Source organism: Dermacentor silvarum, chromosome 3, assembly GCF_013339745.2.
Source record: "Dermacentor silvarum isolate Dsil-2018 chromosome 3, BIME_Dsil_1.4, whole genome shotgun sequence".
Lineage (NCBI taxonomy): Eukaryota > Metazoa > Arthropoda > Arachnida > Ixodida > Ixodidae > Dermacentor > Dermacentor silvarum.
Genome location: NC_051156.1, coordinates 52,074,028 through 52,146,116, shown reverse-complemented (window position 1 = coordinate 52,146,116; position 72,089 = coordinate 52,074,028). Strand labels below are relative to the sequence as shown.

The following is a 72,089-nucleotide window of genomic DNA, read 5'->3' as shown; positions in this document are numbered from 1 at the left end:
CGCTGATCGGCAGTCCAGTATTTAAGCAGTAATGCCTGGTGGAAGTCGCTGCGCGGCTGCGTCTCACTTCGGGGGCGTGGCCGATGTGCTGATCTCAGCTGGCAGCTGGTCTTTGGGAATTCGTGATAGCGACGACACGTTCCTTCCGGCAGTGTAAGCCAAGAGCGATTCCTGCACAACGTCGAGAGCAACTTTTAGATCGGTTGCGTCGCTTTGCCGCTGCCGCTGCCAAGTGAAGTCCCGCTGATCGGCAGTCCAGTATTTAAGCAGTAATCCCTGGTGGAAGTCGCTGCGCGGCTGCGTATCACTCCGGGGGGCGTGGCCGATATGCTGATCTCAGCTGGCAGCCGGTCTTTGGGAATCCGTGATAGCGACGACACGTTCCTACCGGCAGTGTAAGCCAAGAGCGATTCCTGCACAACGTCGAGAGCAACTTTTAGACGGTTGCGTCGCTTTGCCGCTGCCGCTGCCAAGTGAAGTCCCGCTGATCGGCAGTCCAGTATTTAAGCAGTAATCCCTGGTGGAAGTCGCTGCGCGGCTGCGTCTCACTTCGGGGGGCGTGGCCGATGTGCTGATCTCAGCTGGCAGCTGGTCTTTGGGAATTCGTGATAGCGACGACACGTTCCTTCCGGCAGTGTAAGCCAAGAGCGATTCCTGCACAACGTCGAGAGCAACTTTTAGTCGGTTGCGTCGCTTTGCCGCTGCCGCTGCCAAGTGAAGTCCCGCTGATCGGCAGTCCAGTATTTAAGCAGTAATCCCTGGTGGAAGTCGCTGCGCGGCTGCGTATCACTCCGGGGGGCGTGGCCGATAGTGCTGATCTCAGCTGGCAGCTGGTCTTTGGGAATCCGTGATAGCGACGACACGTTCCTTCCGGCAGTGTAAGCCAAGAGCGATTCCTGCACAACGTCGAGAGCAACTTTTAGATCGGTTGCGTCGCTTTGCCGCTGCCGCTGCCAAGTGAAGTCCCGCTGATCGGCAGTCCAGTATTTAAGCAGTAATCCCTGGTGGAAGTCGCTGCGCGGCTGCGTATCACTTCGGGGGGCGTGGCCGATGTGCTGATCTCAGCTGGCAGCCGGTCTTTGGGAATCCGTGATAGCGACGACACGTTCCTTCCGGCAGTGTAAGCCAAGAGCGATTCCTGCACAACGTCGAGAGCAACTTTTAGACGGTTGCGTCGCTTTGCCGCTGCCGCTGCCAAGTGAAGTCCCGCTGATCGGCAGTCCAGTATTGAAGCAGTAATCCCTGGTGGAAGTCGCTGCGCGGCTGCGTATCACTCCGGGGGGCGTGGCCGATGTGCTGATCTCAGCTGGCAGCCGGTCTTTGGGAATCCGTGATAGCGACGACACGTTCCTTCCGGCAGTGTAAGCCAAGAGCGATTCCTGCACAACGTCGAGAGCAACTTTTAGTCGGTTGCGTCGCTTTGCCGCTGCCGCTGCCAAGTGAAGTCCCGCTGATCGGCAGTCCAGTATTTAAGCAGTAATCCCTGGTGGAAGTCGCTGCGCGGCTGCGTATCACTCCGGGGGGCGTGGCCGATGTGCTGATCTCAGCTGGCAGCCGGTCTTTGGGAATCCGTGATAGCGACGACACGTTCCTTCCGGCAGTGTAAGCCAAGAGCGATTCCTGCACAACGTCGAGAGCAACTTTTAGACGGTTGCGTCGCTTTGCCGCTGCCGCTGCCAAGTGAAGTCCCGCTGATCGGCAGTCCAGTATTTAAGCAGTAATCCCTGGTGGAAGTCGCTGCGCGGCTGCGTCTCACTTCGGGGGGCGTGGCCGATATGCTGATCTCAGCTGGCAGCCGGTCTTTGGGAATCCGTGATAGCGACGACACGTTCCTTCCGGCAGTGTAAGCCAAGAGCGATTCCTGCACAACGTCGAGAGCAACTTTTAGACGGTTGCGTCGCTTTGCCGCTGCCGCTGCCAAGTGAAGTCCCGCTGATCGGCAGTCCAGTATTTAAGCAGTAATCCCTGGTGGAAGTCGCTGCGCGGCTGCGTCTCACTTCGGGGGGCGTGGCCGATATGCTGATCTCAGCTGGCAGCCGGTCTTTGGGAATCCGTGATAGCGACGACACGTTCCTTCCGGCAGTGTAAGCCAAGAGCGATTCCTGCACAACGTGGAGAGCAACTTTTAGACGGTTGCGTCGCTTTGCCGCTGCCGCTGCCAAGTGAAGTCCCGCTGATCGGCAGTCCAGTATTTAAGCAGTAATCCCTGGTGGAAGTCGCTGCGCGGCTGCGTCTCACTTCGGGGGGCGTGGCCGATGTGCTGATCTCAGCTGGCAGCCGGTCTTTGGGAATCCGTGATAGCGACGACACGTTCCTTCCGGCAGTGTAAGCCAAGAGCGATTCCTGCACAACGTCGAGAGCAACTTTTAGATGGTTGCGTCGCTTTGCCGCTGCCGCTGCCAAGTGAAGTCCCGCTGATCGGCAGTCCAGTATTTAAGCAGTAATCCCTGGTGGAAGTCGCTGCGCGGCTGCGTCTCACTTCGGGGGGCGTGGCCGATGTGCTGATCTCAGCTGGCAGCCGGTCTTTGGGAATCCGTGATAGCGACGACACGTTCCTTCCGGCAGTGTAAGCCAAGAGCGATTCCTGCACAACGTCGAGAGCAACTTTTAGACGGTTGCGTCGCTTTGCCGCTGCCGCTGCCAAGTGAAGTCCCGCTGATCGGCAGTCCAGTATTTAAGCAGTAATCCCTGGTGGAAGTCGCTGCGCGGCTGCGTATCACTTCCGGGGGGCGTGGCCGATGTGCTGATCTCAGCTGGCAGCCGGTCTTTGGGAATCCGTGATAGCGACGACACGTTCCTTCCGGCAGTGTAAGCCAAGAGCGATTCCTGCACAACGTCGAGAGCAACTTTTAGATGGTTGCGTCGCTTTGCCGTTGCCGCTGCCAAGTGAAGTCCCGCTGATCGGCAGTCCAGTATTTAAGCAGTAATCCCTGGTGGAAGTCGCTGCGCGGCTGCGTATCACTTCGGGGGGCGTGGCCGATGTGCTGATCTCAGCTGGCAGCCGGTCTTTGGGAATCCGTGATAGCGACGACACGTTCCTTCCGGCAGTGTAAGCCAAGAGCGATTCCTGCACAACGTGGAGAGCAAATTTTAGATGGTTGCGTCGCTTTGCCGCTGCCGCTGCCAAGTGAAGTCCCGCTGATCGGCAGTCCAGTATTTAAGCAGTAATCCCTGGTGGAAGTCGCTGCGCGGCTGCGTATCACTCGGGGGGCGTGGCCGATGTGCTGATCTCAGCTGGCAGCCGGTCTTTGGGAATCCGTGATAGCGACGACACGTTCCTTCCGGCAGTGTAAGCCAAGAGCGATTCCTGCACAACGTCGAGAGCAACTTTTAGACGGTTGCGTCGCTTTGCCGCTGCCGCTGCCAAGTGAAGTCCCGCTGATCGGCAGTCCAGTATTTAAGCAGTAATCCCTGGTGGAAGTCGCTGCGCGGCTGCGTATCACTCGGGGGGCGTGGCCGATGTGCTGATCTCAGCTGGCAGCCGGTCTTTGGGAATCCGTGATAGCGACGACACGTTCCTTCCGGCAGTGTAAGCCAAGAGCGATTCCTGCACAACGTCGAGAGCAACTTTTAGATGGTTGCGTCGCTTTGCCATTGCCGCTGCCAAGTGAAGTCCTGCTGATCGGCAGTCCAGTATTTAAGCAGTAATCCCTGGTGGAAGTCGCTGCGCGGCTGCGTATCACTCCGGGGGGCGTGGCCGATGTGCTGATCTCAGCTGGCAGCCGGTCTTTGGGAATCCGTGATAGCGACGACACGTTCCTTCCGGCAGTGTAAGCCAAGAGCGATTCCTGCACAACGTCGAGAGCAACTTTTAGATCGGTTGCGTCGCTTTGCCGCTGCCGCTGCCAAGTGAAGTCCCGCTGATCGGCAGTCCAGTATTTAAGCAGTAATCCCTGGTGGAAGTCGCTGCGCGGCTGCGTATCACTCCGGGGGGCGTGGCCGATGTGCTGATCTCAGCTGGCAGCCGGTCTTTGGGAATCCGTGATAGCGACGACACGTTCCTTCCGGCAGTGTAAGCCAAGAGCGATTCCTGCACAACGTGGAGAGCAACTTTTAGATGGTTGCGTCGCTTTGCCGCTGCCGCTGCCAAGTGAAGTCCCGCTGATCGGCAGTCCAGTATTTAAGCAGTAATCCCTGGTGGAAGTCGCTGCGCGGCTGCGTATCACTCCGGGGGGCGTGGCCGATGTGCTGATCTCAGCTGGCAGCCGGTCTTTGGGAATCCGTGATAGCGACGACACGTTCCTTCCGGCAGTGTAAGCCAAGAGCGATTCCTGCACAACGTCGAGAGCAACTTTTAGACGGTTGCGTCGCTTTGCCGCTGCCGCTGCCAAGTGAAGTCCCGCTGATCGGCAGTCCAGTATTTAAGCAGTAATCCCTGGTGGAAGTCGCTGCGCGGCTGCGTATCACTCCGGGGGGCGTGGCCGATGTGCTGATCTCAGCTGGCAGCCGGTCTTTGGGAATCCGTGATAGCGACGACACGTTCCTTCCGGCAGTGTAAGCCAAGAGCGATTCCTGCACAACGTGGAGAGCAACTTTTAGATGGTTGCGTCGCTTTGCCGCTGCCGCTGCCAAGTGAAGTCCCGCTGATCGGCAGTCCAGTATTTAAGCAGTAATCCCTGGTGGAAGTCGCTGCGCGGCTGCGTCTCACTCCGGGGGGCGTGGCCGATGTGCTGATCTCAGCTGGCAGCCGGTCTTTGGGAATCCGTGATAGCGACGACGCGTTCCTACCGGCAGTGTAAGCCAAGAGCGATTCCTGCACAACGTCGAGAGCAACTTTTAGATCGGTTGCGTCGCTTTGCCGCTGCCGCTGCCAAGTGAAGTCCCGCTGATCGGCAGTCCAGTATTTAAGCAGTAATCCCTGGTGGAAGTCGCTGCGCGGCTGCGTATCACTCCGGGGGGCGTGGCCGATATGCTGATCTCAGCTGGCAGCCGGTCTTTGGGAATCCGTGATAGCGACGACACGTTCCTTCCGGCAGTGTAAGCCAAGAGCGATTCCTGCACAACGTCGAGAGCAACTTTTAGACGGTTGCGTCGCTTTGCCGCTGCCGCTGCCAAGTGAAGTCCCGCTGATCGGCAGTCCAGTATTTAAGCAGTAATCCCTGGTGGAAGTCGCTGCGCGGCTGCGTATCACTCCGGGGGGCGTGGCCGATATGCTGATCTCAGCTGGCAGCCGGTCTTTGGGAATCCGTGATAGCGACGACACGTTCCTTCCGGCAGTGTAAGCCAAGAGCGATTCCTGCACAACGTCGAGAGCAACTTTTAGACTGGTTGCGTCGCTTTGCCGCTGCCGCTGCCAAGTGAAGTCCCGCTGATCGGCAGTCCAGTATTTAAGCAGTAATCCCTGGTGGAAGTCGCTGCGCGGCTGCGTCTCACTTCGGGGGGCGTGGCCGATGTGCTGATCTCAGCTGGCAGCCGGTCTTTGGGAATCCGTGATAGCGACGACACGTTCCTTCCGGCAGTGTAAGCCAAGAGCGATTCCTGCACAACGTCGAGAGCAACTTTTAGATCGGTTGCGTCGCTTTGCCGCTGCCGCTGCCAAGTGAAGTCCCGCTGATCGGCAGTCCAGTATTTAAGCAGTAATCCCTGGTGGAAGTCGCTGCGCGGCTGCGTATCACTCCGGGGGGCGTGGCCGATATGCTGATCTCAGCTGGCAGCCGGTCTTTGGGAATCCGTGATAGCGACGACACGTTCCTTCCGGCAGTGTAAGCCAAGAGCGATTCCTGCACAACGTCGAGAGCAACTTTTAGACGGTTGCGTCGCTTTGCCGCTGCCGCTGCCAAGTGAAGTCCCGCTGATCGGCAGTCCAGTATTTAAGCAGTAATCCCTGGTGGAAGTCGCTGCGCGGCTGCGTATCACTCGGGGGGCGTGGCCGATGTGCTGATCTCAGCTGGCAGCCGGTCTTTGGGAATCCGTGATAGCGACGACACGTTCCTTCCGGCAGTGTAAGCCAAGAGCGATTCCTGCACAACGTCGAGAGCAACTTTTAGATGGTTGCGTCGCTTTGCCGCTGCCGCTGCCAAGTGAAGTCCCGCTGATCGGCAGTCCAGTATTTAAGCAGTAATCCCTGGTGGAAGTCGCTGCGCGGCTGCGTCTCACTTCGGGGGGCGTGGCCGATGTGCTGATCTCAGCTGGCAGCCGGTCTTTGGGAATCCGTGATAGCGACGACACGTTCCTTCCGGCAGTGTAAGCCAAGAGCGATTCCTGCACAACGTGGAGAGCAACTTTTAGATGGTTGCGTCGCTTTGCCGCTGCCGCTGCCAAGCGAAGTCCCGCTGATCGGCAGTCCAGTATTTAATCAATAATCCCTGGTGGAAGTCGCTGCGCGGCTGCGTATCACTCCGGGGGGCGTGGCCGATGTGCTGATCTCAGCTGGCAGCCGGTCTTCGGGAATCCGTATTAGCGACGACACGTTCCTTCCGGCAGTGTAAGCCAAGAGCGATTCCTGCACAACGTGGAGAGCAACTTTTAGATGGTTGCGTCGCTTTGCCGGTGCCGCTGCCAAGTGAAGTCCCGCTGAACGGCAGTCCAGTATTTAAGCAGTAATCCCTGGTGGAAGTCGCTGCGCGGCTGCGTATCACTCCGGGGGGCGTGGCCGATATGGTGATCTCAGCTGGCAGCTGGTCTTTGGGAATTCGTGATAGCGACGACACGTTCCTTCCGGCAGTGTAAGCCAAGAGCGATTCCTGCACAACGTCGAGAGCAACTTTTAGTCGGTTGCGTCGCTTTGCCGCTGCCGCTGCCAAGTGAAGTCCCGCTGATCGGCAGTCCAGTATTTAAGCAATAATCCCTGGTGGAAGTCGCTGCGCGGCTGCGTATCACTCCGGGGGGCGTGGCCGATATGCTGATCTCAGCTGGCAGCCGGTCTTTGGGAATCCGTGATAGCGACGACACGTTCCATCCGGCAGTGTAAGCCAAGAGCGATTCCTGCACAACGTAGAGAGCAACTTTTAGACGGTTGCGTCGCTTTGCCGCTGCCGCTGCCAAGTGAAGTCCCGCTGATCGGCAGTCCAGTATTTAAGCAGTAATCCCTGGTGGAAGTCGCTGCGCGGCTGCGTATCACTCCGGGGGGCGTGGCCGATATGCTGATCTCAGCTGGCAGCCGGTCTTTGGGAATCCATGATAGCGACGACACATTCCTTCCGGCAGTGTAAGCCAAGAGCGATTCCTGCACAACGTCGAGAGCAACTTTTAGACGGTTGCGTCGCTTTGCCGCTGCCGCTGCCAAGTCCCGCTGATCGGCAGTCCAGTATTTAAGCAGTAATCCCTGGTGGAAGTCGCTGCGCGGCTGCGTATCACTCCGGGGGGCGTGGCCGATATGCTGATCTCAGCTGGCAGCCGGTCTTTGGGAATCCATGATAGCGACGACACATTCCTTCCGGCAGTGTAAGCCAAGAGCGATTCCTGCACAACGTGGAGAGCAACTTTTAGACGGTTGCGTCGCTTTGCCGCTGCCGCTGCCAAGTGACAAGGCACAATCATCTGCAAAAAGGCGTATCTTAACAGATGTGTGCAAGGGGAGATCATTAATATAAAGCAGGAACAAAAGGGGACCTAGCACTGAACCGTGGGGTCCCCCTGATGAAACAGTCATCAAGGTTGAGTTAGAAGAGTTGAAACGTACATATTGCGAACGCTGGGAAAAAAAGTCTTATCCAACCAACCAAGGATGCGTTTTTAGTATAGCGAACAACTTATGCAATAGTTTAGGATGTGAGACAGTGCCGAAGGCTTTAGCAAAATCTATGAAAATGGCCTCAACTTGATCACGCTGATCACGAACTGCTGATGTGAATGAATTTTGTCAGTTGAGTTGAGTGCTGAAACCACGTCTAAAACCATGCTGGAAAGTGCTTAAAATGTGGTTCGTTTCAAGGAATTCCATGATATTTACGCGGCAATAAAAGATTACTGACAAATAAATAAAATATTGCAAGAAACAACAACAATAAAACCTTACTAACAAATAAATAGCACTTAAAATATTACCATCATATATTACGCCACAATACAATTCACATCGGAATCTTCAAGTGAGCGCATACACTTTCTGGACACAACAATATATGTTGATAATGGAACACTTAACACAACGCTGTATAGCAAACGTTTTGATAAACAACAGTACCTAGAATATACCAGCCACCATCCCAGACATTGCAAACAAGGTATCTTTAAGAGTCAAGCCACACGACTACGTCGCATTTGCGTTGAAAACCATGACTACGTAGATAGACTCGAGCACCATAAGGAAACCCTATCAAGCAGGAACTATCCGAACACTGCCCTTCAGAGAGCCTACACCGATGCAACTAAACTTGATCGAGCCGAGGTCCTCAAACCCTGCCCTAAGGTCACAAGGACAACAACGCCTCTTCTTATTACTAAATTCTCAAACGCACTGCCAAACGTGAACAACGTCCCCAGTAAATACTATCCAATTCTAGTTTAGATTATGGGGTTTTACGTGCGAAAACCACGATCTGATTATGAGGCACGCTGTAGAGTGGGACTCCGGAAATTTGGACCACCTGGGGTTCTTTAACGTGCACCTAAATCTAAGTACACGGGTATTTTCGCATTTCGCCCCCATCGAATAGCGGCCGCCGTGGCCGGGATTCGATCCCGCGACCTTGTGCTCAGCAGTCCAACTCCATAGCCACTGTAGCAACCATGGCGGGTTACTACCCAATTCTCACCAGCAACCAGAAACTTAAGATCTTTCCGGACCCGCCTACAGACGCAACAGTAATTTCAAGGACATTCTTGTACATGCCAAACTAAGGACAAAGACGAATCCAACATCCGGGCCCTGTAGCCGATCCAGGTGTTCTACATGCAAACATATTCAATCTACTACTACAGTAAAAAGTACAGGCGTCGGATTACCTTCACAAGGTAAATTCGCGTTTCACCTGCAGGTCAAGCAACGTAGTCTACTGTCTGGAATGTGCCGCTTTTAACAAGCAATACATAGGTGAGACTGGACAAGAAATTCACTTAAGACTCAACGGCCATCGCTCAGATACAAAACACTATTTACCTAAAGCAGTAGCCAGCCACTTCAATGAACATGGCCATATATTCGATGAAGCAAAGCTCTATATACTACAAACAAATTTCCGTTCACCTGGGGAGAGGAAATATACAGAATCATATTTCATACACAAGTTTAAATATCAGCACCCGACGGCGATCAATTAGGCACGTGGCAACTTAGAATTGCTAAAAGCTGTAACTTGAACCTGAAGTTGTTATGGCATTAACGAAGGCACAAAACACGTTAGGCTTCCAGCTTATCTCGAGTTTCAAGCCTCACCTATTCCTCTATTTCCAGTTCATCCCTGGCTGTCCCCTACCAATCTATTATTCTCTCCACGTTTTTACGCATACATGAACAATAGCAAGGCTTTCCCATGTACACCTGCCAACTATCTGTTTTTATTTTATTTTTCTGCTGTCACCCTCCTATTAGTTCTTACATTTTTTTCTTGCCTTCCGTTTTCTTTTTCTTTCTGTTAAAAATCCACACCGACACATTCCAATGTCCCAGACGCCAGATATCTTTTTCGGCGCCTCGACCACACAGGGTCCCGCCACTTCTGTATACCGCCGTGACGACGCCTACGGTGAACTGCTGAGGCTAACGTCCCTGGAAAGACCGAGCTGCTGCCTTCCAACGACAGCCCTCCCCTCCCCCCCCCCCCCCTCCTCTAGACTGCGTGTCGCCATTTGAACACCTTCAAAATTACCCGACGCATTGCTGCTACGCTACTCAAGTCATTCTTTCAATCTCGTCTTGTTGTTACTCGCGCACTGACCGACCTGACCAGCTCTTCAAAGACCCCAAACGCACACTACCTACGACACCTCGGAACGCTCCCTAACCTCTCGCTCCCACAACACTCTCCTATGCCGTTCTTTTTGTTTTCCGTGCCGCTTTCCTGCTCGCCCGCTCTTGTCCCCTCGTCTTAGAAACGACGCCTACAGACAGTCAAACGACTGCGCTCATTTTCTTTTCAGTCTCTCCCTTTACAGCCAGCCGCCGCTGACATCGATATGATGTCACTCTACTAACCCGTTAAAGCTAACCTTCCGAGAATTACGAGGTCACCTTTGGTGAAGATAGGTCCTCCTATCGAAACGTTCCCAGACTTTATCAGGCACCTTATCCCTGTTTATAACGGTTATATCATGTCTGCATAGATAATGTATGGGGTGGAACGATAAACAATTCAAAGAAGACACGAATGGTTGACCACGTGACTCCTTTTCTTTCGGCCACCCGTGAGGTAATGCCCTAGTGATGATAACGTTACAGTGAATATAGATAAACCAATTGAAGTGGAGGCGTGCCCAGGGCTGAATTTTATCTCTTGATACCATTACCTTATTCATCTGAGGCCGTCGCCAGAGCTCGCGGAGATCCCAAACTTTAACAAACTCATGCCTTCCTGCATAACAACCAAGGATCCTCATTAAAAGAACATGCTTACGCTCGAACTATTTGTAATGACAGATGAAAGCCAAAAATGATGTTCGGCATACAATTAGTGAAGGCAGCTGAGCAATGGCAAAGAGCGCTGTTGAGCCGCTCATTTCTCAGACGTGCAGAATAGGCGGCGTGACGCACTAAGTGTACAAGTAATTTCTGGGCTCTCTCTCAGCACGGTAATTGACTGAGCGTGAAGCACCCGAATGCAAGGGTAATTACCGACTGATCCAGACCCATGAATGTGCAGGCGTTGACAATGTCACCAGAGGTGGGGCGCGACAATATCGCAGGCCCTATTGTCAGGTCTAAATGCCTACTACAAAGGGCCCACAATGGCAAGCATCTTTTACGTGGTCTACGACCTGCGAGGAGACGGTGCCAAGAATTCACCAATTCGCCAATTGAAGAACAGCGCAGTCGTCTAAAGCTCATAAGGGTCAGCGTAGGGACAGCGTAGGATTCGACGAAACGCTCCTTTGACGGAGGGTTTGTTAATTGCCGGTGTGCGTATCATTCCTGGTATTCTACGTGAGCGGGCCTGCGGACAAATTACGCAGATACGTGACGACAGAAATTAGAGGCACCCATGCAGCGAGAAATCGCTAAGAGCGTGGGAGTAGGAGAGAGAGAGCCATGGTGGGAAAGAGTGTCAAACGCTTGCCTAAAGTCTAAAAACTATGCCAACAAGAATAAGCAGAACACAGTAGCTCGTTTAAATTCAGTTGTAACCGCATTGGTTAGGGGAGTGTTGAGGCGGGCCAGCAGCTACTCAAGTGGAGAGAATAAGCTGGTGGGCTAGTTGGTACTGCATAATTTGAGGTTAAGCGCCAGCGAGCACGTAGCACGACAGAAGGCGCTGTGTCTTCGATCCCTTATGTCATCCTACGTGCTCACTTGCGCTTAACCTCAAGTTATACTGAAGTGTATTTAATGACTGCCTCGAACTCATTCCTTTAGTCTAGGCTGTAATCACTAAACTGATAGATGAGCAAGACTCTGTACGATGCAAAGCTAGTCTGGGCCGTAACCACTTGGTGGTCTAACAGCGAGACTCGGTTGGTCGTATGTAGGGACAATTGTCCTAGGCTCTAACTTAGGAAATAAGTAGAAGAGTTGGGCGCTGCTTACTTGTGTGTTTTGTCATCAGTGTTCTTCTGCAAGCGCAGCACTTGATGTGTAAATATTTTCGCTGCAATATATCTCCAAGTTTTAATTGTTACCTCCAACTTGGCTCCTACTTTATCAAAGCCGATTATCAGAGTTTTTATCATCTTCAAGTAGAAAGAACCAACATTAGTAGCGCTTGCGAAAGAAAAACATTGTCAACTCGCCGCTGATCACGAGGTTGTCGGTGACCACGTCTCAGCCACGGCGGCCACTCTTCGATAGGCGCATGTAGGATGCAGAAATTTCCTGGGGCTCATGATTGGTGCTCGCTAAACGTAACAAATTACGTGGTTCAAATTAACCAACATCACTCCATCCCGCCGTATTTCACCACCGAAGTTCATATTCAAAGTGTAACATCCGTTTATACAATCGTTGCTGACGCCTGTCTTATCTTCGCAGGTCTACACCCGCAAACATGGTCCCGGCAGCGTCATTTGCAAGCACTTAGCCTTCTCCAGGGTGACGGCGTTTGTGATTTTAGCCACCCACGCATTACTTCTAGGGACATTCTGCTACTCGGTGTACTCCGTCTTATATGTGTTTACAGTTCTCCGGAGGATGCCTGTAAGACCTCACATTGACCCCATTGGCCGCGGGGGAGCCAATGACAGGTCGACGTCAGCCTTGACAGCCAACGACAACGCGCGACCCGCCGTCACCTAACGGCTTGCCCAACGGATGTGATCGGTGTCCGCAAAAATGACGCTCACACACCAACTACGGCATCACGTTTCGTGAGCCCGTGATAAAAGAGACACATGTGCCGTGATCTCTCTCTCCCCCGTCCCTCTGTTCTCCCCTTTTTCTCTGTTTTCGCCTCCAAAGTGCTTCCGTATGTCCCTTTTTTTCCTACCAGATCCCTAATATTTCCACTTCACGACCAATATTTCGTACAAGAAAATCAAGTGTGGGGCACATCATATAGAGCATTCATGGGCGCCAAAATTAGGAGCTTGGAATAAACGTCAAGTCAAGTCATTCTTGCCATACTAAATAATTTTAAAGTCATTGGGAGTGTAATAAAACAGTAAAAACAAATTGTGTTTCTTGCTTCTTAGCACTTAGCACTGATATAAGTTCATAAAGAGCGACGTGGGGCGCTATAACGTAAAATGATTCCAAACTGTTTTGATACCAATTTCTGCAATCAGCCTCCACGATTGGTCAAAACATTTTCGGGTCACTCCCAACTTCGCCTGTCTGTCACGGGACGTCACGAAAACCGCGATAGCTTCCCTACTGATATAACGTGTACACACAGATTATGCATGATTAAACCACACAAACGAAAAATAATCATTCCTGATTCGACGATTTTTCACCATTAGCCTTCTGCTATTGGTACAATGTTTTCTTGCTACGCCCACTTCGCCTGTCTGTCATGCGACCTCACAAAACCACGAAAACTCACCACGTGAAAGTGAAGTGTACTCGAAAAAAAAAATGCATTAATATGCCGAACAAAACTGAAAAATATTCTGAATAGGCACAGACAGCCCCGTTCCGAAAGGAATAGAAGATGGCTGCCCGCCAATCGCTCATGCCCTCGCCACTCGCACCTGCCGGTGAGCATGTATTTATTTGCGCATGATAAACCTTTTTGCGTGGCAGTAAAACGTTATCGAACCCTTTCGGCATGTATACGACATCGCTCTGCCAACTCTTCCTTGCTGAGTATTCGTTTTAGCGGCATTCTTATCCTTCCGTTTCACGCCGCCACGATATTCGACCAGCCACTGCAAGCTAAGTAAGGCGAAGCGGACCAATCGGAGAAGCCGGCACCACTCTCTTCATGCGGTTATCTATTTTCACTGTGCTGGCTCGGCCCCACGAAACCCTCTCCACTAGAGCGTGCTCCTCGCCTCTTGTCAGCCAATTAGATAAGAATAACCGCTGAATGTAGACAATGTTATTGGTTATGAAAGCGAACAAAGGTGACATCCTATAAACGAGGAGAGTGTTTGATTGGGTTGTTCAGACAACGCTGCGGGTCACCGCCCGATGCTTGCGTCGGTGGTTACATAAATTTGACGTCAATAGTTTGGAATGAAAACAGTTTGGAATCATTTCATCCTAACGCCCCTGATCTGCACGTTTCATCGATTACAAACATTACGGCCACGACAATACATCTACTGTGCCAACACTCATGGGAAAATTTCCGGTGTAGGGCGTAATGTGTGCGTTTTCTTTTTATACAATCACATTTACGATTTCAGAACACACTCGTCTCTCTGACAGTGAATATGGTGCACTACACCGCTTCGACACTATTAACGTTCGACCAGCAGACGGGTCTCTAGTTGAATAAGTGCCATCAGATCCTTAGATGCGACAGTAAAGAGCCCAGACTACGAAAATGTCAGATCTCTATGAAAATTGAGCACCTTAATGGAGCAGGCGTGATAAACCCAACCTGAGCAGGTTGGGTCTGAAAAGCAAACTTAGAGATGATCCGAGGAACTACGCGCAACCTCTAAAATTTCTGAAGACCAAAATGTCGCGATGGCATATGTAAACACTAGTTACTGTCGAGCACCTGTTATGGGAGTGCAAGAAAACCGCAGTTTTGTCCGGAAGGTGAAGCATTGAAGCATTGATAGAAAGCATTAGACATGTACACGAATTAAAGTTCGTAGTTTTATTGGTTGTGTAAATTGCAGCAAGCAATAAAAAATACCAATAAATAACAACTATGGTTCCGCAAGCACACCGGCAAACATGAATAGATCTCACTCGACGACCGCATACACTCTCTGTCGCAACGCTGGCCGGACGAAAAGCGCAGGCAGAAGGGAGTGAACGCTTCGTTCTGCCTCTCGCTTCAAGCGGTCGAAGACGTAACATGAAGTAAGAATTCATCTCGGCTCGCTGAAACCTTTGCCTCTGCTGCAGGTTACCATACCAAAGCGAACCGCCGGTTGTTTGGCTTGCACGTTCTGTCACCAAAGCCAAAAAGTATGAGTTTGTCTGGGGTCCAAATCTTCGCAAAAGAAGATGAAACATCACCACTTATTTTCGTGAAGTGTCTAGAGGATGTTGAGAAAATTGAATGAACCAATTCGAAATGACTGAGACTGTTGCGATTGACTTTCTTAACTTTGATACTTTCAAAGCCAACTCTGGCCCAAACAGCGGGTCAAGCATTTCTTTGGTTCAAAATTCAATTCAATTCAATTTATTTCGGACGTAAATACACAATGTGGTATATGTCCACGAGGTAAGGCAAAAGGAGACTCCTAAGTCTCCTGACGAGGCCTTCACCCCGGCCTCGTGATGCTTTGTGTTGTTATTCTCATCATTCCTAGCTTGCAAAAATATTGGAACGTACTTAAAGATATTGCAGAGAGTCCGGTGGGATTAATGGATGTTTTTGTAGTCACTGAAATTAATTTTCCTTGTACCAGTGTTGATATTTTTTTTTCTTTTCAATTGTTACAGTGCCTAGTTTCCTGACGCGTTTGCAACGGCTAGATGGTTGAATCGCTGTTTTTATGAACCACCTGTATTCCCCGTTTCAACTTTATTTAACTTTTACACATGCTGAATGCCTAGCTTTGAGAATCAATGCTTTGCAATTTCCTCATAATCTGCTGGCCAACTACCGCCTGCCATCGTACAGCGTAAGACGTTTTGTACCATAATTAGAAGATGTTTTACACCGATTTATTGGTGAAGGACACATCTGCATAGCGGGCGATCTGAATATAAATACTTTGTGTCCCGGCTCGGTTCCGGTATCAGATTACTCCTCCGCTCTGTCGGCATTTGGTTTGGAAAACACGATAACCCCTGCGCGCGAAGAAATCGCTAATGGTAGAACGACACTTGCTTGTTTGGACCACATTGCTGTACGGGACTCCAAATTCCAACCTACCTTCAGGGGTGATTGTACAACGTCTAACTGACCACTATTTCACCACATGCCCTTTTTCTCAGAATACCATACCGTGTGAATCTGGGAATAACGCAAGATATTCCAGCTAAGAAGTCGGGGCTGAATGTGGTTAATCGGAGCAAAGTGGGCGAGCCATTAGTTGAACGATTTGATTGCTCACCGTTTATAATCTCTGTTTGTTTAAATGCAACTTCAAAACGTTCTGTGTTCAAACAAAAAGTTTTGAAAGACTTGTACGAAAGTTGTTATATTGAAGCGCAGGAAGAACCACGACTGGTTAACCCCAGAAGTTCTACATGCAATGTCTGTGCAAAGCATACTTTGGAAGTGGTTGAGGCGTACGAAAAATAATTCTGCACTTCGAGCTGAATTCAATGTTGTCAGAAAAAAGGTGGTCGCTATTATGCGAAGAGCAACGGCGATACGACCAACAACAGTTCAAATTATGTACTAAAATTCCAGCTAAATCGTGGTCACTGATTAATTTCTTTCGCGCAAAAAAAAACTTCAAGCCTCTTCCGTGGCGATGCTTTTCGGTCTGATTCGGCGCGGCCAGCATATGCTTTAGTCATCATTTCGTCCATGTAGCTGCTGGACACTTCCCGATACCGGTAGGCCATTGAGAGAGAGAGAGAGAGGTTTATTTGAAGAAAGGCAGAGAGGTCGGCTTGAGCGTTAGTTTGCTCTGGCCTGCGACTCTGCACTGGTTAAGGGGGGGGGGGGGGATAAAACGAACGGTGAATGATGGTGATACGATTAGGAGGTGCGTATATACATGTCCATCCCGTTGAGGTCATACTAGAGTCGTGCATCGAGTCCAGTGGCTTGAAGGCAGGCTATAGTCGCTTCGATGACCGCAGCTGCGCTGTTGGCGTCAGGCCAAGGACCTAATACAATTTCGTCAGATATTGGTCTTTTAGTCACTCGTTCAATACTAGAAATGAAGCTCTGCCGTTCTCGCACGTACGCTGGGCATGAGCAAAATATGTTCTCAAGTGTTTTTGGCACTTGGCAGTGATCGCAGTTCTGGTAGGCCATTGGACACTGAACAAAGCGATAGTCGCGTCCGCGTTGCTGCCTCCGATGTCCTGAGCTTGCTAGAGAGCTGTTTAGATTCAGATGGAACAAACCAGCTGGCACAAATTGAATTTCAGTTTATTTTCTTCAACGTAATTTTATTGACGCTTCCGCTATTGTTTTTATGCTTAATGGATTTCCAGAAACCGCTTCAATGCCATCTCAACTGAAAATTGCGATTGTCAGACAACTACATAAAGGCGGAAAGAGAGGTAACGTTGAAAATTATAGACCCGTATCGATACTATCACAAATATTAGAGACGTTTGTATTCGAATGCACGAACTCATTTCTAGAGAAATTTTCGGTTATGTCAGATCACCACTTTGATATAAATATCAGGACGAGGAACCATAATTCTTTTGGAGGTATTGTGGGAAAATGGGTTGGAGTGCATACGGCAGGCACTACCGAATCCTGACTGGGAGCCTACCACTCTCGTTGAAAAGAGAAGTCTACAATAATTGCATTCTACTGGTACTAACATATGGGGCCGAAACTTCGAGGTTAACAAAGAAGTTCGAGAACAAGTTAAGGACCGCACAAAGAGCAATGGAACGAAAAATGTGACGCCTAACGTTAGGAGACCGGAAGAGAGTGGTGTGGATCAGAGAGCAAACGGGGATCGCTGATATTCTAGTTGACATTAGGAGGGGAAAATGGAGCTGGGCAGGCCATGTAATGCGTAGGATAGATAACCGGCGGACCATTGTAGTTACAGAATGGATACCAAGAGAACGGAAGCGCACTCGAGTACGGCAGAAAACTACGTGGGGTGATGAAGTTAGGAACTTTGCAGGCGCAAGTTGGAACCGGCTAACGCAAGACAGGTGTAATTGGAGATCATGTCCTGCAGTGGAGATAAATAGAGGCTGATGATGATGAGGACACACAGTACATATACAAATTAAATAAATATTAGAGCCACTTTCATTTTCGAACTCCTTTCGTAGCGTGCCAATATCTGCAGTGCCAGCTTGTAGACCTAACATGTGTCCATGCTCGCGCACCGCGCCGGTCATTATCGCGCCAGCCAAGCATGAGTAATTCTGTGCAGGGATCGGTAGACTAAATAAGAGTGGAGGTTCTGTGATTTTCAACGTAACTATGCACATTTACGAGTCAACCCTAGACGTACAGGTGTGGGGCGATGTTTAGGTCACCACGCTCATTAGCAAGTTACATTTGGTCTCATGAAGTGCAGAGAATATAGGGCATTTTCTCCTATAACACGTATATTAGCAGTACAGGTGAACTCCCATATAATCACGCTGCGGTTAAGAAACTTATTACTGCATCGTAAGCATGGTTGGCGGCATCTGTGATCATTCGGTTTAATTTACATCAGTACAGCTAGATCAGGCATAATCAAGTATGCCCTTAGGATTTATCATTCGGTTGAAAATTACCGGAAACGTGTAAACGTATCTTTGTGGATAAAAGCGATGTTTCCCCGCAGCCGATTTGTGTACCTCGCTTACTGGTTGGTTATCACAGAGAATGCAGATGCGGAAGGCAATGCTGCACTTTGCGCTCATGTGTGCAAGGCACGTGTGCGCAATTTTGTATGTGACTGGAGGTATTGCCTCGGCCCCGCTCGCGCCACAAAATTGGGGTGGGCATCGCGAACAGACTTGCTCTTTCTATAGACTCCTTGTACCTTGCGCGGCGCCGGGCTGTCGCTCGCACCGTATCTTGAAAGCAATCTCCACACGGCTCTGACCTTTGCGTGCGCTGTGCTTTCGCGGCTCAGTTTCCGTTGAAGCGATAGACCACACGAACTTTCGGTCACTGCTCCAGCGAGCTTGCTCACGCCATCGTTTTGACAGTGCTTGTCTGCGGTCATCGAGTGAGACCTAATAATGTTTGCTTAACTCAGCAAGACTCAGCAAGACCACTTCGGTCATTATCGCCTTCGATGGTGATCGGGTCCCAACTTGGGTATACTACGGGGGTGCAATGCTCAGGTGCACCTTGTACAGAAAGCAGATTGACGTGTGCCACCAGTGCGGACGCGTTGGTCATCGCATGGACGTCTGCCCGAACCCCCAAGACCGTGTGTGTAGGGGATGCGGAGCCTCGAACCCAGACCCCAACCACAAATGCACGCCAAGGTGTCGCCTCTGCGGGGGAGCGCATCCCACAGCGGACAAGACCTGCATGGCTCGATTCAAGACCCCCTATCTCGTTAAGAAACGACGCGGGGACCCACAGAGGGCAGAAGCGGAGGCCGCCCTCGAGCTACAGCAGCAGAACTGCGACGAACACTTCCCACCTGCTTCACGCTCCCGCTCTCGAGTACGGACGCGGTCTCGCTCGGCAGCGGGGACTCGATCTCACCAGCAGAGCCGATCCCGGAGCCGGGCACGCAGCAGAAACCCCGGACAGAGCCGTGGTCGTTCAAGCTCGCGGCGTCCGAAGCAAGCCGGCCACCAGGACCTGGAGCTACCTGACAAGGTGAGCTGGGCAGATGCGGTTAAGGGCTCGCTGAGACGCGGTGCTCAGGGAGCTACTGCCTCAGAGCCTAGCAATAAGAGGGACCCTAGAGATGTGGCATTAGAAGCAGTACAGCGCGAAAACGCGCAGTTATGCACGGTCGTGCAACAGTTAACTCAAGAAATCTATAGCTAAAGCAACTTCAGTCCCCACTCCCGTCACAAACGGTAACGACAGTGCGGCGCCGCCCGCAAAGAAACGCGCTGCAGCCAGCTCTGAGTTTCAACAGCCCGACAAGCTCGAACCCACAGTAATTGATTGGCGCAAAGAACAAGAAGAAATGAGGAAGCTGCTCGCTGAAATTAAAACCGCGATCCGCAACATTGGTGTTGCGGTCAATAACCTCACTGCTCGCACAGACAGGGTTGAAACCCATATAGGCCTTCGCGAAAGCACGCCAATGCCCACCATGGGACCTACCGTCATTAACACTAGCCCTATCTCAGTTAATGCACACGTACAGCACCACGATGGCCAGCCCAGCTAACGAGCTCGTGGTGTGGCAGTGGAACTGTCGGGGCTTCACGAAAAAACAACCACTGCTGCAACAATACGTCCGACATGCGCAACCCAAGCCCGACGTCATAATGATACAGGAAACAGTAGGCACCATACCAAACCTTCCAGGTTACAATGTACACGCCTCGCCGATTCCCGTTGATCGTGGACTCGCAATTTTAATACGGAAATGGATCGTAATACAAGAACACACCGTACGCGGTACACATGCGGAACACATGCTCTATACAACACCCTTATGCGCAAGACTTACAAGATCGCCCTTGGCTTACCGGAGTCCACGAGCACTTCTCGTCTGCTACAGCTGGGGGTATACAACACGCTTGAGGAAATCGTGGATGCGCAAAGAGCCTCCCAACTCGAACGCATGTCCCTGACAGCCACGGGTCGGTACATCCTGCAGAAACTCGGCTCCAATTACCATGTCCAAGGCGGTCAGAAACAGGCCATTCCACCCGACATCATCGACACGCTGATCGTCACCCCTATCCCTCGAAACATGCACCCCGAACATAACGGGGGCCGACGCCAAGCCCGTGCCAAGGCACTGCTGGGCTCCTTTGGTGGGAAGACGACTACGCGCTTCGTAGACGCGGCAGAGTACACACAAGAACACCGGTTCACGGCGGTAGTCATAGACGTTAACTCTCGGCTTACTCACGCGTGTAGTGTCAGCACGGAATACCCAGATACAGCGGAAGAAGTTGCGATTGCGCTTGCGCTTACCGACCCCTTCTGCGAGGTAGTTCTTAGCGACTCACAATCCGCAGTTCGTAACTACGCGCGGGGGCGCATTGCCTCCGAAGCTCTTCAGATCCTAAGGAAAGCTGGTCGACAGCACTTCGATAGCACCGCGATCATGTGGTTCCCAGCGCACGTCGCCACCCCCACCGACGAGGGCCCCCCTAACTTGAATGAGGAGGCACACCGCTCTGCGCGAGAACTGACTCGCCTCGCAGAGTCTGAGACACACTCTTCGAGTTCGGACCTCCTGGTGCGAAACACGCGAGAACGCTTAGTAAGCTATAATGATATCACCAAGCACTACCAGTTAGGCAGGAGGATATTGCCCCCACCTCACCCCAAACTGAAACGTTGCCAGGCAGTCGTCTGGCGACAACTGCAGACACACACCTTCCCCAGTCCGGTGCGATTGCAGCACATTTTCCCCACGCAATACCCGAGTGCTATTTGCAAGTTATGTCAGGCAACTAGAGCGACACTCTCACACATGTTGTGGGAGTGTCCTGTTATAGCAGAGAAAATGGCAGTAGCTCCGGAGGCTCTTGCGTCGAAGTGGGCCGCCGCTCTGCGCAGCTCCAACCTCAACACACAAGACTGGGCAGTCCAGCGGGCCCGGGAGGCGGCGACGAGGCAAGGCCTCGAAGTCCCCTCATGGGAGACCTGAGCCCGGGTCATTAAACTTCGCCGGATTTGAATAAAGTTGTTTCCATCCATTTGCTTAAGCGCGCAGACACCATGCTTGTTATTTCAGTTAGTAAGTGAACGTGCACAAGTTTATGCAGTCCCGAAAACTACTATCCTTACTCCGTATACTCTACTAGTACATTTGCTATCGCAATTGATGCTTCGCCTTTCGGGCGAAACTGCAACATTTTTTTTTCATATTCACTGATGTTCCTTATGGCTTCCTTTTCCAGAAGTACTTTGCCGACGACTCGCAGAAGAAGCAGGATAGCAACACGCGCTATCATTTATTCTGTCTGACTCCTTGAAATCCTTCCTCTATCCAACCATTGCCGAAGTGAGCTTGTTTCAGGGATAAGTATACACACTCCAGGAGAAGTCATTGACACAGTCGTGAAATTGAGAAGGCTCTCGCGCAACAAAGGGTCTCTGTGTCCATTCCAGATTACTTGATCACGTACAGGATTCTAAAACAAGCAATACACAGCAACGTAAACCTTCACAGTATGCTGCGCTCAGTTCTTGAACGCGATAGAACTAAGGAAAAGCTAGTGACACCTTGGCCCCCAATTTCCTCGAATATGCTCGGCGCGTAAGTTTCATGCCCTTATTACACAAATGGGGCGTAACACACAGCGTCGTAGAGTCGAGAGACCCGCTTAGTCCTGCATTGCTAACCATGGGGGTTAGGAAGAATTTTGCATTAAAACGACGATTTTAATCACCGCGATGTAATCAGAAGCATTAAGGAAGAGTCCCTCCTAAGGTAAAATGCGGATTTTTCGTGCTTCGTTCACTGCAAGCAGGAGAATGACCATGTTGATTTTACTGCAGATATGAACCACATTGGTGAGCCAAAGTACTTGTTTACAGTGTTTGTTGCTTTCTTTGGTATTTGTGTAGTTGTAATTCTATTGGTAGTTGTAATTGGGCGTTACAAGAGACGGTTATTGCATGAATATAACCATCGGTTCTGACGTCCAGAATGTGTACCAGGTGTTTCTACGAATACTTTAAGCAACTTTTAAAATTGCTTCTGGCAGTTGGCACAGTTGTAGTCGTTGATCTAGTCTGCTAGAAGAGGCGGACAGTACTTGCATAATCAACTAATTACCCTAATGTCCTTCCACAAAAAGTTTATAAGTAATCAACTCGATAAAAAACATACTTCAGGTGGAACATCCAAAGCAGCCAAATTCCTATTAGCATATTAGTCAAATTAATGAGTGAGTATCGTACATTGATCAACTTTCGCACTAATTCTTAGCAAATAATAGAATTTCACAATTTATGACAGGTAATGGCCTGTTTCCGCACTACCATGGCAGGCTCAAAATTAGACCAAATAAGTTGTGCGTATGTAGTAGAGAAAAAAAGTCGCAAGTGGCACCATCAATAGCGATAGCAAATTAATGGACAGCTACACGAAGTATACGATGGTAGTTTTGTCGGCCGTATACACTTGTAAACATAGGCATACTAAGTAAATAACAAGCATGGTGTCAGGCTCGCACAAGTAAACATGAACGCATCTCACTCCATGAAAGTGGAAACTCGCTGTCAAAACACTGGAGTGAGAAAGCGCAGCAGCAGCAGCAGCAAGCGAATTGACCTTCGTGTTGGGTCTCGCGTCCACGCGAACTAAGCCATGAAAACACAGCGCACGGCGGCCTGTGTCCACGTCACAGGTGGTTTTCAAGATACACCGGCCCGGCCGGTCACACGAGGCCAGCCGGGAGTCCCGGAGTAGAACCGTTCCCCACCCCGCTCCCTACCCTCCCCCCGGAGGATTGCGCGCGACGGAAGACGGCGCGCTTCCTCCCCACTTTCCTCCCTTGCGTGGGCGAGATTATGTCGCGATCGCCGCCTCGCTCTCGCACGCTTTCACTCGCACATGAAGTACACGGCGCGCAGCGACGATCCTATCACCCTTGGGCTTTATACGGAACCTCATGGCGACGACAACGGCAGAAATGCACTTGGCGTGTCCATATAATTGACATCGCAATAAAAGAAAATCTAGTCTTCTTACTTTTGTCCAATAGAAAAAACAGTAAACGCTGGAACATTTGGCCGTCCTGACAGACTCATGTCGAGACATGGGGCATTGACTCAAAAGTTCGGACTGTCCTGCTAAGTTTGGGGCCGTTGGCAACTTTATTTGTAGCGTGCAAGGGGGCTCATTGACAGCTTCAACGAAGAGGCCTACACTACAGCAGCTTGAATTTTTCACATTCGACGCCGTTCTCTTGCGAACGCATGAAATCTGTGGCATTTTATTGTAATTTAAAGTAGTTTTACAGACATAACTCGTTACCTAAAGCGCAAATGAGCAATTGTTGAGGCCACTCGGCCCATGCTGAAAGCGCGCGTCGCCGCAAAAAGATCCCATGCGTGATTTTCTTTTTCGAAGCAGTGCGCCTCTTCTGAATGCCGTGCCACCGGATACACAGGGGTGTTGGCACCCACTGGCGTGGATTCGTTGATTCGTGGCAGCAGAGTGAAATTCGCTGGGCGATGAAGGCCATATTTTAGAGTCCTGAACAGCCGCACCGCGATGATCGACGAGCTTCACAACATACTGCCGGCCTCGCAACTGCGTCTTCACAAAGATGGCGGACGTGGCCAGTGTTGTCAGATGAGATAGCCTTTTGAATATATCCTGCTCACTCTATGTAAACATATTCAAGCGTAGATTCTAGATGTCTCTTAACAGTCACTAATTCTCGTTGTCTTTTTTGCGTTCTTTATTACACAATGATTGAGAAACATCTCAAAAACTGGCGGAAGTAGGCTTCAAGAATTCAAACCGGAGATTCCAGCAACGTCTGTCGTTCGGAACTCAAGTCACCATTCTGACGATTCGTAAACTGCCTTGCGCATTTCATGCTTAGGTAACTTTCTAACCAATTATACATTCCTTAAAAGCACATGTCACCTAATGTCCTTAAATTTAAGTATAAGTTATGACACAGCATCAATCATTATTCGCATAGATTCTTTTGATACCCATGAACCGCCATTGGAATTCAGGTGCCACTAGCGCTGTCCACCAGCTTCTGCCTTATTGGCTTGCTCCAGCGGTGAGCATCGGCAGCGTACGCTTCTTCGATCCGCTTTCTGAGGGTGATTGGACGGCCCGTGAAGCTTTGCTCAGCGCCTTATCTCGTGAACCGCACTTTACCTGTTCACACCATCGTCACAGCGCATCGTAGAACGAGCGCGACATTCGGACAGCCTCCTGTGGCGAATACTTGGGCCTCCAAGCGAGTACCTCCTTGGCTTCAGACCCGTTGAAGAAGGCCCCCTTGTACATGAATCGGACATCCGATGGCTTTGGCAACATGGCTACGCGAACGCCGGGGAACAGCGGCGCGAGCGCTTTGGCGATGCCCCTGGTGCACACAGCGAAGGCTATGGCCAACGGATAGGGCACTGCTCCCTTGGAAACACTTATGCCGTGTCCCACGACCAGGGGTGACAGAAAGGCGACTCCGTCGACGGGCGTGTCATCGACCGCCGCGACGCAGAGGCCGGACAGCGTCGAGTCCTCGCACATGGCATCCAGTGCGCGAACGTGGAGGGAGGCCGCGTTGCCCGCGTAGATAACCTGTAGAAAACGAGAAAAAGAAGGGTGTCAAATTCCTACGTTCTTGAGCTTTCTTGTCAATATTCAAATGTATGTTTCAGCGAGACACAACTTTGCAAATCAACGTATCTTTACGAAAGGTTTCCGCATTCCAGCAAAAAAAAAATTATGGAAAGAATCGCATGCGCCTCGAAGTGTCTTCCAACCTTCCTTGCACTAGCCAAGGAAAATTGTTATTCATTCATGCCATATCAATCCTTAGATGCTAGAGCCCTAGGGGACGAGGAGATTTCGGCCTTGAGACTTAATAAAATTTTCCACTATCAGACGCGCTATCAGAAACGAAATTTGTGGCGAATCCTCAGTTCAGTGTATCCTTTCAAATAGGCGGAAGGACACGCCTTACATCGAGGAGGTTCTGCTTTAAAACAACACTGTTGCCCTCAGTCGATACTGGATTCGAACTCATACCCCTGCGAAAATGTACAATAGAGCACTGGGACACGATGGAAATTAGCGCAAAAAGAAAAATCTGGGAAAAAAAGGCCTACAGTACAGAGCGCTACTATCACCCTTATTTTTACTGTTTTTTTATTTCAGTTTTCCTGCGCTACTTTTCGACATGTCTGCACACCAACTAGTCTAGCAAAACATTTTAGTAAGGAGCTGGTCCGCGATATTGTAGCGATGTCTTTCGATCGATTTGCTGCTGCTCTTATCGCCCACCGTTCATGGCTGGCTGATCCAATCGATAACGAGGGCTGACCGAAGCTCTGACCACTGACGAAGCGCGAAAAACGCGAAAAGGAATAACGTCAGAAAAGGCATCGCTACAACATCACGGCCCTTGTCCTGCGCTAGGTGATTCCAACTTACGCCTGCAAATTTCCTAACTGCAATGACTTCGCTAGCCTAGACCATATGCTCTGGCGTTGCCCCTCGTTGCGAGGCACGGTACAAATCAATGAGGACAAGTGGCTCTCCGCTATCAAGAGCCCCGATGCCGGGGCGCAACTATGGGCTGTCCAGAGGGCCCACGATGCGGCGGTCGGGCATGGCCTGACTGTCCCAACGTGGGAGTGGCCCGCTGCGCGCTGAGTCGCGTACCTCAGGACTTTAATTAAAGTTTTACATCCATCCACCCATCCATCACCTCACCTAGTTTTCTGCCGTCCACGACTGCACTTCCTTTCTCTTGGTATCCATTCTGCTCTGATGGTCCACCGGTTATCCACCCTACGCATTACATGGCCTGCCCAGCTCCATTCTTTCCTCCTAATGTCAACAGAATATCGGTTATCCCCGTTTGCTCTTTGATCCACACCGCTCTCTTCCTTTCTCTTAACGTTAGGGCTAACATTTTTCGTCCCATCGCTCTATGTGCGGTCCTTAACTTGTTCTTGAGATTCTTTGTTGACTTTGAAGTTTCTGCCCCATGTGTTAGCCCCAGTAGAATAGAATGATTTTACACTTTCCTTTGTTAGTGACAGCCAATTCTGTAAAAGTGGCTTAATTACATGGAGTGTATTTAATGGTTGTTCACCCCGCGAGTGTTGCCATTAGCGCCTCGGGTTTCTGCATAGAAATTGCTTGAGGTCTGTGGCTAGAACAGTTATGGACCTATTGGCAGCTTTCGTTGCTATGGGTGTTATCATTTCATCTGAAAGCATGTTTCCCTCGATACACCTGTGCCTAGTGACCCAGCATAATATTACGATATCATCTAGAGATGCTCAAGAGACGAGCCGCCGAGAGAAAGACGATGAAGTGTGTCGGGGCTTTTGGCGCGAGCAAGGTGTCGGCCTGGCGGTTTGGTTCCAATGTAAATATATTGTAAATAGCCTCTTTCATGTGTGTCTTTGCACACGTAACATTCTGGTGGAGGTGCTGGGTAATTACAACCTGTTATATGCATAAGTAACAGCAGTGAATAGAGGTCGTTCATTACAAGACGCTTTATGTTTATGTAGCCATCATAAAGCTTTCATGACTTTTCACGAATCTGAATATAATGGCTTTTTTGGAGCTTTCCCTTCGTGAAATGTTTAACAGTCAACAGTACGGCATACAGATACCGGTTTCGGGGTGCAGAACGTCGGATTCTGAACAAGATGGACCGAGAGCTGCGTAAGAGACGCCGTCATGTAACTCTGATGCATGTGTGTAAATTTATCGGCCGGTGTACTTCGACTAAAGTGCTAGAAAGGGCATTTGTATGTGCACGTCCTGAGCGTGTTTGGTAACTTGAACAAATGATATGTCAAACTCAACGAGCTGCGATTGCCACGGTGGTAAGAGCTTCGCTGAAGCCATTAGCCAGTTTTTATAGAATGCAGCACCAATTTCTCAAGGAGGTTTCTTACACGCAGTGAAAAGGGCTCGCTTACTGTAGGTCGGGTATGAAAGAGGGTAGTACTGGTCATATTTTTTACGGTTGAAGAGGATGGTCGTTCGTTGTTTGAAGGTACCTTATAATAATATAAGAAACTGGAGTATGACCTCTGCAGAAGGACTAACCACTCATTTGATTCTGTGTAGTATGACGTCTCGGTTGGGACGACGTTTATTAGGTCCGGGAGTTCGTCAGCGAACCAGCGCAGCACATACTCGATGATGATGATGACAGATACAGGCGACGAACAGGGTAGGCAGAAGTGTGAGTATGATGATGATATTATACAGATCAGGAAGATGTGCGTAATAAATACCCACACTATTCATCAATTTCCCAACCCCGTGAAAGCGGCCATCTTGGCCTCTCGTCAAGGTGTCGAGGCACGCCACGTGAAGAGCTTCATGCGGGAGACGTGGACAACCTCGGTATTGCGGCAACATCAAGAGAACTCACGCGATAGTTGACAGGAGAATTCTGTTCAAGGACTATGTACGGCCCGATTAACCGTAGCTGCCATTTTTCGGACAAACCAGGGGTGCGAACAGGAGTCAGGACAGCACCTCGCCCCAGGTCGAAAAGATGCAACGCGATGGCATTCGTCGTTAAGAGTTTTCCGGTCTTGTTGTCTGTCCTCTACATTGGCGACAGTGGTCGAGTCGGAAAACATACTCTTCGCACGATGAAGGAGCTGAATTTGCCTTGGAGGTGAAGAATGAAACGTCCAGAAAGAAAGTAGGGGAGCGTTCATAAACGAGGTAAAACGACGAGTAGCCAGTTGTGTCCTGCACGGCCGCATTATAGGTGAAAGTGACGAATGGTAAAAGCATCCCAGTTTTTGCAGTGTGGTAGAATATAAACGGCGATATGTCGGCAAGTGTGCGATGAAACCGCTCAGTCAGACCATTAGCCTGAGGGTGATAGGTAGAAGCTGTCTTGTGGGTGGTGCCGGAGGCTCGAAGAACTTCTTTTAGCAGTTGTGAACGGAACGCCTTCCCACGATAACTGAGCAGTACACGAGGAGCACCAAGACAGAATTATGGCTTGAAGAACGATGTGAGCCACTGCGGAAGCAGAGCCAGTAAGCACAGAAGCAGTCTCAGCGTAGCGCGTCAGATGGTCTGCGGCCGTCACTATCCATCGACTGCCAGCACTAGTGACCGGAAAGGGCCCGTAAAGGTCGACACCAACAACCTAGAATGGGGCTGTGGGGCACAGAATGGGCTGTAATTGTCCCACAGGAGCAGCTGTTGGAAGTTGGCGACGCTGGCAGGGAAAGCAGGAACCGACGTAACTCTCGACGCTTGTAGAAAGGCCAGGCCAATAGAAACGACTTAGAATGCGGTCATAGGTTTAGGAACCCAAGGTTGCCAGCTGTCAAATCATCATGATAGGAGTTGAGGAGACGAAGTCGAAGAGAGCGGGGTAGAACTTGCATCCAGCGTTGCCCGTCAGGATGGTAAATGCGGCTACCACGCCATCGTTCAGCATAAAGTGCGTGCGTTGGCGATGGATGCGCGCGTTAGGCGGACGACAAGCCCCACATAGGTGAGCTATGAAGTACGGGTCAGCCAGCTGACGAGAGGCGAGTGGCCGATCGTCGTGTAAAGGCAGATAGTAAATTGTGGCCACTGGCCAGGGAGGAAACCGTAGCGGTGTCGGTCGAACTGGTGACGTGCGAAGCGATTGCAGAGGCGTCGACTGGGGCCGCAGGAAGCGGGCAGCGAGAAAGAGCGTCGGCGCCTTGTTGTTTTGTGCCAGACTTGGAAATTATTTCGTAGTCATATTCTTGGAGGCGTAAGATTCAGCGGCCCAGACATCCAGACAAGTTCTCGAGGGTGGAAAGTAAGCATAAGGCGTAGTGATTCGTAACGATTGTCAAATGACGGTTGTGGAGATAAGGGCGAAACTTCTGTATCTGCCAAACAACAGCCAGGCACTCTTGCTCAGTGATCCTATAGTTCTTTCCGGAAGTGGTCAGTCCACGGCTGGTGTATGCAACGACTCTCTCTCTCGCGAAGAGTTGTCGCGTTGCCGAAGAACAGCACCTATACCGCGGCAGCTTGCGTCTGTGTGTAAGAAAGTCGGTGCAGCCTCATCAAAATAGCAAAGGACAGGCGCACACGTGAGGGCGTGCTTGGAGCGTGCAAACGTCAATTCGCATTCCTGGGACCACAGGAAGGGTACACCGGAAGCTAGTAGCTTGTGTGATGAAGCTGCGTTGGAAGCAAAGTTCTCTATATAACGACGGAAATAAGAGGCGAGGCTATGGAAACTGCGCAAGTCTTTGGGCCTGTCAGGACGAGGAAAGTGAAGCACTGCAGCAGTCTTGTCAGGATGCGGCTGAATGCCGGCCCTGCTCACGACATGACGCAGTATCTTAATGGCTTTGCTGGCGAAACGGCATTTCTTGGTGTTCAGCTGAAGACCACCGCGGGCGAGGCACGTATACTTCTTCCAAGCGTTGCAGGTGCTGAGGAAATGTGGATGAAAAAATTACAATGTCGTCCAGGTAGCAAAGGCAAGTCTGTCATTTCAGGCCCCGCAGCATGGTGTTAATCATTCGCTCAAAAGTCGCGGGTGCGTTGCAGAGCCCGAAAGGCATTACGTTAAACTCGTAAAGACCATCGAGGGTTGCGAACGCCGTTTTTTCGTTATCGTCTTCGTGCATGTGAATTTGCCAATAGCCGGAATGCAGATCTAGTTTTGAAAAGTATTCTGCGCCTTGGAGGGAATCAAGGGCGTCGACAATGCGTGGCATAGAGTATCTTTTCGAGTTACCTTATTGAGCGCCCGGTAATCGACGCAAAAGCGCACGGAACTATCTTTATTGTGGACCGAATCAACAGGAGACGACCAAGAACTAGCCGAGGGGCGAATTACCTTGCGTTTCAGCATGTCGGTGACGTTGTCTTCGCTGATTTTCCGCCCAGCCTGAGACACACGGTATGGGCGGCGCCGCACGATAGATGTGTCGTCTGTCAAAATTAGATGCTCTGCAAACGGTTGTTTGGCCCAAGGTCGATGAATAGACATCGAAAGAATTTGCGTGTCTTTTCAACAAATCAAGCAGCTGTTGAGTCTGCGCAGGTGTCAAGTCAGTGACTGCTGTATGAGCGGCGGGCGAAGAAGAGTCACCAGGAGAAGGTTGCTCAGAAAAGACTGGTCTAAGTCGCAAGACGCACACAGGCTCCAGATCGGAGATGCATGCAACGTTTGTACCTTGCGGAAGTAGGATTTTTTCTGGTTTTTCGTTCGTGGTAGTGACCAGTGCAGATCCGTGGTGGAATCGAACAACTCCTGATGTAAATGCTATACCTTTACTAAGGCAATGGGAAAAAGGGATCACCAAGACGTCACCATGGTCAATGTCGTTGGATAGGAGGGTAAGAACTTGGTTTCGTCCTGGGATTAGTTCCGTATCTTCAGCAGCGGTCAGGTGAAATGGCTTGTCGGTTTCTTCGCCAAGCACGTGTTCGGTGTCGGTAAGGTGTACCAGACGCAGCTCAGAAAAATAGCGGCAGACGCAGAAGATAGAAAATATCATCCCAAAAATCAGTTGTTGAGAGCACGGGTATAGCACAGCAAACTGTATGTGATGGAGAATGTCATCGATAAGTACGCGCGCAGTACAGAAGGCAGAAGGTGGAATAGTGTTCCTTTCGGTTGCAACCAGCGTGGGACCATCGTAAGGCGTCATAACTTTCTTTGGGCGGGAACACAAATGAGTATTCATCATCCACCAAAACATCAACGGGCAACGCCTTGACGTACACTTCGGCCTGTCTCACTTACCTCTACCGTTCGCCGGGAAAACTAAGCGATGCAGTTTCCAGAGTAAAAACTGCATACACAAATAAGACTAAAATTCCCTCAGCACGTCCATCCAATACGATTTCTGTGTGTCATCAATAAATACACGCGCAGTACAGAAAGCAGAAGGTGGAATAGTGTTCCTTTCGGTTGCAACCAGCGTGGCACCATCGTAAGGCATCATAACTTTCTTTGGACGGGAACACAAATGAGTATTCATAAGAGAAAAAGCCGCACCGGTATCCACCAAAGCATCAACGGGCAGCCCCTTGACGTACACAGAAATCGTATTGGATAGACGTGCTGAGGGAATCTTAGTATTATTTGTGTATCCAGTTTTTACTCCGGAAACTGCATCGCTTAGTTTTCTTGGCGAACGGTAGAGGTAAGTGAGGCAGGCCGAAGTGGTGACGATGAGCGGCGCAAGGGCTATGGTGAACGGCGTCTGGCTGAACGGTAAGCGCCTCGTGTTTCAGGTGATGTACACGGAAACGGAGACTGCTACGGAGGTGAAGAGTAACGCCGCCCTTGGTAAGAGGTCCCACTATAAATATCGCGCTCACACATATCGTAGCCCCGGCGCTCGTCTTGCTGGCGCTTGCGACCAAACGTGATGTGTGGCCACAATAGCCACAATAATAGCACGTAGGACGAGGCGGACGCCAAGGTGGGTAGCAGAGGGTGTTTGATGTACCGGGTGACGGTGAGGCCATATGGGCAGCTGAAGGCTTTGGCCGCGTTGACGGGAACTTAACCGTGAGCGCAGTAGCAACCGACGCGTAAGTTGGTAGCGGCAACGGATAGGTGACGTTGCCAAAAGGCTAGGCAGCAACTTGCGCGTATGTCGGTAGTGCGGCAGTCGGTAGCGCGTGAGGAGCAGTCGCAGTGCAGGTCAAGGACGCCAGTTCTTTCCTGATAACCTCACGTAATGACGCACCAATAGGCTGGCTGTGACACGTCCAAGGCGAGTGAAAGCCCATTGATTGCAATTGTTCACGTATGAGAGTGCGTATCAGCGTACGTAGATCTTGATCCACCGTACGTAGAATGGGTTTCGTCAATGTCGGGCTGTAGGCGGACAGACTCGAGCTCATCGAGGCGCTGAGAAGTGGTGACCACGTCAGCGACTGTAGCCGGATTCTTCGTGGCGAGGGCATTGAAGGCGAGAGTCCCAATGCCTCTGGGAATGTGGCGTACGCTGTCCGGCTCCGAAATTGAAGAATTCACACGTCGGCAGAGTGCAAGGACGTCCTCGATGTACGAGGGGTACGACTCGCCTAGGTGTTGTTTGCGAGCATCGAGGCTTTTCTTGACGATAGTGGGCTTAACGGCCGGTGTGTCGAAGACTTCGCGAAGCTGGTGCTTGAAGCAAGTCCCGTCGGTCAAGTCAATCTCATGGTTAAAGAACCACGTCTTCTCCACATCAGATAGATAAAAGGAGACATGGTGGATTTTGAGAAGATCATCCCACCGATTTGCGGAACTAACTTCTTCATAATCGCCCAGCCAGTGTTACACATCTTCTCCGCGAAGACGAGCGAAGAGATGAGGGTCACGGTGGTGGCTGTTTAAGATAACGGAAGGTGTGACTTGCGATGGCGGAATTGTGGCAGTAGCGGCGTCAGGTTGCACGTCCTGCGACATGTTGGCTTACAGTGGGCGCAAGCGGCGACCTGAGCGAAGCTCCAGGGGCTAGAGTGGACGGGCAGAGGACGTAGGATCGAACAGTCACCTCCACCACGTATGACGTCTCGACTGGGACGACGTTTACTAGGTCTAGGAGCACGTCAGCGAACCTGCGCCGCACATACTCGATGATGATGATCACAGATACATGCGAAAAAGATAGGCAATATTATGAGGATGATTATAATATACAGATGAGGAATATGCGCGTAATAAACACCCACAGTAGATATATTCTATAGACTTTGTCTTGAAAGCACCGGTTGACCGGTGGATACCTCTTAAATGGTGAATTTAGGTTGCTTGGAATAGCAGAATAACAGGCTATGGCCCCGTAGTCTAAGCGTATGCGTATAAGAATTATGTGTCGATTCATGAGGTGCGTCTTTTCACGACCCCATCTTGTGTGGAACTAAATATTAAGGACGTTCATTGTTCGTAGGCATTTGTACTTGTATCTTAAGTGTGCAATAAAGCTTCGTTTTGTGTGCAAAAATGCCTGAAAATGTGTATTTATTCCTCACAGGCAACTGTTGTCCATGCAGCTCAATATCAAGGTTTGGGAGCAGGCCTTTCTTTCTTGAGAAAAAGACGCAAGAGCTTATAAGGGGTATTAACCTGAATTCTTCTTTTAGGAGTTTTACGTGCCAAGACCAGTTCTGATTATGAGCCACGCCGTAGTGGAGGGCTCCGGAATAATTTTGGCTACCCGGAATCTTTAACGTGCACTACAACGCAAGCACACGGGCGTTTTTGTATTTCGCCTCCATCGAAATGCGGCCGCCGCGACCGGGACTCAGCAGCGCAACGCTTTAGCTAACTGAACCACCACGGCTGGTAACCTGAATTTATTCTCTATCGCTCATTTTCACACATTGTTGAGGCCAAATTGAACCTCTGGCTGCAGTTTTTGACTGCAGTTTACAGAATTTAAATCCGCTCGGCACGTCATCAACGTATGCAGAATGAAACATACTTCGCGAACGGCACGTTTGTACGCACGAAGAAGAATGTGGAAGAGAAGGAAAAGGAGTACTTTGATTTTGGTCTGACGTCCTCACTCCATCCAGTGCTTTAGCGTCAAGCCTTCTAAATAAATGCCTCCCGCCTTGTAGCATTTGTGGGGGATGTGCTGGGTACCACGCCCGACCACGGAACCCTGCCCTCCAAGTCTCCGCCGCCCTCATCGCCTTGCTGGCAGTCCGCCATCGCCACCTGACGTGTCTACCGATGCAGGCGCTTCGACGTCCTCGCCTCTTGATCCTTACCAGCTCCTAAAGAGGAAAAGCTGGGGACAAGGTCGATGAATCACTTACACATTCGGAAAGGGTGACCAAGAGCAACAAATCGGACTCGAAGGCACACCTTACAAATGTGCTCTCGTTAACTGATACCGCACTCGTCTGGTACGAGAATCACGAGGACAGCATGATAACCTGGAATACTTCCGTTGAAGTAAATCAAAAGCTGTTCCAGTGAAGAACTGCCAAGAAAAAGCGTGCCGAGCTGACCAACGCCCAAAGGGCTCAACTTGTTCGTGAGATTTGCACAGCATATATTGAGGAGATCCTGAGGTTGTGTGAGCAAGTGAACTCACGTATATCGGAAGAAGACAAACTCGGCCATTTGTTTAAGGGGATTGCCGAGAACCTCTATAATTTCCTTATCAGCGAGGATAATTTTAACTCGGATTATTACGTCATACGACATTGCTGCACCTTCGAAACCTTCAAGATGGGCCGAATAACGACCAAGTTCGGTCGGTTGGATAACGTAACGACAGTGGTAAGCGTTCACGTGAGCCCCTCATCGGCCCTAGCCTCGACGATACGCCAAATCATTCGTGAAGCCCGCTGCTCCAACGCGAAGGAGTTCATTCATTCACACCACGTTTCTCGGGTACCGGCTCGTCACAGGACGCCTCATTCTCACGTCCCACTTCTACCTGGCAATCGGTGAACACCCCTTCTACCTGGCAATTGGTGACCAGCCCTTTCCTCCTCCCACCTGCCAATATCGACGACCCTCAAGTTGTTTTAATACTGAGACCAATGTCGCTTACATGCTTACATGCCTTGTATTACATGCATTTCTACTTGGAAGAGCCGCGGGCGACCTCCGCCTTCCCCTGTGTCTTATTGATGTGGAGCACCAGGTCCCATCGCGCGGTTCTGCGGACGGCAACAGTCATCTCACTCCGAGCGACCAGCTGTGCCCCCTCGGTGCTATGACGGACCCCTGGGTGCTCGGTTGCCGACCTACGTCTTGTCGGGCAATAAAGCTTCAACAATGCCTCAGTGGCCTCCGATGGGAGTATGACACCGCCACCGGCACCCCGGGCACGCCGTTCCCCATCGCCACGGCGGCAATCACCGCCGCCGCTGCGGGGAAACTAACCAGCGCAGCCGATGGGGGTGAGGTCGCTGGAAAGTTGTTGTCAACAGACACACCTCCTCCCGTTTTTCTGTTCAATTGCAATGATAGACATGGGTGAAAGTATATCAGTAATGAGTCTGGTCTACATGAGAGCTCTAAACCACAAAATGAGGTTTTGGTGGGATCAAGCAGGAAAATTCTTTGGAGTGTATATCGAATCGTTGCTTTCTGTTCGTGTGTACTGTTTACTTATCTTTAGGCGGTCGACTTTTTACTACTGAATTTGTAATTATTTCACGGTGCAGGCACGACGTAATTTTAGCCATTGACTTTTTGAAGCAGTGTAGTGCTACAGTTGACTGTCGAACTGAGCAGTTGTCAGTACGCGGCAACATTCCATCCGCACTCCTGGAGGACAGCAGCCTCTGCTACGAAAATGTCGTTTTTGTCTTTGGAGATACCACCATGCCAGCCTTGTGAGATGTCTGCGTTCCAGTCACTTGGGTAAGCACTACACACGCTATGTTTGATGCCATTGTGGAACCCATTCGTTTGGCCTGTGGAAAAAAAAAAACATCGTGATCCCGCACTGCATAGTGCCAGTGGAGCATGGGCACGCTGATTTGTGAACTCTGAATTAGTCCACGGAGCCTGCGATACTTCCTGACGGCTTGAAACTCGTCACCTTCCGAGAAGACGCGCCCTTCCCTGACAGATGCAGACGCGCCAGGCAAGGCGGTAAACCTTAGATCTGCGGACTCCCCTGTTGTTCACATGGTCAGCAAGTCAATCTATATCAGTGAGCGCCGTGCCTTGGTTGATGTTCTATCAAGACACATACTTGTGTTTGACTTTTGCAAAAGGACAAAGCGCCTTCGATCCCTGCGTCTCGCACACGCCACAGGATCAACACAGGTACGGCGCATCCGATAAGACTTACCGATAAATCCCCACCAAAACGCAAGTTAATCGATGACCAAGTTCGCGAAATGCTTCAAAAGGGAACAATTCAGGAGTCATGCACTCCTTGGGCAGATCCTGTGATACTCGTCAAAAAGAAAGACGACAGGTGGACATCTTGCGTCGACTATCGAGGCGTAAATGGGGTCACTGAAAAGGACGTCAATCCCCTTCCACGGATTAACGAGGCCATTGACTGCCTCCGAATATTCAGCCTCGTACTTTTCTTCAGTTGACTTGCGCTCAGCATATTATGCATGTAATCGTGGTGCAACGATCCCAATGTATGATTTCATATTCCACCGAAAGGCGCAGATGACGCTCATAGGAGGGCGACTTGGATAAGGAACTTCCGCGTCGAAAAAAGGTGACTGGCACTATATTGATTTGTTCACTTCCCAAGTGAAACACTTCAATTGGGACGATTTCATTATTTCCGGCGAGTAGATCATTGCTTTCTTTTTGAGCATTTTAAATATCTTGCTGGCGTTCCCAATGGCGGAGTGTACTTTGTTCAGACAGGCACTTTAATAAAATAGTGATGCATGCGTAAGCTTCATTCGTGCCTGTTCGTTTATTGTTTTCTGCCCCAGCATTGATGCTGCTAATGATTTAAGCTGCAGGAATATTCTCGCTAATATACTTTGTCTGCAGGCCCGGTAGCAGGAATGATAACTACCTCGGAAGGTCTGAAGTTGATCATGACACATGTTATGCTGGGAAGTGACATATTGTTTCCATAGCATGCTCTAGTTTAGTGGTACAAGCAGAAGATGCTGTTTTCTCGTTCAATGTGGTGAGTTGTCGGGTTATTTGCTCCCGAGAAATTCAGAAGCAACTGCAAACAACGCCCGTTCCAGTTTTGGAGCGTTAGACCCGCGCAGAGCGCCACTATAGTTTGCTTTGCGACACTGTCTAGGCAGATAAATTTAGTTAAAAGTGGTTCAATTCGTTTCCAAGTCATGCATTTATGCTAAAACAACTGACGTTGCCAAAATAAAACCCTCACTAAATTTTGGAAACCCGTTGGAAAAAGCTCAACTTCGTCCGATTGGTTCTTATTCACTTCTCAAGTTTCACCATGTTTGAGAATTTCTACGGGCGGGAAGAGCGCTGAATTCCTAAGCCTGGGCCCTACCTCGAACAATGCGTACTGCGACCACGAATAAGTGCCAGTCATCGGACGCAGACGACCTCATCACACGTATCAATTAGCTATACAAATAAGGTGAACCGTGACTCACAAACGGAACCCTGATTTGTTTTTATAACAAGACTCACCTACACTGACCATGTAGCTCTACAGTTTTTAGCTTCGTTCTGTGAGTGCAGACTATCCTTATTTGGCTTCTGAAGGCACGACTGACGTTACTGCCTATATATTGTGAAATGTTATATGTGACGCACTACAACACGAGTCGCCGTGCGGAGTTGCCTTTGAAGGTCGAAAACAGTCAAGTATCGTACCTGTAGCAGTGCAACAACTCCACGAACAAGCGATTGCACCTTTCAGGGAGGCGCGCTACGCACATACACTTCCTTTTTGTGCGCAGCTCTTAGGCGCCCGTTCTTAGGTTGAGAGTCGCCGTCCCTCAGCGTAACCGCCCGAACTCGCTCGTGCCACTGCTCGCGCGTTCGTCGTCGTCTTCTTCGACAGTTGGCACCGATGCCGCTCATCATGCCAGCGTTCCCATAGTGCCCCTCTATCTGCGAAGGCGCTGACGGCACTAGCCCACTGCCGGTTGGTGCGGTGATTTCGCTCTGAAATTCTTTGTCTCAATATATCACGAAATGAAAAACCGTATACAGCAGCGCTCACATTTTGCATTAGGGAGTATCGTAATCGCCGGACTTTTTTTTTAAGCACTGGCTCACTTGCAAGGCTCTTTCTCTTTAAAAAAACATAGGATGCGGCTCGCTGAGCAGGCTGGACGTTTGCACGCACAGCGCAACTATTTCCGCGATTTCGTAGCTGAAATCCTTGATACCGATCTAAATAAGGTGATCGGCAGCAAGGACCCTTTCGGCTTCCACAAAGCACCTCTATTCGACGGCACAAAAGAGAAACTTCACCACAGCAACAAGCGAAAGAGCCGGCGTGAACCTGGATGTTGTAGCCATCTTTGTTTATATGGACAGTGTTGCCAGCACAAGTAGCGGATTTTGCAGTTGCCAATTACATACATTGCTTTATTTTCTGCTATTGTATCAGGCTTCTGGAATGTTTCTGAGTAGTTTGCTAAACTGCACACCTGCTGGAAAGGTTCAAAAGCGTTAGACTTGTCTTCATGACTCTTGCGTTGATCGTGGATTAAAGACAAACTGTAAGATGTCCTACTTGTTTATTTCCGTAGCCTGTTCCATGGAGATGTTTTAGGTGGTTGTTCACCTTCACTTTAAGAGTAGCTGTTTGTAAATGGAACACAGCATGGAAAAACTCAAAATGTGGTGACGCCGATGCATATATTTTGGAAGTCACGACAGAAAATAATGTTGCTGAAGAGTACGGCGTTATGTGCACTGCGAATGAGAACTTGCTCTTGAGAAGATAGCGCTGCCCAGCGTCTGCTGCTTTCAGAGTAAAGTGAATTCAGAGCCAGAGAAATCACTGAAGTCACCCTTTTCTTTTTGCAAGCTAATCACCAAGATACTCTAAGAAAGTTGCTCATTCAGAACTTGCAGAATTACAATGTTTTAATACGATAGCAATTACATGGACACTCCAACCGCATTTCTGCCGGGGTCGTGGTAGTGGATCTCGGTGTGAGGTTCCGCATAAAGTCCAGGCCCGGTAACATCGTCATCACACGCCCTACGCTGTATGTGCGAGTGAAAGCTTGCGAGGGTCAGCCGATGATTGCGGCTAAATTTTGCAGGCGCGAAGCAGAAAGGCGTGCTTATGTCGCGCGCGAGGCGCGGGGGTGGGGGGTGGGGGTATTGACTCCGGCGGCGGCGGCACCGGCGTCGTATCTTGAAAGCGATCTGCACCCCTGAAAATGTGCGCATCCGCGTGGGCCTCATGTTCAAAGCGATCTGCGATGCGCACAAAGTTCGCGCCCGCGCGGCCTCATCGTCAAAGCGGTCTCCGATGTCGACAAGGTTAGCCGAGTGCCGGTAGCTTCGCATGCGCTGTGCTTTCGACGTTAAGTTCGCGTTGAAACGACAAACAACATGAAGGTCAATTCGCTCACGGATGCTGCCGCGCCTCGTCAAAGCTAACCTCCATAGAGCGAAAAAGCGATGAACTTTCGGCGGTGGCCGCTCGACGACGGCCGCCCGCCACCCGACGTAAAAAAAATAGACTGTTCGCCGCCGATCCACTCTCTCCAGATTTTCGCCGCCCAGCGAACTGCCGCCACCGGAAGTCGTCGCGCGCGGCGGAGAACGTGGACCAAGCGGAGCACAGCGCAGAGGTTGACTTCCGTCGGTCGCCCGTCGACGGGAGTTTTGATTGTTGACTCTTGGCTACTGTTCGGCTATTTCCTACCTTCGTTTCAAATACTTCTTTTCCAGCACTGTTTCACCTCCTTGGTGGTTGTTCTGCCTCAATGTTCTAGTGAATAATATGTGGTCACTGCTTGTTTTGTGTACTCTGTGTAGTTAAAGGTTTCGCTTCCAGATGATGCTCTGCCCATGCATACCCGCAACATGATGCCTTGCGTACCGCCGTGTTTTGGAAAGACGTTTGATTGAAGTTTGCAGGGTGTAGTTCACTGGCACATCCTAGAAAAATGCGATCTAAAGCATCGCGTAGGTGCGGCATATGAGCGGCTTGCTACTTTAAGAGACAAACGAGCCTTCTCGCAAGCCACGTACATAAAACATGGCGGCGGTCCCCACTGCCCGCTTCGAATTGAATTTGGCATGGCTTTTGTAGAATTGGCTTCATTCGTAGCAAATCACTGCGTAAACGGCTTTCGCTTAGTCTCAGGCCGCTTCGACGAGAGCGTATTATGAATGACCTTGTGGAATTTTCCAAATCGCTTCTCGTTTCGAACGTCACGAAGCCTAACGAGGGAAATCATGATGATGATGATGATGGTGATTCATTGGCATCCACTTTGAAACGGGGCGGCGACAAATAGTCACCTAGCCTGCTTGATTTAATCAGGTATACTATACATGTTCCTTATCTAGCATTATAGGTAGCATCGCTACCTATAATTTTAAGAGATCAGGCCATATAAATCTTTTCCCTGCTTTTTTTTCCACCACTACTCTAATCGTCTCTTGCTTATCTCTACGGCTGTTCTGTTGATGTGGAAGCGCTTCTGGGAGTTGCACGTTACCTACGGTTCTCGTGGGTGGATCCCGTCGCATGCCAGTAGGATGTTCTGAGTGGTCTCTGGTTCTTCACTACAGCATACACATGCCTCATCTAGTTCCGAATATTTTCACCGGTATCTTTTCGTCCTTAGGCTACCGGCTCGAGCCTCAAATAGCAAGGCACTGCCCTTTGCGGTATCGTACAGATTTTCCCTACTAATTTCTTTCTTCTCCTTCTTGTAAATCTCCATTGTCCTTTTTGTTTCCATTCTTTGCATCCAATTCACGGTCTCTATTTCTCTCACTTTCTTTCTGATGACTCCTGGTTGTCTATTTGCAGTTTCGATTATCCTGTACTTGGTTGCCAACTTCCTTGACCTCTTAATCCATTCTGTGTCCACTCTTTTCATGTAGAGATACTTGTGAACTTTAGCCGCCCATTTATTTTCATCCATGTTCCTGAGCTTTTCTTCCAAACTAATTTTGCTCTGTGCTTCTCTGACTTCAAAAGTAGCCCAACCCATGTCACCCTGCACTGCCTCATTTGTGGTATTACCGTCGGCTCCCAAAGCCAACCGGCTTACTGATCTTTGGTTAACTTCCAAACCCGACAACATATCCGATTTTAAGCATAGAATGACATTTGCGAATGTTAGCACTGGCACCATTACTCATTTCCAGATTCCACGCACCACCTCATACTTATTGTGGCCCCACAGTGCTCTGTGTTTCATTATTGCTGCATTCCGCTTCCTCTTTATATTCAGGTTATCTTAGTGGTTGCTTGAGTAATTCCCTCCTTCGTTTATGTGTACGCCGAGGTACTTATATTGCTTCACGATGTGTACTACTTGCTGTTAAATTGACACCACGAAGTTACTCGTCTCTTCATTAAAGACCATAATTCCTGATTTCTCTGTGCTAAACTTAAGGCCTAGATTTGTCGCGACATTGCCACAGATATTCAGAGCCTTCGCAAACTGATGATTTATATTCGAGATATATTCGATACAATTTAACCATGATATGATGATGATGATGATGATTTATTGGCATCGCCTTTCAAACGGGGCGGCGACAAATAGTCACCTAGCCTGCTTGATTTAATCAGGTATACAATACATGTTCTTTATCTAGCATTTTTGTATACCGCTCATTATTTGTCTTTTTCAAAAATTTACCTTGTACCGCTGCCTAAGATTTTAAGAGATCAGGCCGTATCCATCTTTTCCCTGCTTTTACTCCACCAGTACTCTAATCGTCTCGTGCTGATCTCTACGGCTGATCTGTTTATGTTTCCTTCCATTTTAAACCCAAGCGCTTCTGGGAGTTGCACGTTACCTACGGTTCTCGCTGGGTGGATCCCGTCGCATTCCATTAGGATGTACTGAGTGGTCTCTGGATCTTTACTGCAGCATACACATGTCTCATCTAGTTCCGAATATTTGTTTCGATATGTTTTCGTGCTTAGGCAACCGGCTCAAGCCCCAAATAGCAAGGCACTGCCCTTTGTGTTATCGTACAGATTTTCCCTTCTAATTTCTTTCTTCTCATTCTTGTAAATCTCCATTGTCCTTTTTGTTTCCATTCTTTGCATCCAATTCACGGTCTCTATTTCTCTCACTTTCTTTCTGATGACTCCTGGTTGTCTATTTACAGCTTCGAGATATGTCAGCGCCACCTATCGGTGAAGTCGAGAGATAGGCATGACGATGGCACATGGCCTCTGAGATGGGAAGATCTCGCAGGCCAACCAAACCTGCAATAAACGTGCGCTGCTTAGCGTACGCTATAGTGTAGCGTATAGCGTACGCTATACAAAACTGTCTAATAGCTGTCCGTGTTTCCTCGATGGCAGGGCAGGCTGGAAGGCGGAACCTGACGGGAGAAAAACTCAACTGGGCGCGAGCGGAGAGAGCCGTAAACAAACACAGGGTGACAGACGGGTGATAAGTATCGGCGAAATATCGACGTGCCGCATATTCACAAAAAAAGTTAGTCTAAATAAATTGCGGATGACAGCGAATACTTATTGTACGCACTTTTTCAAGTCAGGTGCCTTATTTTACATGTAAAAACATTGATTTAGGCGCTGTTTTTTTCCTTTTGCTTTCATTTGCCAACGTCGCTTTTGTAGCCTATCTCGTCTGGCCACAATGGCTCCTAGCGGGCTGCGTCGACCGCATGGTCGGCGGCGTTTGCCGGCTCTTGGTTGCGTGGAGTGTGGTGTGACGAGTTCGCAACGGCGCTTCGCGCTGGATTTTTCGTCACGTGAAATTCGTCGCGCAAGTTCGCTGCATGGAGGTTGGCCTTCACTCCAGTGGTTTGACAGCGTGCTTCCGCAGACATCGAGCGAGATGTGTTCATGTTTACCTGTGCACGCATTCCACCGTGCTTGTTAATTTAGTGAGTTAGCGAATGTTTACAAGTTAATACGGCTGGTAAAACTACTATCCTTAGTTCGTATAGTTGTCCACTAATTTGCTATCGCAATCGATGTTTCGCCTTTTATGCGAAATTGCGAGGTTTTTTTTTTTTTTTTTTGAAACCAGGCGATGTTCAGATTATTTCCTTCACTCTATGTGCCTGATGTTTCAAAGTATAGCATATTGACTACTGTTTGCAAGCAAGCATTCGATAAAAAGAAACAGAGATTTTGTCTCCTTGTGTTGACTGACTCATGAACAGGTACAAAAGAACTGCATGCTGCTTACCGGAAACCCCGTTCCCAGTCTAAAGAAGACGTTGAACATTCTCTTAGACCACCTGACCAACGACGGGACAAAAACATGATCCAGCTCTCCGTACATTAGTGGCAGCCGGATGACGATGGTATGCAGCCGACGTAGCCCTGAGAAGATAACAAGCACAGTCTTGATCATGCTACCTAAATTCTTCATCACTAGTTAATGTTACATCCACTAGCTGCGAATTGACTCTACCAGTGATCTCCAGTTGCACCGACCTTGCATCAGCTTGTTCAATTCTATGCCTGGCAATTTCTTACAATTGCATCCATTCGCTCGTGTTCTTTGTTTATATAGGCTCTGTGTTTCTTATATCCTGATATTGTTCTCATTTATCAGTGAGGTAAGCAATGTCACGTCCTATAGCGTTTATAAAGCTGCCTAGTGAAAATAACGACTACTTTATCAAAATAACATCCCAGACCCCTATCGAACCTTTATACTCTACCTTCCTCGACTGCTTTTCATACTCTTGGCACCGGCTATGTTACTCTAGTAGAACGCCGGCTATTGCTTTTGACACAATTAACGACCCACCCAACCCTTCTCCTTCCTGTCATTCTTAACTAGAATATCAGCGACACCCGTTCGCTCACTCACTCAGAACGCCGTCTTGCTTTCTCTTAAAGTCACGCCAATTTTCCTTTTCATTGCTCGTTGCATCGTCGCTATTTTCACAACCTTGTTTATTCGAGTTTCTGCCCTAGGTTTCAGTACTGGCAGAATGCAGTGATTGCACACTTCTCTTCAAGAATACAATTTAACCAGCCAGTCATTAGTGGACAACGTTTACCGCAAGCAATCCAACCCTCTTTTATTCTTCTGAAGGTTTTTTCCTAGTTACAAGGGTCCCATGTGGCTAATCAGCCTAGATAAACGTACTCTAACAAAGACTCTAAAGGTTGACTGCCAATCATGAATTCTCTTTCTCTTGCTAGGCCATTGAACATTAATTACTTTCTGCACAATCATGTTAAGACCTACTCTGACACACTTTTCATTCTTTGCCTCGAACTGAACATTATTATTGCCTGAATGCTATCCTTCAGACCTACACTTACAATTTGTGGGCTAAGGCCCTCAGTCATTCGTGTTGCAAATCATCTTCCGGTTTTGCTGAACCGCAAAATGGCATCTCCCAAGCGCCGGTCCCTCAGGTGTTCCCCATTGACCATCACGCCTAGACTTTGGACCCAGGCTATCCATCCAGGACTCCATGAAGCTCCTCAAACATGAGATCATTGACGCAGACACGAGAGACGCGAAAATAATCCTAGGGCTAGACCTCGAAAAGGCCTTCGATAATTTATCACATGACTACATACTCGACACGATCTCTAACCTCGACCTCGGCAGTAGACTCTACGCTTATACAAAATCGTTCGTGAGCGACAGAACGGCCGCCCTCCGTCAAGGAGAAATCAAGTCCCAGAAATACAAACTGGGCAGCAAGGGCACCCCGCAAGACTCTGTCATCTCTCCGACGTTTTTTAACCTTGCGTTAGCCGGTCTAGGCAAGAAACTGGATCAAATGCAGAACGGTAAGTACACCATATACGCAGATGACGTAACGCTCTGGATCCCCGGAGGTAGCCTGGGATCAATTGAGAATGCTCTACAGCAAGCGATTGACGCGATCGAGGAATACCTCTATCCCACTGGCCTGCGATGTTCGCCCGCTAAGTCGGAGCTCCACGACTACAAACCATCTAGGAGTGGTCCCAAGCCAAACAGCGAAATCAGAGACACACACGCCATTACTCTCATGACAAAAGATGGAGGAGCCATTCCGCACGTCAGCAAAATCAGTCCTTGGCATGCTCATTGAGAGCAACGGCTCTAACGCCGGGACAGTGAAGATCGCCACATAGTCGGATAACGCCATGAATCTCATACGACGCGTAGGAAACAGAAGAACACGGCCTTAAGGAAGAAAATCTCCTCAATCTAACACACGCCTTCGCGCTATGCCACTTCACGTACGAGGCAGTCATGTACAGATGGAAGGTAGGGGAGAAGGACAAACTCAATGCGCAACTGAGGAAGCTAGTCAAACTAGCGCCCCAAGAGCACCGGAACAGAGCTCCTGCTGCCACTGGGGGTACACAATACACTTGAAAATCGCCGAAGCTCAAGAACGGGCTCAATTGACAAGACTCTCTGGAACCAAACCGAGTAGAGAAATCCTAGCCAAACTAGGTAACGGCACCACAGCAATCGAGAATCTATACGAAAGCATTCCGATGGACACACGCAACTCCTACACGGTTCGCCCACTCCCTCGTAACATGAGCCCCGCGCACCATCAACCACAAGGCTGGCACGCGGATAGTTGATCCTGTGCGAAATAAGTTATTAGAAGATCTAAGCCTGTTTCGTAGACGTGGCACACTGCCCGTCCAGGCAGGCCATCGTTGCCACCACGGTCGAGGTCAAGTCACAAATGCTCTCACAGTCAAGACCCACAAGTCCGACATAGCAGAATAGGTCGCCATCGCACTCGCGCTGACAGACCCGACCACCACCCACGTCTACAGCGATTCGCGCTCAGCCGTCCAAGCCATTCAGAAAGGCGCCGTTGCAAGACAAGCACTACAAATAATCAATACGTCCGCACCGCTGCAGCATCACCCCATCTGCTGGTTCCCGGCACACCTCGGAGAGATTGAGGACGCCCCTCCCAATCTCAATGAGATGGCTCACTTGAGCCCGCGAGACCTAACCCTCCGCGATGCCACCTATTCTGGTCGTGATCATCCCCGCGAGAATCGGGACCCTCCCTCCACATACAACGAGATCACAACGCACTTTTATCTAGACCGCAGAATATACAGCACACCTCACAATACGCTCACCAAGCCTCCAGCCCTCACCTTCAGAATGCTTCAAACCAACACGTACCCCACGCCGAACAGACTACATCCCTACGTGCCTGAACTATACTAAACATCGTATTGCGAAAATTGCCTTAGCACACTAGACGTACACCACTTGCTCTGCCCGTGTAGTCGTACCCAAGCAAACAAGAATCAAGACTGCGATAGGCTACAAGAAGCACTACGCAGCACGGACCTGGCGGAACAGCTCTGGGCCGCCCAGAGCCCACGATGCGGCCAGGGAGTTCAAACTCCCGGTCCCAACGTGGGAGCAGCCCGCTGGACCCATCAATAAAGTTATTTCATCCATCCATTCCTCTATCCAGGCGCATTTCCGCCGTCGCCGTCACCGTGAGGTTCCGTATAAAGTCCAACGGCGATAAAATCGTCGCAGCGCGCCGTATTCTGTGTGTGCGAGTGAAAGCGTGCGAGGGTGAGCCGGCGTTCGCGGCTCAATCTCACGCACGGAAGGAAAGGAAGCGCGCCGTCTTCCGTCGCGAACAAATGCTCCGGGGTGAGGGTTGAGAGGGGGGGGGGGGGGCGGTCTACTCCGGGCACGGTGTAAGAATAAGCAAGAGAGGTGCTGACACTCTCCCCACAACGCGCGCGAAAGCGCCGCCCGCTCGCGTCCAGATTACGTTCGCCTCGATTACAGCTCGGTCGGCGCCGTCGTAGAGGGCGCTGCGGAATGCGGTCGCAGCCTCGGCAGCAAGGTGCGTGCTGCCGCTGCTTCGTCTTCCGGCTTGCATGTGCGGCCGCGCTGTTTTGAAGGCACGCTTTTTGTTCGCGTGCGTTTCATGAGCTTATGCTTGGGTATTGTCGCCACGGGCCCTCGACAAAAGTGGCAGCGGGCTTCTGAGGGGCGTTTGAAATGGCGAGAAAGTGCTTCGTTCCGAACTGCAATTCTGGATACCGGACTTGTGCGGAGCGTGTGCCTTATTCAAAGCGCCGTCTGACAGCGGTCGTCTACAGCGTGACCCCGTGCAAATCTGAGGGCAGAACGAACTCTAATACCTACCGACCATGTCTGCACCAAGTACTTTTCAGAGGATACGATATCGACGGCATATTACGCGGAGCTCGATAAAAGGATTCCCACCTTATTTCCGAACTATCCAAAGAACCTCACACGGTCAAATAAACCTCGAAAGCCGCTGCGTAAGAGGCAACCTCCTGTGTGCCACAGAAGTTCGTGCAAATTTTGCTGCATGGGCAAGATATATACTGGGTGGCTTAACTATCATGCACCAAGATTTCAAAATATGCAAATGTCACGTAGCTGGACAGAACCAAGGTAATGTTGTTTGCCGTCGCTTGAAGATACTCAGATTATATTTTTTTGCATTCCGCCTAATTACATAATTATTTTCATAATTGATTAATCAACTTTTCTAATGCTAAAATTGGATAAAAAGTGTGAACGAGAGAATTGTACAGCAACGTGGAAAACTCCCGATACAGCTTTCTGTTGCTCAATACGTGATACATAAATGTGTTTTCCGAGCGTGAAAGAAACCCGAGAACACACGCAAAATTGCCACGCGACTGGCCGCTCGAGGCACTTTGCGTGTATTCGTGGGCTTCTTTCACGCTCGGGAAAACACTTCTACCTAGCGCGTATTGAGCAATAGAAAGCTGTATCGGGGAGTATTTCATGTTGCTCTACAGTTTTCTCATTGACACTTTTAATCTAATTATAATATTTAAGAAGTCGAATAATTAATTAGGACTAATTATGTAATTAGGCGGAAGGTAAAAATCTGAGTATCTCCCAAGGGACGGCAACAACATTACTATGGTTCTGTCCAGCTACGTGGCATTTGCATATTTCTTAAATCTTTGTACTCCCGGCACAATGCTGCTGTTTTCTGTGCAGATGTGTGCCTAATTTTCAAATTTGTTCCATCCTGGCTACTGATTTCTTTTTACAATGCGCGTATGGTGTATATTACACGCTTGCATGTTTTTATTCAACATTTTTTCCCATTGTGGGAGTGTATGAGAGCGTAAGCGTCTGTCATGGCTATCCCCTATTAGAATTATCGAGCTGCTTCATGCACAACTTTTTTCGTATTGTGTCTTTGCAAAAAAACAAAAAAAAGTCTGTGGGATTATTATGTGGTGGGTTTAAGTGCTTTTGTGGACAGGCTGTAGCATGCATTGTAGAACAGGCTTACATTGGCAAATTCTCATATGCAATTTAATAAAAAAGAAAGTCACCTATTTTTTTTTAGATATTGCAAGAGCCACTCAGTCCTCATTGGAGGAAAGCCAAATGATTAATATACACGGTCTATGTTAAGTGGAATGGGAATAAAAAAGGCATTTGCTCAGGTTTTCATCAGTAAACTGTATTAGGGATCTTGTAATCCAAGATAAGACGCCTTCCTTCGTCCCGCCTAATAAATTCCCATTTCAAAGTGTTTTCACATAGCTGATGTGCATTCTCATCTTAAGTTCTAGCTATAAACAGCGACTTTGCTCTAGTGCGTTGCATATCGCAAGCTTGCGCCGTTTCATTTCTGCATTTATACCGCGGTCACACTGAATTCGCGCAACAATGCTTGAATGGTTTTCAGAGTGTGAATGGAAGCAGCGATAATCATGAAATACAACAGTTTTCGGTGCAGTCACTATTGTCATCTGATCGAGGTGTAGCACGCAGGCCACTGCTTTTTTTTTTAATGCTTGGATGAATGGCTAGACCGGACGAAACAAATTGTGCGCGCGAGCGGTACTTGAGTGGGCTTTGAGTCCTGCCCGATCGATCCGTGTTGACTTCTTTCACGCCCTGCGTAAGATACCTTCATGTTAGCGAAGCATTAAGCCTGGCACACTTATCACTGTAATCTGAAATAACGAATTTCCCGCGCGCTTTGAGTTTTACTCACTCCACTATGAAAGAAAATTTAGGGGAGCCAAAGCAATGTCAAGCCGCCGGCACCGCAAAGCTGGTGATGATGATGATGATTTATTGGCATCCCCTTTGAAACGGGGCGGCGACAAATAGTCAACTAGCCTGCTTGATTTAATCAGGTATACTATACATGTTCTTTATCTAGCATTTTTGTATACCTATCATTATTTTTCTTTTTCAAAAATTTACCTTGTACAGCTGCCTATGATTTTAAGAGATCAGGTCGCATCCATCTTTTCCCTACTTTTTTTCCACCAGTACTCTAATCGTCTCTTGCTGATCTCTACGGCTGATCTGTTTATGTTTCCTTCCACTTTAAACCCAAGCGCTTCTGGGAGTTGCACGTTACCTACGGTTCTCGCTGGGTGGATCCCGTCGCATTCCATTAGGATGTGCTGAGTGGTCTCTGGATCTTTACTGCAGCATACACATGTCTCATCTAATTCCGAATATTTGTTCCGATATGTTTTCGTCCTTAGGCAACCGGCTCGAGCCTCAAATAGCAAGGCACTGCCCTTTGTGTTATCGTACAGATTTTCCCTTCTAATTTCTTTCTTCTCATTCTTGTAAATCTCCATTGTCCTTTTCGTTTCCATTCTTTGCATCCAATTCACGGTCTCTATTTCTCTCACTTTCTTTCTGATGACCCCTGGTTGTCTATTTACAGTTTCGACTATCCTGTACTTGGTTGCCAACTTCCTTGACCTCTTCCTCCATTCTGTGTCCACGCTTTTCATGTAGAGATATTTGTGCACTTTAGCCGCCCATTTATTTTCATCCATGTTCCTGAGCCTTTCTTCAAAACTAATTTTGCTTTGTGCTTCTCTGACTTCAAAAGAGGCCCAACCCATGTCTCCATGCACTGCCTCATTTGTCGTATTACCGTGTGCTCCCAAAGCCAACTGGCCTACTGATCTTTGGTTAACTTCCAAACCCGCCAATATATCCGATTTTAAACATATAATGGCATTTGCGAATGTTAGCGCTGGCACCATTACTCCTTTCCAGATTTCACGCACCACCTCATACTTATTGTGGCCCCACAGTGCTCTGTGTTTCATTAATGCTGCATTCCGCTTCCCCTTTATTTTCAGATTATCTTGGTGGTTGCTTGAGTAATTCTTTCCTTCGTTTATGTGTACGCCGAGGTACTTATATTGCTTCACTATGGGTATTACTTGCTGTTGAATTGACACCACGAAGTTACTCGTGTGCTCATTAAAGATCATAATCCCTGATTTCTCTGTGCTAAACTTAAGGCCTAGATTTGTCGCTGCGTTCCCACAGATATTCGCAAGTATCTGTAAATCTTTTTTATTGTCCGCTAGTAGCACAATGTCGTCTGCGTACATCAGTCGGCTTCAGTCAGGATCTTCTGTTGCACCATTTGTCCATTACGCATGTAGGATAACTCAAACCTACTTCTCTGTTTTCCAGTCGTCTTTCTATGCCCTTGACGTAAAGCGTGAACAACAATGGTGACAGAGGGCATCCTTGCTTCAATCCTGGTGAATTCCCACCATTTCATTTCCTTTTCGACCTTCCCATGCCACTTGTACTTGGTTGTCTCGATATATCTCCCTCAGCAGCTCCACGAAATCGTCATCTATGCCTTCGTATTGAAGAATATCCCACAACAATTCCCTGTCTACGTTGTCATAAGCTCCTTTAATATCTAGAAATGCTATCCATAAAGGTCTTTTCTGAGCTACTGAAATCTCAATGCACTGAGTTAGTACAAACATATTGTCTTCTAAGCGTCTGCCTGGCCTGAACCCATTCTGTAGTTCCCCCAATACACCGTTTTCCTCCACCCACTTCGACAGTTCTAATTTTATGGCTTGCATTGCCATTCTATATATCACCGACGTTACTGTAACTGGCCTGTACGAGCTCGTCTTATCCTTATCTCCTTTGCCTTTGTAGATAAGATTCATCTTGCTTTCACGCCATCCAACGGGAATATTCTTTGTTCTAATCACTTGCTCTATGGCATCAGTCAGCAGTGCCTTGCTTTTTGGACCGAGGTTTTTGATTAGCGGTATTGGGATTTCATCGGGTCCTGCTGCCGTGTTGTTAGGGAAATTTTCTGCTGCCTTTTTCCAATAAAAGCTTTCTATGCTGAATTTTGATCTCTCAGGCCTCTCTGTTGTTGCTGGATCTGTTGTCTGAACTACGCTTTTTCTCGTACCGAAGTTATGCCTGATAACGTCTGTGATGTACAGCAGCGCATCATCGCCTTCATAGATGTTACCGTCTTCATCCCTTATAGCCGTTTGCGAGTTTCTAGTTGGAGCTCCGAGTGCTTTTATATGGTTCCAGAATCTTTTTGGGGCGCCTTTGTCTCTTTTGTGAATGTTATGCACCCAACGTTCACTTGCGCATTTAATTTTCTCTTGCACGAGCTCACTCGCAACCCTTTTCTTTTCTCGGTATGTATTCCATCTAAGGAGCACCTCTTCTTCTTGTAATCCCAACTTTTTGGCTTCTCGATGAACCCTAGATGCCTCTTTACGCTCTTCTATAGCTTGTTTAATTTCCTTGTTCCACCACTTACGTGGTTTCCTCTTTCCAATCCAACAATTGTATTGCCGTGTCCGCCTTATTCATGCTGCATAACCTCCACCAGTTCCTTATATTCCCAGACTGCTGTAAGAAAAGCCTCAATTTTCTTCTCTATGTTGTTTGCGATCTCTGTTATTTGCTCGTCATTCATTTTTAAAAACTCTGAGGCTATTGGTTCATGTTCTGCGCTGGTATCTCTCCCAAACTTTAATGCTAAACGTCTATGATCGCTTCCCAGGCTATTTTTTCCATTTTCGTCTATTATCATTTGGTCCAGTTGTTCGTAGACCATTTCTGAGACTAAGGCGTAGTCGATACATGACTGCCTGTTTCCGCATTGCCACGTTACCTGTCCATGACACTTATTCTCCCTGTTAACTACTATAAGGTTCTGTTGATCACACAAATCCAGCACTAGAGAGCCGTTGAAATCAGTATATCCGTCTAAATCGTCCATGTGCGCGTTCATATCTCCCACTAATATCACCTGGCCCGAGTTACTGAACTCATTAATATCGCTTCTAATGCAATCGACCAATTCCTTATTTTTTTCCCTGCTATCACTACCTGTCCATAGGTAAGCTACTCCCAGCCACGTCTTTTTACCTTGCCATGTACCACTAATCCATAAATGCTCTTTACATGTCTCGTTTACCCTTCGCCACTTCAGACCTCGCCTAATTAGTACGCCTACGCCTCCGCCTTTCCTTGACCCGGTCATTCTGTTGCACCCTTCCCATACAAAGTTGTCAATAACAGGCGGCTGCTCCAAATCTCGTAGATGCGTTTCGGTCAAGGCGTACACACTAATCGCTTCATCATTCAGTTTCGTTTGAATTTCCAGCCATTTTTCCTGCTTACGACCACCCTGCATGTTAATGTAGCAAATTTTACCTTCTCTATTCTTATCCTTTCTGCGTCTTTTCCTGACTCCTGGTCGCCTAATTCTGCCCTTTACAGGTGTTTCGCTATGTTCAATACTTAATCCTGCTTCCTGATTGCCTGGGGACCGCCTAAAAAAGCTACAGCTCGTGCCGCGAATCGACTTCCGACCGGTGTTGCTACACTTTCACTAAAATGTATCCCGTCACGCACAAAAGCGCCTTCGCGGCCTGCTCGGTGCACTTCACGGTTGATGTGAATGACCGTAAAATTCATTGCTTTAGCTAGAGTCCAAATTTCCCTGTTTACTGCAAGAACTGCCCTTTCAATTTTATAACCCTGCCTTTCAACCTCTGGCACCGTGCACACCGCGATTTGTACTTCTTTTGAAACATTCCGCAGGTCGGTGACCCCTTTGGCTATTTGCTTTGTGATTCCTGCTCCTCGTCCGTTCAGTACGTCAATCACTCCGCCCATTATCACCACTAGGTGTCTCTCCTCCATTGTGTCCGCCTTCGCGATCACCTCTCTAATCGGCTTTCCCGGAAGCGCGCTAACCTGGACTCGTTCGTCTGCCCCTACCCTCTCTGCTATCGCCGGTTCTACTTTACGCATGTTGGAATCCCCAACAAAAACAACTCGACGCTTTCCTTCCCCCTCACCGCCGAAAGCTGCCCCCGAAGTCACAATGCCCTCCCCTCCTTTCTTATCCTTGCCCTTGGCTTTGTTTTCTTCCCCGGCCGCGTCAGTGGTATCCCCTTCGTGACTATCACTGACGTTTGCGCCACTGCTTACCGGTGTGGCGGGTTCGGCTGTCTCTGCACTCGCATCGGAGCCAGCTCCGTTCGCGCTGCTCGCCTCGATGCGTTCATCATTGCTTTGCAGAATGGTGGCGCTCAGCTGGATTTCTGCGTTAGCTAGCTTTTCTTCTGCCTCCTTCCTCTGCTTCTGCTCGATTTGAAGTTCCTTTTCTAGCTTTCCAACCCGCTTAGCTAACTTATCCTTGTCTTGCTCTAGGCGGTCTAGCCGCGACCCTAGCACACACATCCTACAGATAAAATCTGCACCATTCGCTTCGCGTGCTGATTTAAACCGCGTTTCTTCCAGCGCGTAGGAACGCTCGCACTCAGAACAACGCACGCGTGGGTTCCCCCTAGTACCAACCATCATCTCGTACTAACAAGGCGTAGATGTGGAAAAGAAAAAAAAAGAAAAAATTTCTTTACCTACTTTTATCTAAGCGAGAAGACCAAGAAAGTGAGAAAGCATTAAAATAATTTATAAAGATTGTTTGGCTAAGCTAACCCTCCTAAAAAAACCAAAAAGTGAAGTATAAAATAACAAAACTTATCTCTTTGGCACGCTGCTCCTGCTGCGCTGAAATGGCACCTCGACTCGACACGTCCGCTCCCGTCGGCTTCACTCGTGAGAGTGAAGCCGTGAGGGACCGTTCACAGCGGCGCCATCTATCAGCTCGCAGTAGAGCTACTTGGTGTGCCCGCGCGCTGCCGAACATAATCTGGACGCTCGCGCGCGCGCAGTGTCAACACCTAAATGTTCTTACACCGTGACTCCGGGCTGCCGCGAAAACAGCTCACGGCAGACTGCGTCCTCGACACTGTGCGCCGTGCGCTGCGTTTTTCTGGGTTAACGCTGATGCGAGACGCAGCACGAAGGTCAATTCACTCTCTGCCTGGCTTGTTTACTCCATCGTTTTGACAGTTGCCGCGGTCATCGAGTGAGATGTGTTCATGTTTGCTTGTGAGCGCATGACACCATGCTTGTTTGAAGTTTGAAGTTTATTACGAATTTGACAACACATGATTGTCACGGCGCCGGAGCAAAAGGCGAGACTATGCAAGCCTGACTAGGCATACTATAGGCTGAGCTAGTATGCGTATGTTTACAAGTTCATACGGCCGATAAACTACTACCATTTCTTTGTATAGCTGTCCACTAATTTACAGTCGCAATTGATGCTTCACCTTTCGGGCGAAACTGATACTTTTCTTACTTTTTTCATGCTCACGATAAGCATAAAGGGAATCGGGCCTTAGATCACGCCCGCCTGATCACATACGGACTTGACATAGAGAAACATGCCTTCATGAAAATGATATACAGACAAGAATATTGTTGATTTAAAAATGAAATTCCACTCGCAGCATCAAAACATTACTTTATTTAGGAACACCAGGGGGACATTTCGCAGGGACAATTATGCAAACAAATTGGCCCGGTTCAACATAACACGACACAAGGGAAACAAAAACTGTTGTCGTTTTAGTATTTAATTATGCCCGTAAATTATTTACAAAACTTTCCAGATGGCAAGGGTTTGTTCCTGTCTGCAACTCGAACTCCGTGTCAAGAACGATCACAAAGATCTAAATCGCACTGCTTGGTCGGCGTAAAGGGAAATTTGATGCATTGCACATGATTCAAGACTTTACCGTTATTTTATACATGGTACGTCGGAAAAGCATGCAGTGCATATCGCAATTTCAGGCACATTTCAGAATGTCACGTTGGTTTTTGTCAGTTAAGATGTACTACTAACGCTAATTACGCTAGTTAATACATATTGAAGAGGTAGAATTTGTAGATGTTATGCTTTTTTTGTCTCCACTTTCTTATTTCCCGTATAATTATGGGGGTGAGAACCAATCAAATCGAATTGAACATTCGCTGCAATTTGAGCTTTCCTTTTTCGTATACGCAACAATTTTTTTACTTTCTCTTTTACTTTTCCCAAGAAGAGAATTTCCGAATTTCACGAGCATTGGAATACAAATAGTAAGAGTTAAGTTTCCACTTAGTGGACAACACTGTTATGTCCAGACGTGAGACTTGACAATTGCTACAGTCGCTCAGGCAACTCAGGGTGGACTGCGCAAATGCGCGCCGACCTGCACGTCACAATTGACTTGAATTGACAAGCTTCCAGCTGCTAATGTGGAAGCTTGATGGCGCTCGTACCGCTTTCCCTAATGCTTTATGCAAATTTTTTATTGTACGAATTTTTGCTTGAAGCGAGAGTTTGCGCTGTACTGGAAGGTACCTACCTGTACGGGAGGCTAACAATATTCAAAATTATTTCTACCGCACTTGCCGAGAAGAAACTAGAATTGGTGTTTAGTTCAAAGGAATGCCTTTCTACCAATGTGACGCTGTTTCCCCGCAGGTCATTTAAAAGCCAAAGCATGAAAGACGGTTTCACATGAATGGATACGCCTGCGTGAGTTTCTTGGAAGTAATCGAATGCATTGATACCGCTGTTTGCAAAGCATCGTTATCTGAGGCAGAGATAAGGAAACCCGAAGTGTTTACATTTCTGTTCCTTTTAATATTTATAGTGAGCATGAAAAAAATCGCACTTTCGCCCGAAAGCCGAAGTATCGATTGCGATAGGAAATTAGTGGACAGCTATACGAAATAAGGGTAGTAGCTTCATCGGCCGTATAAACTTGTAAACATAGGCATACTAACTAAATTAACAAGCACGGTGGCACGCACGCTCAAGCCAACATGAATGCATGTCACTCGAGGACCGCGGAAAGTCGATGTCTAAACGTTGTAGGGAGTAATCGTGGCAGCAGCAGCGAGCGAATTCACCTTCATGTCGTGGCTCGCATCAACGCGACCTAAGCAGCGAAAACACGGCGCAGGGAGGACTCTGCCCCCGCCGGAGATGGCTTTCAAGATACAACCGCCCGGCCGGGCGCGCGCGGCGTAGAACGCCCCGCTCCTCCCCACCCTCTCCAAGGAGCCTTGCTGCCTGGCGTGCGCGTGCGCAGAAGAACGCCCCCTACCCCCTTGCTACTCACCCTCTGGAGGCTTGCGCGCAACTGGAAGACCGCGTGCTTCCTTCCCGCTTCCGGCCCTTGCGTGCGCGAGGTTGAGCCCCGATCGCCGGCTCATCGTCGCAGGTTTTCACTCGCGCGTAAGCATACGGCGCACGGCGACGATCTTATAGCCCGTGGACTTTACACGGAACCTCACGGCGACGCCGATGGCAGAAATGCGCCTGGAGTGTCCCTATAAGTGCTATCTCTATAAAAATAATTCATGTCGTAAGTGTTTACTTATGCTAAGCTTCATGTCACAGCTGAAGCGCTCCTCGTCTAGCTCCCCTCCCTTCCTCTAAAAATAGAACGAAAGTGTTTTCTCATCGTCAACGATCTCGTATTTGCCTAATCGACATCGCACTTGGAAAAAAAACATGGCATAATAAGGCGTCATCATTTTTACCAGTATGCAATAGTTCTGAAGCACGTTTGCTCAGCGAGTAAAAAAAATTATTCTCACAGTTTGCGCGCCATTTATTGTGCGCCTATCAAATGAAATCAATATTTATTCATCTCAAGAAAAAAAAGGGGGCGGGAAAAAGCTGCTCAACTGCAGCTTGTATAAGCCCTATATATATTCAGGACAATCTAAAAATGGTCGGTCAGACTCGGCCGAATTCTGAGAGGTTGTGACCAAACGCTGCAAAACAATCCATCTCGACTGTTGTAGTTAAATAAAATTTGGTATCCTAGACATAGCCCCCATAAAAGTGTCTGATTTAGCCGGTTTGCATATTTATTAATATCGTGGTCTGCAACCATCCCTTGCGTGGTTGTTTTTTTTTCTTCTTTTTCGTTTTCTTTTTTTTTTGGAGGTGCTTCTTTATAGCCCTCTTGAGGCTTGCCACAGAGGCCTTTCTAGTGAGGATTTTAATGCCCCTATTAATGTTTAGATCTGCAATGCAGATTTCTGCTGACATTGTTGTCTCTCCAAGCAACACTTCGTGCGGTAATTGTGCGTAATGGTCTGTGCGCGGTTCACTGTCCTCGAGCGTAATATTTCATGCTCTAAATGTATGCAAATGCGTTTCGTGATAGACTTTGTACCAGGTACACATTTTTTTCGCCATATGTGCTCTGCTGTCAGGCTTTTCATGGTGTAGTGGGTGATTCACCCATCGTGTATGGACCTTCGATCGTGATGCTGCATTTCATCTGATGAATGAATGAAAGTCCGAGGCATGAACACCAAGTAATTGCGCGACAGTTTGATTTCTCAATTGCGTCTAAAGTTCAATGTATTAGTGGCATTCTGGCGGGGAAACTAGTCCTCACCGTCTTTTAGGCAGCTTCCGCTGGCATCACACACGAGCTTTCAGCCAGTGCTTTCGTCTCGGCGTACGGGCCCTCGTGAGCACGTGTGGCTCCATCTAGAATCACGCCGACGCTTCCCGTGTAGACGAGGTACGTTACACTCTCTTCCAGGCAGGCGTCCACCACGTTCCGTGTACCTGCACACTGCAATACCTTACGAGCCTGCACACAGGGTCATGGCAATGATCCCACCCAACATTCTATAGATGAAGCACTGAAAACAGGAGCTCAACTAGTGCAGAAGTCCTAGCACTCGTGCATTACTTATGTTTCTATTAGCGGTGTTCGGATAGCAAATTATGTCATACAATCGAATACAAGCATTCGAGAAAAAACTACTTGCATATATCAAATCACATTTCCTATATTCTAACTTTTATAAAGTGAAATGAAAAGTGTTCTGATACATGTAATGCTGTTAACATCTTATGTTAGGTCATCTCAGAAGCTTGTAAATTAAAAATAAAGGCAAGTATGATCATACTCAGTGCCCGAAACCGATGATCGGTAATGAAAAAAAAAAAACAATGAACCAGCACGTTCAATATGCAGTTATAAAAGTGCAGTATTTAAATAAAGGAGCTAAGGGTGCAGTACTACATCACCACGCAACGCATTGAAGGAATCCAAGCATAGTGAGAGTGACAAGTGATAAATTGCTTTGTATAACTAGAGACAGCGAATTCTTAAGCTCTTTAAAGCGAGACATACCTACTGAACGGCTGCTAACTATTGAGCAGAAGTTACTTCCACGATGCAGTTCAAGAACTTGGTCATCCGCTGTACAACCGGCGGTTCTCTTGCAGCAGAATAATTCAAAACGCCTCCGTCTACATCAGCATTTCTCCCTGTAGACTGCAAGAACTGTTGTTGTCCTTTATATCATGATATAAACACTCTGATATGGTAAAATTTAATGGAGATGTGAGCAGCAAGCCAACCCATGAACCCCGAAACGTAGCTGCGCATGTGCGGCAATGGTCCACGAGTACGTTTAGATGACGCAGCATATACCAAAGCGCTTCATTCTGCCGTGATTACACATCGAAGGAATGGAACTTTCGGAGCCCTTATTACTGTTGGGAATGTTCATAAAGCATCATCTAATATGGTATTACAGTAATTTTGTTAGAACTGATGTTCACGGCTTTGCATGCTGTTTTTAATGTGCTGTGTGGTAACGCTGTATCTAACAATTCCTCAGCTAAGAAACTATAATTAGCCTTCAATGCGTGTATTCTAATATTACTCCATTATTTTTTCCGTAGCACTGTCCCGTCTCTATTGCTGACAGGGCAAGTAAACGAAAAGTACGAATAACATACGCAGAAACTGTCAAACAACCAGGTCAACTGCGTGCTGTTCAACACTTCGAACGATGATCCGCAACGTGAAAGAGCTCACAAAATACCAGCTGTCGAGCGGAGAATAACGAGCAAACAAATACGCCATCGCTCTATCGAGTGGATTTTACACGGTTTTCTGTGAACATAAAAATTGATTTCGTACTTCAGATACGCTTCTCCACTGCATATGACTGAGCGTGGCCTACACACATCGTTCTTTGCACCGCTTGACAAAGGAGGCAACCTCCAACTGTGCCTACTCTGAACGCCCCAGACGCTTAATTCTGTGGACGATGATTATGATGATCTGTAGGGTTTTATTCGCGCAAGGGCCAATCATGGCTAAAGAGCTCATCGCCGTGGTGTAAAAATATACTCGATGCTGCTATTACCGAAAAAGGGTAACCTCGCCGACAGTGACAATGTAACCTGGTTGATTAGGGGCCCAAAAATGGCAGTAAAATGTATACGTTCGTATTAAAATAATGGTAATCACTTGGGGGTGTGCAAAGAACCTTAACGATATACTTGAAGGAATTGTATATTAAAATATATAAATGCCAGCAGCACTACTACCTCACGGATGCCCTTAAATCCAAGGACCTGAAGGCACGTGCTCTACAAAAGGCTAAAATCGCAGCAGCAGCCTCTGGCGAGACGCTTCTTTGACAGCACTTGCTCATTGATTGTCAAAAATATTACCAACAGCGAGTCCACTTTCGTATCCTATCCTGGAAAAAGTTCGTGGCGTGAGCCTTTCTGGGCTTGCTTTGCTTCAAGTTTGCGTCGATAAAGATTCCCTTATTAGCGTCGATCGGATGGAGCGAAATAGGACCAAAATAAAAGAGAAATTGTGGTACTGGTTCCACTGATAACTTCAGAAAAGTACACACGATCACACTAAAGACACTACTATCATTGACTTTGTACTTTGGTAAGTGTGTCGAGTCAGCCTCTAGAGTCTGTAAAAGAGTACGTTTATCTAGGTCAGTTACTCACAGGGGACCCTGATCATGAAAAGCAAACTTAGAGAAGAATAAAGTTGCGTTGGAGTGTATACGTCAGGCATTGCCAAGTCCTGACTGGGAGCTTACCACTGTCGTTGAAAAGAAAAGTATACAATCATTGCATTCTACCGGAGCTATCATATGGAGCAGAAACTTGGAGGTTAGCAAATAAGCTCGACAACAAGTTGAGGACCGTACAAAGAGCGATGGAGCAAAACATGTAAGGTCTAACGTTGAGAGACAAGAAGAAAGCTGTGTGGATCAGAGAGCAAACGGACATTGCAGATATTCTAGTTGACATTAGGGCAACGAAATGGAGCTGGGCAGGCCATGTAATGCGTAGGATAGATAACCGGCGTACCCTTAGAGTTACAGAATGGATACCAAGAGAAGGCAAGCGCAGTCGAGGACGGCAGAAAACTACGTGGGGTGCTGAAGTTAGGAACTTTGCAGGCGCAAGTTGGAATCGGCTAGCGCAAGACAGGGGTTATTGGAAATCGCGGGGAGAGACCTTCGTCCTGCAGTGGACATAAATATAGGCTGCTGCTGATGATCATGAAGCGTGTTTGATTCCAGCTTCTCGCACCTTTCATATAGGTATCAGAAAGTAAATCTCCCTCTGTGTCGTGGTACCAACCCTGCACGTTGACTTTTTCCATCGCATCTGCGTCTTCGATGAGAGTGACAGGAACAAGCGCTGCGCAGTGGATCACCGCGTCGACGCCCTTCATGGCTTCCCGCACGGCTTGTTTGTCACACACGCTCGCCACCACCTGCTTCATCACCTTGGTCATCGGGTGCCCTGCCCATAGAAATATAGCAGTGATCAAGCCAAAACCAGCCAGTAGTCGTAAATTCTGGAGTCGCATGATTGTACGTTACCTCACTGAAACTTCGGTATGGAGACGAGAGTTGCCTTTTTAACTATTTTTATACGCATTACGACGAAAGCTTACTACAACAATATGTAGCCAGCAAAGTTCCTTTCAGCGCTAGTTCTATGCTTGAGCTTGGTGTATTTCGCCGATAAGATGCGCAGGAGACGTAAGCTTACGATTTTTGCGAGTGCAATTGCAGTTCGTGTACTTTTTAGGAGCCGATTATCTCTAAATAGATTTGCCACACTTGTGAATGCAAGTACTTTATACTTGAATCTGTGACTTACAGAACTTTCTTGAGCCCTGGTGCCTCCTGGTGGAGCTAACAACCAACTTCACAAGGTGTTCGTTAGCCAGTTTTCATATAATGACATCCAATGTGTTCATTTAAAAGTAAACAAAAACTGATATTTCTACTAGCAGGCCTTCAAGTAATTTTCGTTTAAGAAAATGATCAAACAGTCCTGACATTGCGTCCGCCTTCACAGCTAATCATTTAATATTTTAATGCGTACAATATGGCAAGGCGAAGTAAGCGGACTAATGATGAGGAATATCGACATCCTTCGCATGCAGCCAGGATTTTTTACTCACGAATGACAGCAGCCAAACGTTCCTACGTGGCAGACATACATACACTAACTGGCTTGACTTAGCTGCCTGTCTCCCATTCGCTCTCGAAATGTATGAAATTGTTTTCCGTAGCTTCCTATCAAAAGCTACGGAAAAGAAGTAAGGATAAGAAGTTATATTTAAAAGATAGCTTCTTATCTAACGAACTTAAGGAAGGCTTACTTACGGCTCTTCCAACTTCTGTCGCGGCGGCTTCTATATTCAATCTGTTCTGGCCATGTGCGTCTCTATGAATCACTATGGTGCTACTCAAGAGGGCGGTGCAACCACATTCAGAACAGTGTTGCCAAAAAGTCATCCCTACCATTCTGAAGTTTTTATGGCGCTCTTGAAGACTCACTTGAGACACCGACCAGTGTCACCGACCAGTACCACATACTTTTGAACAGATGAGATGGGGGCGTTATATGTACACAACATCGTCACGGCAGTCGACGGACGAAATCCTATGTTTGGCGTATGCAAACTCGTCTGTCTCTTAAAACAAGTTTCAGAGGTGTAAAATCTGACCAATAAGCGTTGTTTATAATTACCGCGCAGAGCTAGTCGCCTATACACAGGTACTAAATGATCTGGCATTCAGTAATATTTTAGAAGTCTAATAAATTGCCAAGTCTAGCAAACTTACTTGTTTTGCCATGTCGCTTAATAATCAATATTCAGAGTTCCAGACTATATGTCCATCTCGTTCCGACTCCATTCCGGAATCTCAGGCTGTCATTTCGTTGCCATTCCTCTGTCCAACTACAACGACAACCAGCTTTCCATTTATATAAAGTGCTATTATTGAAACAGCCCTTTCGTAAGGTTTGACAGGCGATTTTCAGTCAAGTATTCATGCAGAACACGAAGAGAATGGTAGAAAAATCTATGCAGCGACGAGATGAGGCGATTTGTGTGTGAGTTCTGTAGACGCAAGATGAATGGCGGTAGTCTGCTCCCACCACTCCCACATCGTAAGAAGGAAGATAGGGATGTGGCGAGAGAACCAGGAACGAGACAGTGCGCAATAAAGAGAAGGTGATTGGCCGAACCGCTTGTCTTTCTGCTTGAATGGCTTTGTCTGCTCTTGTGACAGAGCCTGCTTCACACAAACCGATCGCTCTCGCCTTTTCAGAGTCCTTTGTTATGACGGTGATACTGAAGTGCTACACGTTACCCATTCGGTTTTCGAACGGCCTATTGTCGAAGAGGCGGACTTCTTGTATGCCAGGATGGCCCTGCAGCTCACGCACCACATGATGACCGAGCATTCCGCTCGAGCCGGTGACCAGGACAACCCTGAGAGGTCCGTGGGTCCCAGCTACGCTGCATTGTCAGAAACGTCACAAGTCCATCGTTACGTGGAAAGATGCGCACCAACTACCAGCTTCATTTCCGCTTGACCTCAAATAGAGACGACGCTGAGACGACTTTTTAGATGATCTCTAAAAGGTCGTCTCACTAATCTGAGGAGAACAGAGTGCAAATATAACAGCACGAAACACGAAAATCGCGCTATAGACCTCATAAGAGCTAAGCTGTCGTACTGACAGCAAGCCTTATACTGCACTTACTGAAATTGTTTTGTCCAATATCGCCTGCAATGTAAACTCCCAGGAACACACAGTAATATTCTTGAGCCTGAAAAGTTCACGCACAATAAAAGCAGTGCAAAAATAACGGCAACACAAGACAGAGAAGTACACATGACAGGCGCTTAACTAACAACTGACTGGTGTATTGCACACAGGAAAGGATAAACACAAATGGTCCGTCTGTGAGCGCCCCATCGTGCTACTTGTATTTGCCGCATCTTGCATTTGCCGCAATCGTGCAGTTTGACAGATGGGGCGAATGTGAAACGTTCATGGTTTTTCTTCATGTGAAGAGCTTCAACAATTTCACTTGCTTTTGGATCCACGTGCCTGAATATGGCGTGCGTTCTTTAAAAAACTGTTTAAAGCTACATGAACGACAATGTGCTAACCGATTTTATGAAGGTGTGCCCTTTAATTCTTGTTGTGCTGGCGTAACTTTTCATGAAGGCAGGCGTTAAAGTATTATTTGCTTTGTGCAATAAACCAGTCAGTTGTTAGTTCAGTGCCTTTCGGCAACATCGCAAAGATAACGGCAACACTGCCTTGTGTTGCCGTTATCTTTGCGCGGCTTTTGCTCTGAAGATCAACCAGCTGGCACAGTTTTCCACTCTATTGCAGTTCATTTGTTGTTCAACGGGCTCTTTTGCTCGAGAAAACATTGACTTCTCCAGTGATGCTGTGTTGTCTCTCACGGACGTCCGCATTTCGCGTGCTCAGGCAGCGTCCTGGTATGCGAGGGCTTTCATCTGCTCCCCTGGAGTTCATGTTTTCTGTGGCTTTCTGCAGCCTTCTCCAAGCCATGTTCACGGCCTTTTCCGCCTGCTTCGTTCGGAGTGATGGCTGCAGGCTAGGCTTTTTGGTGACTGCCTTCTCATTTGTCTGTCCCACGCTGGCCAGGGTTGGCACCTATGATTTCATGCTGACTGGTGCAGGACGACGGATCCCTTTGTGGAATTCCGATGCAATAATGTTCGCCCAGCTTTGCCTCCCGAAAAGAAGCAGATTGGCCAAAAGAACGACGTGATGGCCCTTGGTGACCACAATTTTCCCGAAAAGCATCGTAGTGTCTTCGAACTTGAACCAAAATTCTGTTTCGAGCCCCAGCTTTCAGTGCCTGATAAGCTGGCCCTGTCTGGCAGCATATCGCACCGAGTTTCTGACTAGGAGCGCCCTTGATGCCAAAAGACACTTGTTTCAGCCTTGACCCAGCATCCAGGTATACCATTTTGTGCAGAACAATTTTGTACTCTTACATGCAGTCTGATAAAGATTTCTTCGTCGTCTTCTCCTACGTGCAGTTTGGTGAAAAAGCTGTGAGTGTTGTTAAACAGAATTTTATCCCAGTTTCAATCAATCCTGCTCTTGTTAAAAAGCAGAATTTAACCTTCCTGCTAGAGATTGGCTTTGAGCATCTCGCCTCGTCCATTAAAAAGGCCAAAGATGCTAGGCCTAGCATTTTCTTTGCTGCGAAAACGAACAAGTGTAACATCCCTTTCCACTCCATTGTCACTGAACGCCATACCTTGCAACATGTTTCCGGTTACCTCAAAATGCACCTTTCCTCAATGCACATAGATCCCTTTCTTATCCTTAGTTCTAACAACCTAACTGATTACCTGCTTTCTCAGAACCATTGTTCTTGTTCCAACCAACTCTCTCAATTCTGCCTGAAGTGAGTCTTGCTACCACAAAAGGGAACACAGCTTCCGGGAACGAAAGCTATGTTCTAACGAACGCCGGCTCCTCGATTTCACCTTTATCGTGCGTTTCTTTTACGCTGCTCGAATGAGTGAAGCTGTCCGCACCTCAGCTTAGCCCACGCAGAAGACCTACCCCTATGCCGAAAAAGTTAGCAGTAATCCCATACGGTCACGGGCTTGCACATCGGCTTAAGAAGATTGCCGAAGGCTTTGACATAAATGTTGTTTTTTTCAGCTAAGGGATAAGTCGGAAGAGCCGCAGTAGTGAGGCAAAGAACACGCTAGTCACGGAGGCACCTGTGTTCTGTTAACAATCGTAATCGATTTGTGACCTGTGCATGTGGTGTTGTTTGTAGCATCCGACTATTGCGTGGAAGAATGTATATTGGACATACTGGCGCCTGCCTTAACTAAAGGTTACACAACCGTAACCACAATTTAAAGGGCACAGCTTCACCACATCTGTAACCACATTGCCGTTCCCGCAGAATTAAATCATCTTTTAAAAGAACGCATGTCACTTTATGGACGTGAATCAAAAAGCACGTGAAGTCTTTGAAGCTCTCTACAAAAAGAAGCACCATGAATATCGCATTTTCGTCCCATCTATCAACCTGCACGGGTGGTGAAATCAACCTCCTCGAAAGATATGGCAAATACCAGTAGCGTGAGGGTGCGCGCGCAGACGGACTGTTTGTATTTATCCTTTCCTGTGCGCAATAAACCAGTCATTTGTTAGTTCAGCATCTGTCCTGTGCATTTCTCTGTCTTGTGTTGCTGTTTTTTTTACGCTGCTTTTACTGTGAGGATCAACCAACTAGCCCAGTGTTACACTCTATTAGAATTTACACATACAGCACATACAACGCGAATGCATAGTTTCGTGCATACTGTCGTGTGCACTAAGACACTTGCCAGGACGAGCCTTCATTTATAGCGACTCTATATTGCACACTTCACAGCAAGGCGAAGACGACGCAACTTCCCTGCAAGGCCTGGACAATGGTTGCTTCAATGCTTGAGAGATCGCTAATTGAGGTAGCGGCGAGCGGCGCCATTTTGTGCCGGGGCTGCAGGAGATGCGAAGAATAGGCCGCGGATAGCGACCTCAAGAACGACATTATAATAGGCGAGGAGTATCAGGGGCGTAATATATAAAGTGGTAGACCACTGCACCAGACAGAACACATTTCAAACTAATACCGCCTATTGCAAATCGCTGTGCACAAACCGTGCTGGCGTAGTGGCTACGGCGTTGTCCTGCTAAGCCCCAGGGTGCGGGATCGAGTCCTGGCCATGGCTACCGCATTTTAGTGGGTGTGAAATGGAAGAACGACTGTGTACTGTGCATTGGGTGCATGTTGAAGAATTCCAGGTGATAAAAATTAATCCGGAGTCCCTCACAACGGCGTGCGTCATAATCAAATCTTAGTTTTAGCAGCTAAAACCCCAAAATTTATGATTTTTTATATCGCTGTGTGGCGCATCGGGAAAACGAAAACAAGAGGTAATGCGCCCTGCAGCTATCACGACTTCGGCAGTGACGCCTGGTCAAATTCAGGCGGATTCGCGCTAGTCGCCATACAGCATGCAAAAAGAATTCTCCCGCATCACTTTGTTATGCATAAGTTCTGGAAGCGTTCTGATACGTTTAGTTTTCTTTAGTTCGAGTAGATTTCTTTATGAACTTAAAGTGTGGACACGCCAATAATGTTCCAGAGTTTGAGTAATAGAAATACTGGAACACGAAGAACTATAACATTATTTATGACTTGTAATCTCTATGTTCGATTCTCAACTTCCGCTCTGTTTAGTAGCTAGTCGAGGCTCAAGTTAATCTGATACAATTTTAGGCTTAGGCACCAGAGTGTAATTACCTGAGGACAGCGTCAAAACGCCACAAGAGCGAACAACGTGTTTTTCGCAGAGTCCTCAAGTATTCACGTAAATATGCACCAATGAGATCAGTTAGCAACGATTTTGCAGCTTAGTGCACCGTCTTTCACAAAGCTCTAGCTGTTGTGTAGCTCTGGCCTTTTTGCAAACCATTTGCATCCCTTCTCTGGATTCTTTTTTACAGTGAAGCTGTACATGGCTAGTTTCCAGCGGATCGATGTCCGTAGACCAAGAATCTCGAAGATAGTGCAATACCAGGCCGATCCACGGTGGAGGTGAAGCAGGCTTCAAGCACTCCGAGCTTGTAAAAATAAGTTTAATATATTCTGTCCAAGTAAAATCCGTATCAGATAATAAGCTGATAAGGACAGATACTACACTTTGACCCACGTCGGCCATGTCTACATTCGCACCATACACGTGTACGCCATCTTGCGTATTCAAACCAGTGCCTACCAATCTGACCTGTCTTCTAACGTCATGCTCTACCTAGGCTCCTTTCCTCAGTTCTGTTGTGACTGTGAAACGGGTAGGCGTGTTGTACGGTTTGAAGAACAGCGTGCCTACCAAGAACGATGGCGTGAACAGAAAAGGGAATGGGCGCTGCGGCGGCGGAAGGACACCAGCGACGATGAGCGGGCCAAGGACGCCAAGCTTAAGCGTGCTGTGCGCCAGTACCGCGAGACGAAAAGAAATGGGAAGCGGCCACGTGACACCAATCCCGCAAGCTTGCAACGTTTCACCAGAGCAACAGTCAATCACCCCATACACAGCTTCGCTGGTCACCTATCTTAACCGAGTGGAATAGCACTGAATTTTTTCAGTCTACATTGACATCACTAGAACGCAATGATTTGACACTTTTCTTTTCAACTGCAGTGGTAAGCTCCCAATCATGATTTGGAAATGCCGGCCGTAGGCACTCCAACCCAATTTTATTCTTCTGTAAATGTCTTTCTCGTGATCAGGATCAGGGTCAAGATCATGATCATAATCGGGGCAGAAACTTGGAGGTTAACAAAGAAGCTCGAGAACAACTTAGAGCGATGGAACAAAAATATTAGGCCTAACGTTAAGAGACAGGAAGAGAGTTGTGTGGATCACAGAACAAACGGGGATAGCCGATATTCTAGTTGACATTAGGTGGAGAAAATGGAGCTGGGCAGGTCATGTAATGCGTAGGATGGATAACCGGTGAACCATAAAGTTACAGAATGCATACCAAGAGAAGGGAAGCGCAGTCGAGGACGGCAGAAGATTGGGTGGGGTGATGAAGTTAGAAAATTTGCAGGCGCAAGTTGGAATCAGCTAGCGCAAGACACGGGTAATATGGAGATCACGGGGAGAGGCCTTCGTCCTGCAGTGGACATTAATATAGGCTGATGATGATGGTGATGACATTGGCATCGTTATCGATTGCCCAAAATCATTTGTGTGCAATAGCTACTCTTGTAAATTTTATATAAGTTCTCGGTCTCGCTCACCGATTGTTGTCCTGCTGAGTCAACGAAGTCGCAGGTCCTTCGGCCGTGCCCATGCCGCTCCGCTCTCGACGTTGTCGACTCCGTTTGTTAATGACAAGTGCTCTACAAGACACCAGCGCTGTCTCTCTGGGTAGCAGGACAACTAGGCAGGCACAAGCAATGAGTTCATTTCCTGTCAAAGTCGATTTTTTGCCTGGAGTACAGCTATTTCGTGAAGGCTGCACGACCCAATCGGTTCGAAGACCCAAAGAACGCGCCGGTGACCTCCACACCTGCAAAGAGCGGTAACCAAGTTTGCAGTTGCGTTAGCGCGTAACTCAAGCTCAGACGCGTAGACTGAAGAAAAAGCCGCAGTTTCGCCCGAAAGGCGAAGCACTGATTGCGATAGCAAACTATTAGACAGCTATACGAAGCAAAGTTAGTACTTCTATCAGCTGCATAAACTGCTGTGAACATTTGGTTCCCGTCTAAATTATTAAGCACGTTGTGGTTCAGGCGCACGCGAAGACGAACACATCTCACTCGATGACCGCGGACACTCGTTGTCAGAACGCTGGCGGGATGAAGAGCGGCAGCAGCAGCGAGCGAATTCCCCTTCGTGCTTCCTCTGCTTCAGTTCAAACTTGGCCTGCGATAACAGCGCATGCGAAGCCATCACCTGTCATGGGCCACCTAGTCTTCGAACCCAGTGCAGGGGTGGTATTCTGTGAGAGCCTAATTAGTGGACTATCCATTGCGGCTGCCTCTGATTGGTTGCTGCTTCACGAGCAGGAAGGAGACTGGCTGGCACGTTCGCGCACATCAAGCACCACCCAATGGCGACAGCCGAAGTGGACAGTCCACTAAGTAGACTTATAGAATACCACCCCAGATTACCTCTAAGATAGGGTGGAAAAAATGGAGCGCTCGGCCGCCGCAGCCGGGGTAGAACAGATATGCACTAACGTGCCCCCTCGCCTCACCCCCAATCGCACGCACATCTCCTTGCGCGCTTGAGAAAACGGAGAGCACCCTTCCAACCTTCCACCTTCCTCTCTTGCGCTCGCGAGAAGACGCGGCAGCATCAAGCCACCATCCTTCCGGTTGATCCTTGCAAGCTTGCCATCGCACCTATACAGCGCACGATCAGCGTACGATAGAGCGCACCTATACAGGGGACGGTCGCAATGTTATTGCACTTGAACTTCATGCGGAACATCATGACAATGCCGACGCCGACGTCGGTGGCGGTAATTCACCCGGAGTGTTTATGTAATTGCTATCGCAATTTTAAAATGTTCGTGCAGACCCACAAGAATTACGACTTGTGTCGTAAATGTTGCCTGCATACAAAAGTACATTAATGAGAATATTCCAGCTACTTTAAGCATTTGTAAGACTAATGCTTGGCAGAAAGCAACAATTTATTAAAGCGTCTGCATAATCGAAGTACACTCCGCGATTTAAAACGACAGCAAGATATATAAATTAATTAAAAGAAAGCATTGCTCTACTCGCTGGGAAGAAAGAAGTCGTCAGAATGAAGCTATTCGAACAAACTGGCACAGTATAAGTCATATTTTCTAAATGAGGAAATTTCTGATCCAAGTCGCTCTCTGATGCGCGTCGTTTGCTTCTTCCGGGAGAAGATGAAATCATACATTGCTGTCTTTCCACTGCGATGAGGCACGCTATAGTACAAAACAAAAGTCTCTGGACATCGTCTTTCTTTTTCATTTCCAGGCTTCTGCGCGGCGGCACCGGCAATTTGAGAGCTACGAATCATTCAACGCATGCCGGGATATGAGACCATCTTTCGCTTGAAGCTTGAACCTGGATCGGCTGCTTCTCGGCGCGGCCGCTAGGTAGCAAGCGTTTACTTGGAGTACTGTACTTGGAGTGCGAATAGTGCCTAAATACACTGGCTATATTTTGCCGAAGGCGCGCGCTCGACTTCCCCAAGCAGCCGCGCTGCGGCGCTGCCGATCACTAAGGTGCAGCCGTGCGCGTTCACTGCATAGACCTGCGTTCGTGGTACACGTTTTCGCCACGAAACCTGTCTTTCCCCTTGCCTTGACAGCCCTTCGTCTAAAAGCTTTCCTGGCGCCAGACAACCATACCAGCCTAGCCCTATCCGAAAAAAATCCCCAACCCAAGAGCGTGACGAGGCCGATGAAACTTTGAACACCTATTACCACTGGGCTAGCTGACTGATTTGTATTACTACAGCGAACCTGTTAGCCTCTAGTTGGTCGGTATTTTCCGTGTTCGCGTGCGCGACCTGTGCTCACATAAAAATGTGGGCCGATCCCGGAGACTGTGCAAAGAAGCGGGAAGCGCACAGTGTGCTGCGCCTCCAAGCAGCATCACACGATGTTAACAAGTGACACCATCACTTGACAAAGACGTCATCACGTGCCGTCACGTTTGAGATGATTACGGCATCAGATGACCTCATCAGGCAATATTGTGACCGGACGATGCCGTTATCACCTAACGTAACGTGGGACGGGATGATGTCTTCACGTGAACTCTGGTGGGATGACGACCTCACGCGACCTTTGAGGTGATGACATAATCACGTTTCGTCATCGTGTCAAACGTGACGTCACCACTTGGTCACGTGGGTTTTGGTACCATCCGATGTTAACACTGGAGTTTTCGCTTCATGGGATATATAACGATTGCGTGTTCATAAAAATACCCCCCCCCCCCCTCTCAGTAGCTTTAAAGGCAGTTTTGCACAGCTTTGCAGGACATCCACTTTCGCAGGGCCGCGATGGCGAGTAATTTTTACGTTTCATTTGGAGTATCTAACGAAAGAGATCACTGCAAACAAACACCGAAGGTTTGTTTACACGTTGATCACATTTAGTCACTTTGGATGAACATGCCTCACGGCAATTCGGATCGCGATGCAGTCGACTGCAATCACGCTCCTCAAAAAAAAATCAAATTATGGGGTTTTACGTGCCAAAACCAGTTCTGATTATGAGGCACGCCGTAGTGGGGGACTCCGGAAATTTGGACCACCTGGGGTTCTTTAACGTGCACCTAAATCTAAGTACACGGGTGTTTTCGCATTTCGCCCCCATCGAAATGCGGCCGCCATGGCCGGGATTCGATCCCGCGACCTCGTGCTCAGCAGCCCAACACCATAGCCACTGAGCAACCACGGCGGGTAATCACGCTCCTCAATGGCCGGCGTAGCATGCACAGTCCTGCTGAGTGAACTCAATCAACTGCTCCCTGGCAACCATTTTTAGAGGCCAGTTGGGTCTGTCGCAGTAGGATCCAGGTCGAGTCTGGCGCAGCAGCCGTTGTGCGAGTGACATTGGAATTAGGTAGCGGGTTCTTTTTTTGGAGGGGGGGGGGGGGCTTGTTTGTATAAGGTACGAGTATATCGACGTTTTTGTCGATATATCACTGGGCTTGCTGATTCGAAATGTTGCTATGTCAGTCAGTTCATGTTAAATAGCGTCGCATATATCCAAAAGGAAAGCAGGGACACCTTTGCCCTTTCCCAACATGCCACTGTCTTCGATCATCGTATGTGGTAATAACACAAGCACTCAGAATGAGTGCCACTCAGAATGAGACTCACTACTGATGCATTTTATTTAGAAGACACAATTCGCTTTACATAGCACTAGCAGATGTTACTCGCTTTATCCCTTATATCACTTTGCGAGTTTTTAGCTGGAGCTCCTAGTGCTCTTGTATGGTTCCAGAATCTATTCGGGGTGCCTTTGTCTCTTTTGCGAATGTTATCCACACAACGTTCACTTGCGCATTTATTTTCTCTTGCACCAGCTCACTCGCCACCCTTTTCTTTTCTCGGTATGTGTTCCATCTAAGGAGCACGTCTTCTACGTGTAATCCCAACTTTTTGGCTTCTCGATCATCCCTAGACGCCTGCTTACGCTCTCTATAGCTTGCGTTTTTTCCTTGTTCCATTACTTACTAGGTTTCCGCTTTCCAATCCAACAATATTTTTGCCGTGTCTGTCTCATTTTGTGCTGGATAACGTCTACCAGTTTCTTGTATTCCTAGACTACTGTAGAAATATCCTCAAATTTTTTGTCTATGTTTTTTAGATATATGTTATTTGCTGTTCATTCATTCAATATCTCTCTCAAACTTTAATGTTAATCGTCCATGACGGCTACCCAGCTTATTTTTTGCATTTTTGTCTAGTATCATTTGGTCTAGTTGTTCATAGACCATTTCTAAGACAAAGGCGTAGTCCAAACATGACTGCCTGTTACCGCTTTG

At 48.3% G+C, this 72,089-nt stretch overlaps 1 protein-coding gene and 1 pseudogene across 1 annotated transcript; both read right to left on the bottom strand.

The window, feature by feature from the left end:
* Positions 1-24,079: 24,079 nt before the first annotated feature.
* LOC125944223 (uncharacterized) lies at positions 24,080-60,446 on the bottom strand. Its single transcript, XM_049664548.1, has 5 exons — positions 60,302-60,446; positions 57,285-57,448; positions 51,557-51,566; positions 42,877-43,013; positions 24,080-24,690 (listed from the first exon to the last, which is right to left on the bottom strand). The coding sequence occupies exons 1-5, from the start codon at positions 60,444-60,446 to the stop codon at positions 24,280-24,282; spliced, it is 867 nt and encodes a 288-aa protein (XP_049520505.1). The 3' UTR covers positions 24,080-24,279.
* Positions 60,447-66,569: 6,123 nt separating this feature from the next.
* On the bottom strand, positions 66,570-66,750 carry LOC119446918 (U2 spliceosomal RNA; annotated as a pseudogene).
* Between the last annotated feature and the right edge of the window lie 5,339 nt (positions 66,751-72,089).

Excerpts from the sequence above, each read along its gene's own strand:
- LOC125944223 (XM_049664548.1), bottom strand. The coding sequence starts at position 60,446 with ATGAAGCAGGTGGTGGCGAGCGTGTGTGACAAACAAGCCGTGCGGGAA. Across the intron at positions 57,449-60,301 it reads GGAAAAAGTCAACGTGCAGG|GTACACGGAACGTGGTGGAC; the intron begins GTTGGTACCACG and ends TGCAGTGTGCAG. Across the intron at positions 24,691-42,876 it reads GACTGGGAACGGGGTTTCCG|GTTATCTACGCGGGCAACGC; the intron begins GTAAGCAGCATG and ends CGTTTTCTACAG.